The sequence below is a fragment of the Chanodichthys erythropterus genome, chromosome 15 (assembly GCF_024489055.1).
Source record: "Chanodichthys erythropterus isolate Z2021 chromosome 15, ASM2448905v1, whole genome shotgun sequence".
Lineage (NCBI taxonomy): Eukaryota > Metazoa > Chordata > Actinopteri > Cypriniformes > Xenocyprididae > Chanodichthys > Chanodichthys erythropterus.
The window spans coordinates 24,235,260-24,296,207 of NC_090235.1; the positions used below are offsets into that span (position 1 = coordinate 24,235,260).

General features: G+C 36.5%; 1 protein-coding gene across 1 annotated transcript; it reads right to left on the reverse strand.

Annotated features, from left to right (window-relative positions):
- Window positions 1–7,004: 7,004 nt before the first annotated feature.
- angpt2b (angiopoietin 2b) lies at window positions 7,005–42,273 on the reverse strand. The gene is made up of 9 exons (XM_067411460.1): window positions 41,653–42,273; window positions 30,864–31,010; window positions 28,629–28,750; window positions 21,151–21,383; window positions 20,822–20,946; window positions 16,874–16,975; window positions 14,054–14,220; window positions 8,755–8,885; window positions 7,005–7,567 (listed from the first exon to the last, which is right to left on the reverse strand). Exons 1-9 carry the CDS (start codon window positions 41,932–41,934, stop codon window positions 7,407–7,409), a joined length of 1,470 nt encoding a protein of 489 aa, XP_067267561.1. The 5' UTR covers window positions 41,935–42,273; the 3' UTR covers window positions 7,005–7,406.
- Between the last annotated feature and the right edge of the window lie 18,675 nt (window positions 42,274–60,948).

The window sequence follows — 60,948 nt, forward strand, 5'->3', positions numbered from 1 at the left end:
TCGAGCGAGTAAGTGGAGGAGGGGCTAATTAGCATATTCATAGTTCCACGTATAATAAATGAAGCAAGGGTGTAGAGTTACATTCAAGCTATTTTAAAGCGTGAAGACATTTTTTTTGTTCACAGTAATTTAAATAAATGTCATTTTGGTGATCAAAGTTGAGTTTTTAGGGATAAAATTATTGACTACAAGGGGAATTTAAGTGTTTTATGAGCAACATACATTATTCAAATTTTGGAGTCAGTGTTTTTTCATTATGATTATTCTTTTATTCAGCAAGGACATTAAATTGACCAAAAGTGACAGCAAAGACATTAATAATGTTACAAAAGCTTTATATTCCAAATAAATGCTGTTCTTTTGAACATTCTATTCATCAAATAATCCTGAGGGAAAAAAATATATCACAATTTCCACAAATATATTAAGCAGCACAACTGTTTTCAACATTGACAATCATAAGAAATGTTTAGAATATTATGATTTCTGAAGGATCATGTGACACTAAAGACTGGAGTAATGGATGCAGCTTTGCATCACAGGAATGATATTTCAAAACATATTCAAATAGAAAACAGTTATTTTAACAATATTTCACAATTTAACTATTTTACTGTATTTTTGATCAAATAAATGCAGCCTTGACTATCAACCCCAAGCTATTGAACAGTAGTGTAATTCACTGTATTTTATCTGTGAACAGATCCCTAATGATGTCTGCTGTGGACTAAAATGTTTATATTGCGATTTTGCATGCATCACTAAATGATTTTTTCTATATGGCAGAATGCACTGTGAACACTGTGATTTATATTGTTGGTTTCCTTTCTGAAATGACACTTCAAACAGGCGAGGAGCCCCTCACAAGCTGGTCTCGGCCCCCTCTAGCCCTCCTTGTAATTCGAAAACTAGGTGAAGGCATTATTGCTCTGCTTGCATCCTCTTGAGAAAGACCCCTCCTTTTGGAATGACAACTGCAGCATGCATATGCCTGAGTCGGTACTCTTTTATATGTAAATTTACTGTTAGAAATAATAAGCTCAAGTAAAATGAAATTAAATCAAGGTTGAACAAATGGAGTGGAAGATTTACCAAAACATAACATTCAGTTCATTATGTGTTGTTCTGCATATCTCAACAAATTACAATCTGGATGAAAAACTACTGAAATAAATAAATACAATATATTCTTCTTTTTTCATATGCAGTATAACACACCCCCGACGCAGAGAAGGAAAGACCTTAGACTTTGAAGTGCTAATAGGTTAGATCATTACCCAGCCGTTGCTGACAGATGACTTGGGTTTGCGAACTTATTTGCAACATGTTCTCTGTGTTTCAGAGACATCAACAAGCCCATTCTGATGGTCTTCCAGCCTTTTTGACTTCTACTTGTTAGTGCACATATTATTAACAGATTTGAGATGCCTTATGAGCAAGTATCACACGATTCCTCCATCAATCGCCCTTTTCCCCCAGTCCTTCATTCTGCCATCTGTTTGAGACAACGGCATAAAAGAGTCGCCTTGCAATAGTTATGACTAACATGCATAAGAAGTTGCAACAAAAACAGCATGAAAAGAAAGAAAAGGGGGAGCTGAGTGAAGACAAACTCCCTATCAGTTCTGTAATCCAAATGCGCAGCTTCTATTTGGTTCTAGAAACAAGATGTGCAGTTGCTGTGTCTCAAGTGCCCCCTGCTGGCAACAAGGAACATTTCTTCTGCAACATGATTAGAGTGAGAACAAACATGCTACATGTAAACAAACAAAATGAGAGAAAAACAGTCTCATCTGCTCTGCAGAGCCATCAGGATCAAACCATCCCCTGGATTCATTACGGGACGTCCCTGACTTCACCTATCTTCACATCCGGTCCGCCATGTGGAACTGAGGCCGGACAGAGATTTATGTGTGGAAACTACACACACCCTCCCTACTGAGCTTTCTTTCTTCTCCATTCTCCTGCTCAAGGAGATGATAAATTCTTGGAGGTGTTTAAAGGCTCTACTGGTGCAGAACCCCCTGTCAATGTAGGGCATCTCATTTGCACACTGAACCAAGTTGGTATTATGATGGCGTCAACAAATAATACACTCTCCAAGCCGAGGTTCATAAAATGGGAGGAGCCAGCTGTCTAGCTCTCTCCTTAAACACAAATATGATGGAACCCCCCAAGCTTAACCCTCATCTCACCAGCAGTAATCTATCACAGATGCTGCAGGACGCATGATAAAGTTGTGCTAGTTGTTATGGCGGATGGGGAATGTCTTCATCTACACATGCCTTGCAGTATATTTCTGGCAAATGGCTGGCAAATCAATGCAGAATCTTATATGGAAGAGTACGGCAGGTATCCTCACTCACTGACCACGGATGAATGGGGTTGTAGACCAGAGCATTAAATCATGACAATAGTAGCATGGCTAAGTGCTGAGTGTGAACACAGGTCAGCAGGCCAAGAGAGCCAGCCTCTGCGAAGTGTTTTATAGTAACAGCAGGAAAGGCCTTTATTGAATGATTCATCAAGCGACTGGCATAGAAGCAGGGCTAATATAGACTCTTAACACGCTGCATGGATGGTCAGTCTTCCACAGCAGCTTTAAACCAAACCTGCTGCTTTTGCAATTATGAAAATGGCAGAGTGCAAGCATAAACAACACGTTGTATACCTCATAGTGGATTTGATGCTGTGTTTCATGCACCGATTTCCAGCAGAGCCGCTTTCCCCGCTGCTGAATATTCAGCGCCATAGCAAAAATAAAACATATTGTACCTGAGTTGAAAAATGTGAGTTACCAAGCAGTCTGTTGTCTGTTTTGAATGTAATAAAAAAGGATATGTAGTGTAAAATAAAGCCAAGAAACATCTTTGAATTCATTGAGTTGTTGTCGAGGGGTGCATGTGAAAACAATCATAAAGCGAATCCTCACTAACATATGAATCATGTAAGCCGGTTCTTTTTAATGAATCAAGAACATTCTGTGCGACCAGTGTAGTTAGATTCCCGAACGGATGACTCTTATAAAACAGTTCTTTTTTGTAAACCAAAAAAAACACATCACGACCTATCTGATTCCCGAATTAATGAATCTTATGAACTACCCACATAGAAGGCGATGTTCTCAGGACCTTGCGCAACGTTCCCTAAAAGTTCTCTAAAGGTGACGAAAATTCAGAACCTTTGCAGAACATTCGGGACATTCCTAAAACGTCCTCTTTTGGTAGTGAAAGTGCTGTAGTTCAAGTTTCCTTATATGACTTTAGGGGGACATTCTATTTTGGTTATTTTATGGTCAAAAAAGAAAATTACAAAGAGGACATTTGGGACATAAACAGAACGTTCCCACACGGTCCTCTGTTGGTCATTTAATAACGTTCCCAATATGAGTTTAGAGGGACGTTCTATTCTGGTTATTTTATGGTCATGCAAGAACATTACAAAGAGGACATTTGGGAAGTTAACATAACGTCCTATAGTAATAGTCCCCTAAACATTCCCAGAACATCCTGAACGTTCTCCAACTCTTAAAAGAACTTCACATCGTGACTGTCTCTGAATGTTCTGAGAACGTTATTAGGTGTCAGGTTACCCCGCTAGAAATTTTACATTCCCAAAACATCCACTGATATAAGGACATTGTCTAGTAATGTTCTCATAACACCTGAAACCAAATCCATTTGATAATTTTTTTTCTTGATTTTTTTTTTTTTTTTTTGTAACAAATGCTTTAGAAACACAACAATTGGAGAAATAATGAAGTCTAAATGTCAAGGGTCAGGAGCCCAACTAAAGCAAGTGCTTACCTCCGTAACAATGACATTTATAAATTGTGATAAAACATCAACACCTCATTAAGAAGTTTTGAATGAAAGAAATAAAGTTAGAGTGGTTTGTAATAAGTAAAGATGCTAAGATCTAGAGAGATCTGTTAGTGTTTAATGTTCTGTTTCTGTTATCTGAGATTTGTGAGGTTACCATTGAAACACTGATGTTATACTGCATGTTGCTTTGTTTAAAGGCTGCAGTAATTGTGTAGTTGCTGATGCAGTGATACAGCAGTTACATTAGCTCACGCATGTGCTGTTGTCAGCTAATGACTTACTGCAAGCAATATGATACAGAACATCCTATAGTAATAATCATCTGAATATTCCCTGAAGGTCCACCAAATAACATCCCCGAACTCTTAAAAGAACTCCACATCGTGACCGTCTCTCAATGTTCTGGGAACGTTACCAGGTGACAAGTTACCACGCTAGAAATTTTACGTTCCCAGAACATTCTCAGAACGTCCACTGGTATTAAGGACATTGTCTAGTAACATTCCCAGTACGTTCACAGACTGTCACGATGTGGAGTTCTTTTAAGGGTTGGGGGACGTTATTTGGTGGACCTTCAGGGAACATTCAGGACGTTCTGGGAATGTTTAGGGGACTATTACTTGTCACAGTCACATGGACTTTCAGTTTATTTGTTTGCATTGTCACGTGTTCCTTTGTTCTGTTTCCCGCCACATTCAGTCACCATGGACACTCATTGGACCACGCCCCCTTGTTAACCTGTTTAGCTTGTTTGTGTTAGTGTATTTAAGTTCCTGTCTGTGGTCAGTTGTTTGTCGGGTCTCGTTTGTGTTTGGATATGTTTGGTGTATGCTCTACTCTGGATTCTGTGTTTCTCCCTAGTAAAGACTTATTATACGTTACTCTTCCTCGTCGTGTGTTTGATATACCAGCCTCCGTAACATTACTATTGGACGTTCTGTTAACTTCCCAAATGTCCTCTTCGTAACGTTCTCGCATGACCATAAAATAACCAAAATAGAACGTCCCCCTAAACCCATATCGGGTACGTTATTAAATGACCAACAGAGGACCATGCGGGAATGTTCTGTTAATGTCCCAAATATCCTCTTTGTAACATTCTTATGTGACCATAAAATTAACCAAATTCGAATGTCCCCCTAAAGTCATATATAAGGAACCTTGAACTGCAGCACTTTCATTACCAAAAGAGGACGTTTTAGGAACATCCCTAATGTTCTGTAAAGGTTCAGAATTTTCATCACCTTTAGAGAACTTTTAGGCAAAGTTGCACAAGGTCATGAGAACGTCATTCATTATGCTGACAGAGTTTTGAGCAGTGTCTTTTAGACTCACACGGACATCAAGAATCAGCGTATGAACCTCATGATAAAAACTTCCAAACTTAAAAGCAGGACAGGACTTCAACTACATGAAAAAAACACCAACAATGAGCAACCAAATCCACTTGATCAGATTTTTTTCTCACAATTTTCTTTTGTTTTAACAAATGCTTTAACAAGTGCTTTTAGTTACAACAATTGGAAAAAAAGTGAAGTTAAAATGTCAAGGGTCAGGAGCCCAACTAAAGCAAGCGCTTACCTCCGTAACGGTGACATTTATAAATTTTGATAAAACATCAACACCTCATTAAGAAGTTTTGAATGAAAGAAATAAAGTCATAGTGGTTTGTAATAAGTAAAGATGCAGAGATCTAGAGCTCCGTTAGTGTTTAATGTTCTGTTTCTGTTATCTGAGTTTTGTGAGGTTACCATTGAGCTGGAGAGTAGCGCCTGTGCTTCAGTCAGTGATGATCCAGAAACATTGATGTTCTGCTGCATGTTGCTTTATTTAAAGGCTGCAGTAACTGTGTTGCTGATGCAGTGATACAGCAGTTACATTAGCTCATGCATGTGCTGTTGTCAGCTAATAATTTACTGCAAGAGATTTGCATTTTAAAGAAAAGGGTTCAAAATTTTCCAGGTTAATTTCTATAAAGAGCTTTGTAAGACATTTAAGAAAAATTAGTTTTTGTTTGAACAGCTACTTTTGTTAGTCAATTTAGCTCTAATTTTCAATTCAATTTTTGGACAAGGGCAGCAGGGACGTTCTGAGAACATTTCCAAATAAAACATGGCTCCCTAAACATTCAGAGAACATATTGAATGTTCTGTGAAAGTCCGCCAAATAACGTTCCCCCAAACCTTAAAAGAACTCCACATCGTGACCGTCTGTGAACGTACTGGAAACATTACTAGGCAACGTCCTTAACACCAGTGGGGACGTTCTGAGAATGTTCTGGGAACGTAAGATTTCTAGCGGGGCAGTAGGTACTACGTTTGAATTTTCTTCACAACCGTTAAAAAGTATGCTCTATATGGTATGAATATGGATACTATAAATGAAATTTGAATGTATTAAATCCTCTTTGTTGTTACTGTCACATGACCTACCAGCGTTGGTTGCGTCACTTTACTACCATTCAGAAGTCCATCCTGTGGCCTCACGGGATAGTAAAGTGTCCATCTAATGCACACTTCAGAATCTCAGCAGAAGCAGTAGGTTATGTGGGGACTTTTCACCTACTGTTTTTCGGATACCATGTATTTGGACATAGTACTCTTTTGGCGTACTGTTTTTCGCGAACTAGGGAAGTATTCAATTTCGTATGCAGCATATGATCCCCAAATGAATGAGCCGGTTCTTTAAATGAAGAGTTTGAAAATATGACTTACCGATTTCAATCAGTCGATGAATCCGTCACTGAAGTAGATCGATTAGGGCTGCATTTCTCAACAGCATCGTAATGTTAAGTAGTTTGTAGATCCATTGGCACCAATGGTCTCTACGATCAACTTAGCTCACAATGGCTTTGAGAAACGCAGCCCAGAATGGTTTCTGAATCATTATCTTGCTCATATACTGAACTTATTCACAAGTTATTTTCAGTCATGTCAGTATCGAAATGAAGCATTTGAACAATGCACATTCTAATTGTGAAACATTACATACATACATTTGCAACATCATTTGCAATATTCTCACTCTCTCTCTATGTGTAAGTGTGTTACACACAAGAGAATTCTGTAGGAAAGCCTGATTTGATGTCTGTTGTTTTATTACAAATATATATTTTATAATGAAAGTTATACTTATAAAACATACACCTGTTTCAGTGTCTTGAGCACTTTTATAGAGGTATTCTCTCTTAAAGCTTTACTAGCACTAGAATGGGAGAAGAAATCTCAGGAGATCCAAGGTTGCACTGAAGAGAGGAGGAGGATAGGTTAGTGTTTTACCACACAGACATCGGGCCCAAATATCAAGTACAAATGTGAACACTGATCAGCCATTCCAGTTCATTGCATTTTACATTGGAAGAGCTTTGCTATACAGGCAGATAAAACATTTATGGTGCAATTTGTGTCTGTTTCGCCAGACTAAACAAACAAAATGGAGACAGATTGAATGGCTACAATGACATGGGCACAAGCTGTCCAAATCTCAAGTCGCCCATAATTTTCATTGATGTCACCAGCTTGTTTGGATTATTTGGCTGTCAGTAAAGTCAAATGACCCATTTGAGACAATCTCTTCCTGCTTTTAGAAGTCCACAGGCCGTATCATCATAGTGGTCATGGTCGCCATCCAGCTCGGCCCTTTCCAGTAGTACCACTTTATACTGTTATAGCGTATCACATTGGAGTTTCCAGAATAGTATATCCCATTGAGATTGGAAGGCCCGCAAGCTTCAAACCACCACCCTGCAGTGACAAAGAGCAAACAACTTCAGCTATTTCTTGTTTTGATCAATTTTTTTCATTAATATTAAAGTGGCCATATCAATCAAATTTTCCTTTAAAAAAAGATTTTTGAACATTTAAGATTTCATCTAATATTTATATTATTAAAATACTTTATTTCAGCTTTTCTTTCACTTAACAAAAAGGATTTTCATTCATTTTAGTTTCAGTTAACAATAACTGCATGTAGGATTTGTAAATTAGATTCTGTCAGAGAGTATCACTCCGACTTGACATTGAAATCAAATAGAAGATATGCTTAATGTTTGATGAAATATTTTTACACGACCTTCCACGGTCTTTATTTATTGTGAGCAGCGCACAAGGGATGGATGCAGGGATGATTTGGAATGTTACCTTTACCTGTTGGAGGTAAGGAGGGAGCTTGGTTCCAGCAACTTTGTTTAACTTTAGTAAAGAGTTTGTTTTTAACAAGGTCCCTGATCACATCAGCCCAACCTTCAGCCCAACAATCCGCATTTCAGTGCGGATTGTTTTGTGGTTCTGTCACAGTGTGATGTAGGCTTTGGAAAAAGGTTGCTGTCAAAAGACTAGTCACCGCCAACTGTATTGAATCTGACAGCAAACTTGCGTAACTATAGTGGACCATTAGGGAGGAAAAAAAAAACAAAAAAAAACGTTGTCAACGACATTCAAACGATTTTCATTCACACAGATCAGCGAAAACAACTAAAAATGCTGTATTATGCATGTCAGGCCAGTAGTTGGCGATGTCACTTTGTAAAGAAAAACTACACGCCTCTAGACTGAACACATAATACGCATGACGTCACCGTTTTCACAAATTCGTGTTTTTGTAGTGTTGTGTTGTTTTCGTTTTCAAAAACGTGCACTTTGAAACCTGTTTTCAAAAGTTTGCATTTTTAGGCCCCCAAAAAAAACATCGTCGTCATGTGTAAATGAATGACCAAAATGCATACAAAGGTCTGTGTTTTTAGTTAAAAACTGTGTTGTGTAAATGCCCCCTCAGTTGCAAGGAAAATATTTGATACTGTAACATTATTATAGTTCTTGTCTTGGGTGTTGTTGGAAAATTGTTTTCCGTTATATGCAATCAGATAATTACAGTTATAGCTATACAGATAATCAGTTAAAAATAATATATAATGGCAGACAAGTTGTGATACCTCCAGTGGCCATCTGAGCACACTTGCAGCTGCACTGGTCATTGTCCTGATCTTTAGTGCTGAACAGGGTTCCTGATTGGGTAAGACTACTCGTGCGTCCAGCTGTACCACTGAAACCCCTTGCATGGAGACTGGAGAGAAACAGACAAATATATCTTAACTTTTTGATGCCACAGACCCCCAAATATAGTGATCATCTTGTGAGGGACCCCAATATAAAGGCAGTTATATACATACAGTACCATTCAAAAGTTTGTGGTCAGTTTGATTTTTTATTCAACAAGGATGCATTAATCAAACCGGTAATTAATCATTAATGCATTTCTCATTAATCAAAAAGTGACAGTAAAGACAAATATAATGTTACAAAAGTCTTTTATTTCAAATAAATTCTGCTCTTTTGAATGTTTTAGAATTGTGAAAAAAAATGTATCATGGTTTCCACAAACTTAAAGGTGCCCTAAAATTAAATATTGAATTTACCTCGGCATAGTTAAATAACAAGAGTTCAGTACATGGAAATGACATACAGTGAGTCTCAAACTCCATTGTTTCCTCCTTCTAATGTAAATCTCATTTGTTTAAAAGACCTCCGAAGAACAGGCAAATCTCAACATAACACTGACTGTTACGTAACAGTCGGGATCATTAATATGTACGACCCCAATATTTGCATATGCCAGCTCATGTTCAAAGCATTAGACAAGGGCAGAACGTCTGGATGTGCACAGCTGAATCATCAGACTAGGTAAGCAAGCAAGGACAATAGTGAAAAATGGCAGATGGAGCAATAATAACTGACATGATCCATGACAACATGATATTTTTAGTGATATTTGTAAATTGTCTTTCTAAATGTTTCGTTAGCATGTTGCTAATGTACTGTTAAATGTGGTTAAAGTTGCCATTGTTTCTTACTGTATTCACGGAGACAAAAGCCGTTGTTATTTTCATTATTAAACACTTGCAGTCTGTATAATGCATAAACACAACTTCATTCTTTATAAATCTCTCCAACAGTGTGTAATGTTAGCTTTAGCCATGGAGCACTATCAAACTCATTCAGAATCAAATGTAAACATCCAAATAAATACCATACTTACGCGGTTAGACATGCTGCATGACGAACACTTTGTAAAGATCAATTTTCAGGGTTATATTAGCTGTGTGAACTGTGTTTATGCTGTTCAAGGCAAGCGCGAGCTCCATGGGCGGAGAGCACGAGAATTAAAGGGGTCGCAACCTATATATCAGTGCATAGTTAATGATGCCCCAAAATAAGCAGTTAAAAAAATGAATAAAAAAAATCTATGGGGTATTTTGAGCTGAAACTTCACAGACAGATTCAGGGGACACCTTAGACTTATATTACATCTTTTAAAAAGACATTCTAGGGCACCTTTAAGCAGTACTAGTTTTCTTGAGCACCTAGAATTTTTTCAAGTTGGCTCAACTTGTTTTTTTAGTTGCCTTGTCAAGAATTTTTAAGTTCAAAAGACTACCTGTTCAATTGATGACTAACTGGAGCAAGTTGAATTGGTCCCACTTTATATTAAGTGGCCTACTACTATGTACTTACATATAAATTAATCATTTGATACAATGCACTTATTGTGTACATACATGTTTTTACATTGTACTTATATTAAAAAAAAACACCTGCATGTAATTACATCTGTAATTAATTTGTGTAATTACATTTATAATTACACTGTTGACCCATCCCTTACACCTTACCCCACCCTTAAACCTACCCATACCACCAAACCTGTCCCTGGCCTTACCCGTATCCCACCTCTATAGCTGCAAATGTGTTTTGCAATTCAATATGAACCCAATAAGTACATTGTACTTATTTTTTGATCTAAGTACATAGTAGTTAAGGCCACTTAATATAAAGTGGGACCGTTGAATTAACTTAAGTTGAGTGTGATAGGTTGTCTTATTTTTTTTATGTTAACTTTGTTTTTTTACAGTGTGAATGATCATGTTACATGAAGACTGCCTGTTTTGCCATGACATGAATAAATTACATTTTAGAATATATTAAAATAGATTGTAAATTGTAATAATATTTTTACAATATTAATGTTTACTGCATTTTTACACATCCTCGTGGCCCCCTAAATTTGAAACCCCCCTACATATGCTGAATAATAATATAAGCACATCAATATTTACAGAAGGTATATAAACATTCCTATCAATCAGAAAAGTCTATGGTGATCTATGTATGTTGAGTTCCAGCATTAGCCTTCTTAATCAGCTCAGACACATATCCTGTTTTAGATAAATTAGCTTAAATATTATACATAAAGGATCACTTTAAGGTACATTGTTTTTTATTTTCTTTTTACATAATCAGCTGAAAGCGTCTACATCCATTACATCCACTGTTAACCCCAGTAATTGGACCATCTGCGAGCCTCTATAAGATATTTCTAAGTGATTTATCTTTTTCTCTTTCTTATTTCAGAAGGCTCTAAGACTCATTAATGTGCATTCCAAAGATATTCAGCCTCCATTATCCACAATCCATTGTTGATGATGTCTCACCAAGAAGGATTGTGAGCACACATGGTGCCAAAGAGAGGACCACACAGCTAGGGACTGCAGGAGATTGTTTTGGCAGGAAAACATCCTTGCTCCATAGGTTGCTTGGCTGGTTAATCCCAAATGGGCTCAACACATTGTCGAGACAATGCCAGTATTCTCAGCACGCTAATAAAATGCACACTTACCATATGAGGTAAACTAGAAAACAAACATGGTGGGATTTGGCAAATGTTTATTCAGCATTTTCCCTACCTGTTTACACGCACACAAACACATTGGTGTTTCCATCTGATAACAATGCTGTAACACTAACCCATTCTAGAGTAGTATTCCAAATCATTTATTTTGAGTTAAATGTAATATTTCTGGTTCTGGTTCATTCACTGTATAAGCATCCCCTCAAGCAATGCTGCATGTTTAATTGCATCCCTTAAGAGAGGTGTGATATTTGTTTAACTCGGCAGTTTTCTGGCAAAGCCTCTTGCTTGAAATTGTTTGCCCTGTTTCTCTCTGGTAGGCAGATCTGCTTCTGGGATCGAATCAGACCAGAAGCAATTGGGATGCTGTGAGAAATGGTAGTTTACCCTTAATGTAACTCATCATTTTGATATAATTAAATTTGATATAAAGTGTTTCTTATCTCAGAAAATGACAAAGACACGTCAAAAAAAGAAGAAATTTATCAATAAGGGTTTTAAATGTTCTAAATATTTAATTCACATTGTAAATCTAAATGCAAATGCAAGTCTTAAACTAATTCTGAACACCACAACATGACAATGTTTAAAATAACTTCTAATTAAATTCTAATTAAATGACACACAATAAGTAAGGAATAATTCACAACAGGCCATTGAATTATTAAAAAATTGAATTATTTCTTTAACGGCAGCAGCTTCTCTACTAATAGTGAAGCTGTAACTTTAACTGCTTCAAAAACAGCGACGTTACTACCTCACTACTGAGAAATGTCATGAAGCTTTTCAGTTGTGAAAATATTTTACTGATAAAGTCACGAAAAAATGATGACAACAACTTTCTATGTTGTATGTTTTTGTGTGTGTGTGTGTGTGTGTGTGTGCGTGTGTGTGTCTGTACTGTATGTGTGTGCGTTTGTATGGATGAGAGAGCAGGGGAAAGAGAGCATGCTTTCCAAAAAATGTTCTATTTTTTTTTCTTCTATATTGTTTTTTATATCTTTTTGCTTGATCAATGTCTTTGGGTGTTTTGGTTCTTTTGCTGCTGTAGGCTGTAAGGTCCTGAAATAACTGAAATACTTTGGCAAAGTAATATGGAACCTCTTTGTGGTCAAGACCTGCCTGGAACTACTTTAGCTGTGTTCGCTGGAAAATAATAGCACACCTTAGAATGTTTGTCAGCCAATCAGAATCAAGCATTCAACAGCCACTGAATTTGTTTTTCCAAATTACAAAGGCGTCATTTACGGTGGAGACACAATGTTTTGGCCATAGCCGATTTTGCCCCCACGTCTGGGATGTATATAGGAAAAATAATAGGATGTTAATAGGAAGCATCTTCAAATGTTAAGCAGGAGTTTTCATTTTGTGAGTGAGTATTATAATGAGTCTGCTGCTGGAATTCATCATTTTTTATGTTTTGTTGAGTGATTTTTGCAGTTGAGGAAAGAGATGGCAGGGTTTCTCTTTACCGCACACAGCTCTCCCACCTCCCTTTCACTATTCTACGGATTGTTATCCGTTCCAGTTAAATCACAAAACAAAATGCAACCAAATGTGTTCCTGCTGCTGATAAACATCTACTGATATACAGCTGCAATAGCTGATTATTCAAATAAAAGGTTATATTAGGGAACCCCTTGTGCATAAATCAAAAACACTGCCACTAGACCAAACATATCTGACCATATCTGACCCCAAGTTTATCAGAAATAAACAGAAATGGTTTGGAAAAAAACCATTAGTCCCTTAAATCATTGTGTAATGAGAAGTCAAAAACAGCAACTCAGTGTTCTATTGAAACTGTACTTTTTAAACATTTTCAATCATAATGTTATTGTTGACGTTGCAGTGGAAATGGGAAAATCCTCTCCAGATCAATACATCACTGAAACTATTTATCAAAAAAGTAAAATAAAAAAAACAAATTATTTGTATATATTAATTAATATTCATAAGCTACGCATTTTCTAGTCTTAGCCTCAGATGTCACGACCACATTGGCTGAACGTCTGATGCATATGGCACACAAAATTGGAAACACTGTGTGTCGTATTTTTTAACGCCAGTAAACAAAGCCGACATGATGCCAAACCCCCTTATGGAAGAAGAAAGCCGTCATGTTTACAACTGTGACAATGAGCACTTATGAGTATCAACTAAACGCTGGATTTTCAAGTATGTGAAGTACGTGCCATTGTTGCATGACATTCCTGAATGAATTACAGGCCTGTCTGTTATTGTGGGGACATCGACTTTACATTTTAACGCCCCTAAACATGAACAAGACCAACTGTGATTGGTTGCTTTACATGTCGATCAGACATCCTCTTGGGCAGTCCTTGGCAAATGAAAGCTGCATTGGAGTCCAGACCTTCTGCTATCAGTCTGAAAGACTGGCTACACCAGACTAAGCATTTTCCATTGCAAACCTGTACTGTGCACCCCCTCGCCAAACTTTCTCCACCACTTTTGAAAACAAAGTGACACCCAACACAACAGTTCATGAACATCTAGAGTCAAGAGAACGTGAAACATTTTGGTACCTGTACTTCTTATCCTCTCCGTCAATGTGGAAATGGTCATATTGAGAATAAGCCTGGTGTCCCTCTGCGTCTGTGAGGTGGACCTGGAGAATGTAGTCTTTTGATGTGGTAAGCAGGTGGATGGCATCATTTCCTAACCAGTGTTCTCCTGACAGATCACCAAATCCCTGTCACATAAGAAGAAAAGAAAAAACATTGCTTTATTTGCTTGACATACACTCTACTTTAGAAAATCATTAGTTGCAGTTTGATTCTGATTGGTCAATAGCTGTGTTTTATTCAAGATAAACACACCTATGAACGCTTCACCCAACGGTTTTATGCACAACACTCTTAGCAAAGTAAACATATGTTTGTTCTCATTGATAATGTTCACTAAAGCTATGTTCATATTTAAAAGCTGTGATATCTTGACATTTTAACAGTTAAGGGGTTTTCCTGTGCCCTGACACTGACAGCACTAATGTTCACAACAGTATCAGTCCTTTCAAAATAAAAGTCTTTGCTACTGGCTGTCTAACTCAAAAGGTGATGATACATGGGGCAATGTTTTGAGCAATGTTGCTAAGCGATGTTGCTTGGGCACTTTCCCATTGAGAATGGGCAAAATCTGGATACTTTAGATCAAAATTTGTAGTCTTTGCCACCATCTGACTTTTTCTAGTCTGTTTCTAGTTGATCTCCATGAGATGACACATTCTGTTGCTGTCCACTGTCAGGGACTATTTTTTCAGCAGAAAGAAGGCTTTTAGTGATATTACTTCATGAAAGTTGCATCGATATATACATTTATTTGCATTAATATTTGTATATATGGAATAACCATTATATAAAAGCAATAAACCATGTGAAGCTGTGGTTTACAGTTAATTATTAACAGGTAATGGGATTTAGGGGTTTTCTAACAATGCCCCTTAGCTGTTATAAATTCACTGTAAATCACAGCTTCTTGGGGCTTATTGCTTTATTTCACAATCTATGACTAACGACAGACAGGAAGTCATTCATTTCCAATAGAGAACTTCGTGGAGTTCTGATTATTTGCATATGCGGAATTTTCACATTCTATTTGAGCTTCAGGTGTGGTGAAATATTTTTGAACTTTAGCGGCTGGAAACTAATAATGCAAGGTGCGAATTAACAATATTTCTGTATTAAAAAGTTAATCTTTAAATACTATTTCTGGAAAATAGGCGGTTATGAATAATTCTGTCAGACATAACTATTTTATAATTATTACATATAATTATTTACATTTTCAGAAGTATCGACAATCATTTTATTTGTGTGGATTTATTCATCCATTGATTATTAATTCATTTTACCATAGTGAATAAACAGAAGGTATTTAAGAGGTGCCATTAACAGGTGAAATGTGACAACCATACAGTATGCAAATTTTGGATATAGAAGATCTAATTGGTTGAATTCTACAGGATTTCCAGGAGATGTGCATGTCACATTCTTTAACGCCTTGAAACAAAGCTGTCGTGACAGAAGAAAAAATCCTGCAGTTCCTTATCATATACTAGAAAACATTTCACCTCCTGTAACCATATGAAAATGTTGCATTTCCATCTGCTTGGACCAGAAAATGAGACGGCACTTTTGATCCCGGTGAGACGTAGGTTGGGCATTCAAATGCTTCAATGCAAATCAATGTTATCAACAATCTACAGGGGCTCCTGACTCCCATGCTCCATCTGGGGCCAAATATTTATCATTCACTTGTAAAAACATTTTTCTTAGAAAACAAGGAAAAGAGAAAACAAAACTTGCGCTGTTCTAAAGCACTCCCACAGCAGCCATAGCAAGTTATCTGTTGAAGTAGCCCAGGTGAGATGAATTACCACTGTTTTTGCATTTAAAACTCAATAACAGCAGTTTCCGGACAACTCAGCTCTTCAGGGAGATATTACATTTATAGGTAGACACTGATTTTAAAGCAAGCATTCCTAACAATGTCCTAGCGAAAAGCACTCGGTTTACATTCTGTAACTTTTTTTAAATGATGGACGCAAAGTGTGAATAATGATGTCCTATTCAAATTCAAAATGTCTCTTCTTTCTTTTTCTTTTTTTCTTCAAATGACCCTGTGACCGAATTAATATATACTCATCCTCCCAGATAGGGAGGGAATGCAGGTGTAACAACAGAGGGAGACATGGGAATTCAGAGACGACCAATCAGAATTCTCTTCCTCAAGGAAAGGTCAGCAGGGTCAGCAATGCATCAGTATTCTATGGCTATACACATCAGATACCACATATGACTTTTCTCTTCAGTGCAGGTTAAATATGTGTTTTAAATGTTAGGTGCCTCAGATTAATGGTAGCAGAAGTTTTCATAAATCAAGAAATCTCAATAAGGGATAGACAGGCTCACATTTAAATTATACTGTATGTCTTCATTAAAGGAGTTGATCATACTTCATTGTCTAAAACAAAATCAAGAAAAATTATTTTTAAGCAATCTTTAAGGATGGTACAAAATCAAATTCCTGCAACTAGGTACTTTACAATGTTCACCTTGTCAGATATGAATAAAAGTATGGCAACATGTGCCATCCAAAACATGACTTATATTGTGGAATTTACCAGAGGGTTTTTTTTTTTATCTGATTTTAGATATTAGATGCATGAAGACCTGCTTCATTCATTGTCTACCCTAAAATAAATAATCTGAGACAGAGAATTGTGCTTTAAAGTGAATTTGAAGGCAAACTGTGGAAAGATAACCACATTTCCTCCAAAAGCTATAGTCTAGTTATACAATTAAAGGGATCAAATGTGGAAAAGGCACTTGATAAGTTGTTCCTACCAGTTTGTAATCATTCCAGCCACGGTTGAAATCTACTGATCCATCAAAACGGTGCTGAAAGACAGTCCAGCCTCCCCCTCTAGTTTTCATGTCACAGAATACCTGGTCAGAAACAACCATACAGAAACACATACATGCCATAAATGTACAAATATACTTTTTTATAATTTATCATTTTAGAGAGAGAGAGAAATAACACTTCCACTGCAGGAACTTTCCCTAGGAACTCGGTGTGTTTCAACCGCAGGAACCAGGGTCTAAATGAAGTGAAAATTCTGATTGAAAATGAAAATTCTCCCCTCAAAAAGTACCTGCTCACGAGGTAGTACTTTTTCAAAGTTCAGGAACTTTTGGGGGTGGGACTTGGACGCTGAACATGTTGATTGGTTGACTCCATGCACCATTTTATTTCAACCACCATTTTTAAAAGTCTGTTGCGTAGCGTGCAATAAGAGTTGTTTGCTATTCGAATCAACAATGTAGTTTAAAAAATTTGATCGATGGACCAACAGCGAGGTTCAGGCTTTATTTGCTTATATGCGGAGCACGAAATCCAACGGGAACTGGAAAGTTGCGTGCAGTCCTACGTCACCGGCCTTGCCGTCACGGTACTTTAGACCGCTATGGAAACGCAATCAGCAACAGGTCTGGGGGAAAAAAAGTTCCTGGGAAAAATTGTTCCAGGTAATTTCGGTGGAAACGAAGCTTTAGTTACTTAAGGAACTAAATTAAAATTACCAGTAACACTTTATTTCGATGATCCACTTTACATTCTACTAACTATAAGTAACTTTGCAACTACATGTCATCTACCAGTTATTAAAGTATTAGAAGACTGTCTGCGTAATATGTTCATTTTGATGGTCCCTCAACAAACATTCTCCTGACTATAAGTAACTTTTAGAATACGTCAACTTATTCCACTAACCATAACCCTAATCCAACAGTCTAATAATACTGTAATGAGAGCTAGTTGACAAGTAGTTGCAAATTAATGAGAAATTAAGTTACTTATAGTTAGTAGAATGTCTAAAGTGGATTATCGAAATAAAGTATAACCAAAGTTCCTTTTCTTTTGAGCTAATATTTGTGACAAAATTATGGTTTTCAATGGGTAATCTGATAAAAATGGTGAGCGACCATTTGAACAGCTATGGCAATTTTCCATTCTTTCTTATTACAGTAATATTTTAGTCAAAACTTGGTGAATACTCTCACATAATTCATAAGCTGCAGTTTAGAGATCTGACTGGTCAAACTACTGTAATTTCCAAGGATGTGCCACAAAGCACATAACAACCCATGATGGTTTGAATAAGGATGTCTCAGAGTCAATTATGTAGACTTTCTTACCTCTGTAGTTTCTCTGCACTGACAAAATAAACTAAACTGTGACCCACAATCCTTTTTAAACGCACATGGGGAGAGACACTGAATCAAAAACCATCAAATTTGGACTTCTGATGCAGGACATTCTGTTCTTATCCACAGTGAGATGGCAGGTCCTCAGGCTATCAGCACTCTGTTGAGTTTGTATTTAGCTTTTGAATTTGGTTAACCACTGTGCAATAATAATGCCATACTAATGATGAATTGTCCCAATGTGAACCATACAGTAAACGAAGTCTCATGGAGACATTTTTGGGACATGAGCACACTGGTCTGCAGTTTAAACACTTGATTGTACACTCAGTGCTAAAACCACCAAAAGTCCACTAAAACTTTTCTTAACCATTAATTTAGTATTGAACTCAATGCAACTGAACAATTTACTGTTTTCTGGGGAAAATAGCAAATTAGTTTGAGTTATGAGCAGCAAAATGAAATAATAAAAGAGCAGCACACTGAATTCCATCATCCGAATCCATCAAAACTAATTAAAGCCAATCCCAAAAAGGATTTTCTTCCTAAATATTAAATATTTCTAGCCTGTGGGTGTCAAGTGAAAAAATTCCAAGTAAATATCCTCCATGTTATTTTTCTCCAATTTTCCCAGCTCTTTCTGGGAAGAAATAGGCTTAAAGAGAAGGCGAAAAGCAGTAAGTTCTTCTTGGCAAAAACAAAAAGTGGGATAACGTACAGTACATTTCTATCCCTTGGCGGGACCAGCTCATTTAGCAACACATGATGCCGGTCTTAAGACCTTTCATTAAGAAACTTTAGATGGCTTATCAAGGTTACAAGACAAAGCACTTGCATTAATGACATCTGTAGAGAGGTTGCTTTTGGGGAGTCTAAATTGATTTCATCCTTATTCAGCACAACACATCTTTCTATTTGCATAACAGATGTGAGATGTTCTTTGTTTCCTGCTTCTGAGCTATACACATCAAGGTGACAGTCCTTAACCTGACCTAAATTTTCCAGTGGTATTTTATCTATTGAGACTAAGTGTTTATCAGAGTAATCACAGACACAATTATACAAATGTAATTTATACAAAAATACTTTGCACAATTGTATTATATGAACACGATGCCTGGATTTAAAAAAGCATTTCAAACTCATTCAGGGCTAGTCAGTCACTGTTTCCCATACTTGAAAAGGCAACATTTTCTGGCCAAAATATATTTTGGATGGATGGATGGATGGATGGATGGGAAAAGTTGAGATAGATAGATAGATAGATAGATAGATAGATAGATAGATAGATAGATAGATAGATAGATAGATAGATAGATAGATAGATAGATAGATAGATAGATAGATAGATAGATAGATAGATAGATAGATAGATAGATAGATAGATAGATAGATAGATAGATAGATAGATAGATAGATAGATAGATAGATAGATAGATTGATTTTTGGTGAATACAAAATGTATTTTTTAATATATTTTGGACTAATGTAAATATCTTTCATTTGAAAAAATATTTAAAAATGGCCAAAATGAAATGTGAGTGACTAAATATTTATTAAAGATACATTAAAAAAAAAAAAAATCTATATTAGCAGTATACTTTGGGCTAATTTTGATATATCTGAAAATATATTTTTGCCACATGGGACATGGAATTCAAGAAAAAAAAAAGCATAATAAAAAAATATATAAGCTTGTCTCTGGCAGCAAAAACCTTCATGGTAATATTAAAATATGTCAGCATCACCGGTCAAGATTTTCCAAAAGAAACCGTATGTTATCAATAAACTTGTATCAGCCCTGATCAATATTCCTTATAAATATCTTCATTTGTATCATTAAGGAAACAAAATGAAGTAGAAAAAAGAGCTATTTAAAACTCTCCAGATGAAAGGAGCCACCCAGCGTGCTGCTCTGAGGGGTGGCACAGTATGAAAGGGTGGTGATACATATACCAGCTCACTCTCACTCACTGCATTAAACCCTGTGTTGGCAGGAAGCTCACGAATCTTTGCCAAACACCTGGCGCCTATGCCCAGAGGAAATGGAGGGGAAGACGAATGAGTGCACAGGAAAATAATGAATAACAAAAAACAATTTTAGCCACATTTTTAAAATGTTCATCACCCCAAGAGCCTGCCAGAAATTAAATTTGACTCTGGAAGTCAAAGGCAAAACAGAACCCTTGACTGGTTTGCTTGTGGTTCAGTAGGGCAAGAGTTTGAAATAGATACGGTGCATATTCACAGTTAGATGCACAAAGAAATGGCCTGAAGGAAATGTTACTCTGACTTCTTAATTTGGTTTTCTGATCAACATGGCATTTTCATTTTAGCTTTTTTTCAAAGACATACTGAAATTGCATTATACTAAAACATTCCGTCCTTCCAGATTATAATGTAGTCCTCAAAAACAACACAAAAAACTAAATGTCAGCAGAGCTCAGTTTCTTCAGCAATCAAGATACATGCCAAGATTCATGCTTTACAAAATGATTTTGTATTGCATGCTATTTTTTTTCTTCTCTACCATATTGATTCGAAACCTGTTTATTGTCCACATGAAAATTGTTTAAATCTACTAACCTTAGTTTTCTGGGTGGAGTTAGGAAGATGAATGCTGTATATCCCACTTTCTGTAACTCCAGATTTGAATATCTCAGCACAGTCTCTGAACTTTACAATCTCCTTTTCAATTGGAGTTGAAATATCTGGAAATACATAGGACATTTTTAAGTTTGTGAATTGATTGGCTTGAGCAATACTGATTTAAATCTCAATCTTCCTGGAAAATTGCCTGAAGTGCCACCACTGGGAATTTAAGCAATTGCCCTGTTCAGAGAGACCCTTTTGTTCCCACTGAGCCGGTTATAGGCAGCTTAGCCTGAGCCTGATAATGTAAAGCTGGCACTAACCGTTACAGTGAGTGACCATAGCCAGTAGCTTCTGCACTGTGTCAGTGAGTGTGGCCTGCTGCCGTTGGAGCAGTGTGCTGTTTCGAGTAGAACTGGCCAGTTCTCCCTCCAGAAGGCTGACCAGGTGATTCTGTCTGTCCAGCAGCTCCTGCAGCTGCTGTTTTTCCTGCTGGATGACCTGAAGCTCTCTGCTGTGCTTGGCCTCCATGGCAGCAAAGCGCTCTTCCAGGTAGCTGAGAAGAAACAAACTGGCTGGTTCATATATGGTCTTGCTATTTGCATATTAAGAGCTTTTTAGAAAACTATTTATACATTGTTGCTGATATAACACTGGGATTTTTTGCTGTTTGTATCACTCCACTTTGTGCGTTCCAGACTGTCAGTCTGTGCATTAGTTTGTGGTCTGAAGTTTACATCAATACACTTTTAGTCTTAAAGGTGCCATCGAATTGAAAATTGAATTTACCTCGGCATAGTTGAATAACATACAGTGAGTCTCAAACTCCATTGTTTCCTCCTTATTATGTAAATCTCATTTGTTTAAAAGACCTACGAAGAACAGGCGAATCTCAACATAACACCGACTGTTACGTAACAGTCGGGATCATTAATATGTATGACCCCAATATTTGCATATGCCAGCTCATGTTCAAGGCATTAGAAAAGGGCAGCCAGTATTAACGTCTGGATCTGTGCACACTGCACAGCTGAATCATCAGACTAGGTAAGCAAGCAAGAACAACAGACAAAAATGGCAGATGGAGCAATAATAACTGACATGATCCATGATTACATGATATTTTTAGTGATATTTGTAAATTGCCATTCTAATGTTTCGTTAGCATGTTGCTAATATACTGTTAAATGTGGTTAAATTTACCATTGTTTATTACTGTATTCACGGAGACAAGAGCCATCGCTATTTCCATTATTAAACACTTGCAGTCTGTATAATGCATACACACAACTTCATTCTTTATAAATCTCTCTAACAGTGTAGCCACAGAGCATAGCCTAAAATTCATTCAGAATCATATGTAAACATCCAAATAAATACTCTACTTACGTGATTAGACATGCTGCATGACAAACACTTTGTAAAGATCCATTTTGAGGGTTATATTAGTTGTGTGAACTTTGTTTATGCAATGCTAGTGTCGAAAGCTCGGGAGGGGGCGGAGAGTGCAAGCAATTAAAGGGGCCGCAGCCTGAATCGGCGCATTTTTAATTAGGCCTCAAAATAGGCAGTTAAAAAAATGAATTGAAAAAAAATCTATGGGGTATTTTGAGCTGCAACTTCACAGACACATTCAGGGGACACCTTAGACTTATATTACATCTTGTAAAAAAGTGTTCGATGGCACCTTTAATAAATGTGAGTCATTTAATCATCTATTCTATTCTAATCTAATCTAATCTAATCTAATCTAATCTAATCTAATCTAATCTAAGTTTAGATCCTGTTGATAATTTAGAAGCCTTAGATATTTGCATATCAAATATGATACAGTAGGCTTTATAGAATCATTAATTCAGTAGATCCATTTAAAAACCCTCCCTGCGCCTGAGTACTTCCCCTATTATATTCTAGGTGAAAAACAGTAGGTGAAATGAGTAGCATGTCAAATTCATTAAAAAGTAGGTGAAAAAGTTTCTGCCAACATTCCAAAGTGTGCACCTGATAGACACTTTTATATCCCGTGTGGCCACAAGATTGGAGTTGTGAATGTCATTTAAGCAGCACAACTGATGCCATGAGTCACATGACAAAATAATGTAGTACATCTGAATTTCATTTATACTATATAGAATGTTAACAGTCGTAAAGTTTGTTTTGTGGTTGTTGTCAAATATTACTTAGACAGTATGCTATTTCCGACGCACCAACTGATTCATTCATTCAGAATGAAACTGAATCCTTTGAACAGTCTTTATAAGTGAATCACTGAGTCATTCACTTAATTGATTAATTCAACAATGATTCATTCAGGAAGCAAACGCCACTATGTGCTAAAGGAGAGGGAATAGAGCTATTTTTGTTAGTGGAGTAAAAATAGACAAAGTTACAAACATATATTTTGTCTAAAATGTAGGTTTCTCAAACATGTTGTTTGTTGAGCTATTGTATAATATATCAACAAATGAATACTGAACTGCATACCACGCAAATAGTTCCACCTCAAGTTATATTCTCATATCAAAGTTATCTAGTTTTAATTTTTCCTTGCACACACTCAACTGGATAGAATCATACCTGTCAGATCGTGTTTGAGTACAAAATCCTCAATCAACTTATATACTGGTGTTCCTCAGGGATCTATTCGGGGTCCATTTGTTTTTTGTTTTTTTTTTCGCTTTAAATATAAATGATTTTCATTCAGTGCCGATGATACTGTAATTTATTTACATGGCAATAGTTTGACACAAGTTTCAAATGAACTTACAAATTTTATGGTTTAGCAGCATGGTTAAAGGAAAATTGTTTTTGATAAGAAACCTCTGCTGAGTTGGGAAAATATGATTAAATATGCAAATGTATGCCTGATGTATAAGATTATTTATGGTTTATCTTCTCCCCCTCTTAGTCAGTTAGTTACTATCAGAAAAACTGCTTATCGCTCCAGGTGACCAACACCTTTGTAGAGACGGCACTAACTCCTGCGAGGACTTCAGATGACGCAATATCTGGATCAACATGCACATTCCCAAATTTCTATATATCCTAATTATTCTTAATATGTAATTCATTATTTCCAGGAGCTCATTGCTTCTACTTTCAATTAAACTGTTAACAGTGATTGTAAATTAAATTGCCTAAATTATTACATTATTAGCTAACTGCATTCTCTAAATTATAATGTTGACATGCATTCTCTGTAAAGCTGCTTTGAAACGATATGTATCGTGAAAAGCACTATACAAACAAATGTGAATTGAATTGAATTGAACAAGAGGTGCCTTAAGAGGAGATTGTATTATACCACTCAGATGGAGTAATCTTAGCCAGTCTGCTTTCTCTGTTAAAGCTGCACGAGAATGGAACGCTATTCCAGCAACTATAAGAGAACTAGATACATATCAATTATTTAGAGTTCAGGTAAAGAAATGGTTCATTAGTACTCAGCTCTGTCAGCATTAGAATCTACAGTATACCTGCTGGCTGTCCTGCTATTGTTTTGTATTTGTTTCTATTTCATTTAGTTGTTTCTAATTGATAGATGTTTTTTTTATGTATTAGGTTACGTATTTGTTTTAATTATACTAGCATGTATTTTTAACCACATATTTCTTTCTAGGCTGACTTGTAACATTCTGTCCAGGGACTACAGATAAAAAATAGCCTTCGGCCAATTCTGGTGCATTTAATATTTTGTTAATGTGCAATGGCCCTGTTAACTAAAATATACATTTTCTATAAACAATGAAACATACAATATATAGTATCTAAAATGTGAATCCTGTACAGTATGCAAAACTTTAGAGAAGTATAAACCCTCTTTATAAACCCTTTGAAGACTAGCCAGAACTGAAATGGTCAGAACCTTTGCAAGGGTCACAAGTGATTAAGTTAAATCAACCTGTGGTTCAATATAGTGATGGGAAGATTGGATCATTTTACTGACTTGATCTTGTTAAGCAAAAAATGAACACTTTTTTTATTCAATTCATTTATTCATTCTTTTGAATGAAAATTGTTAATTTTCAATAGCCATTACGTAGTGAGATTCTCATTTATCAGTGATGAAAGACCTTTCAAATTGCAAATTTGGTTTCACTTTATATCAATTGTCCACTTAAGACCTTCTACTAATTATGAGTAACTACATCAAACTACATGCCAGCTAACTCTCATTAATTTGCAACTGCATGTGAACTAACTCTCATTAAAGTATTAGTAGACTGTTAGGTTAGGGTTATGGTTGGTAGAATAAGTAGAATATTGTCTTAAAGGAACACTCCACTTTTTTTGAAAATAGGCTCATTTTTCAACTCCCCTAGAGTTAAACAATTGAGTTTTACCGTTTTCGAATCCATTCAGCCGATCTCCGGTTCTGGCGGTACCACTTTTAGCATAGCTTAGCATAGTTCATTGAATCTGATTAGACCGTTAGCATCGCGCTTAAAAATGACCAAAGAGTTTTGATATTTTTCCTATTTAAAACTTGACTCTTCTGTAGTTAAATCGTGTACTAAGACAGACAGAAAATGAAAAGTTGCGATTTTCTAGGCTGATATGGCTAGGAACTATACTCTCATTCAGGCGTAATAATCAAGGAACTTTGCTGCCGTATCATGGCTGCAGCAGGCGCAATGATATTACGCAGCGTCTCTCACATACGTCTCCTTGGTTGCTAGGCACGTTCCCTGTGCAAGCAGGGGCTCACGGGCGCTGCGTAATATCATTGCACTGCTGCAGCCATGGAACGGCAGCAAAGTTCCTTGATTATTACGCCTGAATGAGAGTATAGTTCCTAGCCATATCAGCCTAGAAAATCGCAACTTTTTATTTTCTGTCGGTCTTAGTACATGATTTAACTACAGAAGAGTCGAGTTTTAAATAGGAAAAATATCAAAACTCTTTGGTCATTTTAAGCGCGATTCTAACGGTCTAATCAGATTTAATGAACTATGCTAAGCTATGCTAAAAGTGGTACAGCCAGAACCGGAGATCGGCTGAATGGATTCGAAAACGGTAAAACTCAACTGTTTAACTCTAGGGGAGCTGGAAAATGAGCCTATTTTCAAAAAAAGTGGAGAGTTCCTTTAATGTACATAAATTGTGTCTATAAACAAACAGTTTGTCTTGTATTGATTGTCAAATCAAATCCTAATTTTTAATACTTCACTCTGTCGCTAAATAGCTGTTTGTTCATTCATGCTACTCTCAGCACAGATGACACCCTTGAACAAGCCTCTCAGATTCCACATCACAAACCTCTGTGAGCCAGAGAGGCTGGTAGACCTGTAAACACCTGGATAACGCTGCCATTCACAGATGGTGTTGTTGCCTGGGCTTCTCTATCAAAATCAAAATCAAAACACTCTGACAGGCTGTGTGAGCTGGCACCGTACCAAGCTCCAAATAAAGACAATAAATCCCACAGGCCTGATCTTTATGAGTCCGACTAATGACTTTGCAGCAGTTTTTTATTGAAACAATCCACCTACACAGATTGAACAAGCTACTTTGAGCTAGTCGAAAGAAACATTCCCTAAATCTTTCTTTGCTTTCTGTTCTGTTCTTCCAGCATGCATCCTTTCAAGGAGCTCTGCACTTGAGTATACCTTGTTAAATTGTTTTTAAGATGATTTGTTTTTAAGTCATCTTAATTTGTTGAGATGAAACACTGAGTTGTTAAGATGCAGCTTTATTCTAAAGTACCTTGTAAAAAATCCTGTTCACCATATTTCATTCCTGAATAGATTATCTTACTCTCCCATTTTTAGACAGAAAGTTTAAGTTTCCACAAAATGCTTGCATATTTTAATTTGAGTTAGCAGAAAGATGTATAATCACTGAGCCAAATTTCCCGAAAGACCAACAGAGAAAGATGAAAACGCATTTTCTTTATTACTGGTGCTCAACAGACAATTTACTGTAACAGAGCGCTGTTTTTTTTTTTGTGTGTGTGTGAAAGGTTCTTGCGGCTCTGCAGCGTCATTGTTTAATTGAATACAATTATAAAGTCATAAAAGAGCTGCGAAACAGGTGATCCTTGTTTTATAACTTATTTTCAGAATATGAGATAGTAAACACCTGGAAAAAACAGGGAAAATTAGAAATATCTCTCTTAGATTATTGATGAGATGTCTTTGATCCTGATATCAAAGGGATAGTTCACCCAAAAAATGAAAACTCTTTCATCATTTACTCACCCTCATGTCATTCCAAACCTGTATGATTTTCCTTCTTATTTGGAACATAAAAGCAGATATTTTGAAGAATGTTGGTAACCAAAGGGTTTCGCTTCCCATCGACTTCCATATGGACAAGAAAATACAGTGGAAGTCAATGGGAACCAAACCTGTTTGGTTACCAACATGCTTCTCACTCTGTTCTGCAGAAGACAGAAATGCGCACAGGTTTGGAATGACTTGAGGGTGATTAAAGTGTTAGTTCAACCAAAAATGACAATTCTTTCATTATTTACTCAACCTCGGTCATCTTCTAAAGATATTTTTAATGAAACCTGAGAGATTTCTCTCCCTCCATTGAAAGTCCATTCCACCAAATTATCATAAAAAATAATCCATATGAATTAGGCAGTTTAATCCAAGTCTTCCGAAGAGACACAATCAGTTTATATGATAAACACATTTAATTTAGGCTTTTATATGCATATAATCATTGATGAAAGCATATACATTGAGCACATAAAATATGGTAAACAGATGCAAAACCGCACTTGCTTTACGCATGATAACAAATTTCATTGGTTCTTGCGCATCAAGCGAGGACATTTTAGCTTCTGTTTACCATTTTGATGTGCTCAATGTAGGTCCATAGATCAGTGTTTAATACCACAGTTAAAGGGTTAGTTCACCCAAAAATAAATTAATTACTCACTCTCATGTTCCAAACCTGTAAGATCTTCATTTATCTTCGCAACACAAATTAAGACAAATTAAGTTCTTATTATCCTCCATAGAAAGCAATATAATTACCATCATTCAAGGTCCAGAAAGGTATTAAAGACATTGTTAAAATAGTCCATGTGACTAGGTTCAACCTTAATGTTCTGAAGCAATGAGAATACTTTTTTGTTCACAAAAACAAAACAAAAATAACAACTTTATTCGGATTGAACGCCGGCTCAGTATTGACCGAGGCTGTTCACCTGAGCACCACGACACGTGCATGTGATCAATAACGGAAGCACTAAACACAGCTGTGTTCACTGCATACAAGTCTGACAGAAGAAATTGTTGAATAAAGTTGTTATTTTTGTTTTGTTTTTCGCACAAAATGTATTCTTGTTGCTTCATCACTTTAAGGTTGAACCACTGTAGTCACGTTGACTATTTTAACAATGTCTTTACTACCTTTCTGGACCTTGAATGATGGAAATTACGTTGTTTTCTATGGGATAAAAAAAAAAAACTCTTGGATTTCATCAAAAATATCTTACTTTGTGTTCCGAAGATGAAAGAAAGTCTTACGGGTTTTGAACGAACGACATGAGGGTGAGTACTTAATGACAGAAATTTCATTTTTGGATGAACTAACCTTTTTAAAATACATGTGGACATGGGGTCCAAAACACTTTTTTGAAAAAACTTTTTTGTAAGGAGGCAACATGATCTACATAGTGTGTATGAGCAACTTTATTATCAGGTCATTAGCACATGCAATTAATGCGCTAAATATGCATTAAAATAAGCATGAATGCACTTTTGCACTAGAGATATAACTTCAGAGACAGAGCTCACGTGCATGAGGGTGTGACTGAGACGCTGCACATTTGCAGACGACTCACCTGTTTTTGTCATTGAGGCGGGAGACCTCCTGGGTCTGCTCTAGGAGCTGCTTCTCTAGCCGGTTGGTGCTCAGAGAGTACTCCAGCAGCTGGATCTCCAGACGACTGGTTTGGTTCAGCACCTGCAAACAGGCCCACATGACAGACAAGCGGAAAGAGAGATTATCTTTAAAATATTTAAAGACATGAGAGAGTGATGCCGCATTTCTTGTCCAAGTATTATGGTTTTCATCGCTGCTTGAATGCAAATTTACAGGATTTAGGTTTTTCCGAGAAAATGCTGTAGTTGAATGTTGAAGGTAGTACCAGATGTTTCCCTGCAACATTAAAGCTGCCAACTTTATCCAAGAACAATGATTGAAGTAGCATTGTTGGAATCAAATACAATATGTTAATGAGTTTTAATCAGTGTTAAAGAAATAGTTCACCCAAAAATGTAAATTCTGTCATTACCTTTATGTCGTTCCAAATCCAAATTACTTTCCTACTTCCACAGAACACAAAAAGGAACTAGATAAAAAAGTTTGAAGACAAACTTTAAGTTGGCTTGAAAAAGCCGGTCCAGAAAGTTTGAAGTAGTCTTAAAAGTTTCAAGTTTGAAAGTTTAAGTTTTATTAGATAGATTTAGATAGATAGATAGATAGATAGATAGATAGATAGATAGATAGATAGATAGATAGATAGATAGATAGATAGATAGATAGATAGATAGATAGATAGATAGATAGATAGATAGATGAGTTTATGCGTTTTAATGAGTTTAGATAGATAGATAGGGTCAGGGTACTTAAGGCGGTTGCTAGAGTGTTATGTGGTTGCTAGGGTACTCGGGGTGGTTGCTAGGGTGTTATGTGTTTGCTAGGGTACTCGGGGTGGTTGCTAGGGTGTTGCAATGTGGTTGCTAGGGTACTTGGGGTCATTGCTAGGGTGTTGCTATGCGGTTGCTAGGGTACTCAGGGTGGTTGCCAAGGTGTTGCTATGCGGTTGCTAGGGTACTTGGGGTGGTTGCTAAGGTGTTGCTATGCAGTTGCTAGTGTACCCTGGCTGGTTTCTAGGATGATGCCAGGGTGATTTATGTGGTTGCTATGCATTTGCCATGGTGTTCTGGGTGGTTGCTATGTGGTTGCCATGAGAGTTGATAGATTTCCATATGGATTTCAAGCTTCAAAAGGATGCAAACGTACCTTAAAACATCATAAAAGAGTAAATTACAAGTCCTATGTGAGGAACATCTAAATATTTATGTATTTACTGATAATCTTCCAATATATCAATAAACTGTAAACCGCTGTGATCAAATAATTTGATTAGTTGAAAAGATTCAACTTGCAAGACTGTTCACAGATCAGACAGTTCTTATTCATTTTAGGTACATGAAAAAGTCTTCAAAATCTCTCCTTTTGTGCTCCATGGAAGAAAGAAAGATAGATATGGATTTGGAACGACATGAGGTTAGATCAGAAAATAATGAAAGATGGTTAAATTCTGGCTGAACTGTTTCCTTAATCGTTTGAAGCCATAATAAAGTGATCCAAACACTATAAAAAAGTCACACATAATTCAGTAGTGATTATCCCATCATGCCTGTTCATTCAAACAGCAACATGTTTTTCCAAGCAGCTCTAACACAGCAAACATACTGTAAGCCCTGACAAGCGCAGCCCAGTATTTTTTCAGGCTGTACTATGATGTTCAATGAACTGCTGACTGCGACAAAATGAAAGCAAAAACATAGCAATGTGAAACAATCACTCTTTGAGAGGATAAACACTATGGCTGTTTTAGTTGGGCTATTTTCACTGTTTCTCTGATTCTTTTCCAACACTACTCTGCATGGCCACTTAACCCTGCTTCTGTTGGCCATGAATTTAGATAAGTGAAAAACCATACACACTCTATCCAAAATAGGCAACAGTGCTTTAAGTGTCAAATGTGATGCACTGAGGCCTAATTTTGTGAACTCACTTAACTGCACAAGGTTAAATATTTTTGAGCTCCAAGAATTTAATTGGATTTTGAGTCACCAATGCAACTCATTGAGCAGTTTGCTTACTATAATAGAGGATTTTTAACAAATGCTGGCAGGAGAGGTGTCCACATGACTGCTTGTCTTCAAAATGTGGTTTAAGCAATTAGAGGAAAAGCATTTCACTGCAGTCAGACAGAAGCTTGCCTCGGTTAGAACGGGGTGCCATTTATTTCTGGATGCTGTCAGTCTCATTTGATCAGCCTCACCTGTGTCTCCACATCTGTCAGTTTGCGTGTGTTCTCCGCTGATTGGCTTAGAAGATTGGTTCCGATCTCCAGCATGGTGGCTGTCTGGGTGTGAATGACATTTCGTTCCATCTCTGATCTCACATTCTCCTGAATATAGCTCTCCAGCTGTAAACATGACACAAAACACTTCAACAAAGATACACCAACATCTCCATCTAATATACCTGTAGATAACACAAAGAACTAGCAGTATGGAGAGGCATAAACACAGGATAACCCTTCTATATCATATTCTTTCAAAAACAATAAAAACATTTGAATTATTCCACACTTTTGACTGATAATGTGTGTGTACTGGTCAAATTTTTTTTGTCAACGTAAGTCTTTCATGCTCACCAAGTTTGCATTTATTTGATCAAAAATATAGGAAAACCAGTAATGTTGTGAAATACTATTACAATTTAAAATAGTTTTTCTATGTGAATATATTTTAAAATATAATTTATTCCTGTGATGGCAAAGCTGAATTTCCAGCATTGTTACTTAGGGCCCTATGGAATCCGTTTTATTTTTTCCCAAATTCCGTTTTTTCCGTTTGAATTTTTCTGGATTCCATTTTTTTCCGTTTTATTTATTTTTTGACTCCATTTTGATGGTTAAATTAAATTTTTGTAATCAAAAAGCATGTCTAATTAATTGAAATAATGAATCTTGTCCAATTTACCAACAATTCAATTGAAGTTTAACAAAAAAATTACATTCTTTTTTAGGGCCCTATGATAAACGTTTTATTCTTTCCCCTCAAATTTTATTTTTTACCAAATTCTGTTTTCTGGATTCCATTTTAATGGTTTAAATCCATTTTAATAACCAAAAAGCATGTCTAATTAATTGAAATAATGAATCTTGTCCAATTTACCAACAATTTAATAGAAGTTTAACAAAAAAATTACATTCTTTTAGGGCCCTATGTTCTTTCCCCTCAAATTTTATTTTTTTAACAAATTCTGTTTTCTGGATTCCATTTTAATGGTTTAAATCCATTTTAATAACCAAAAAGCATGTCTAATTAATTGAATTCTTAAAAACAACAATATTTATTAATTAAAAAATATATTTTTATGATTTTGTTTTTCAGAAGTTCTGTTGCGTATTTAAATTTTTCTGGCAATCAAATGAACGCATACCATTTAATTCATGAAATTAAACTTTTTTGTCAAACAATATGCTGCACAACAGAGCTTTACTGTTAAAATTAAAACATGGAAGAAACACTGAGATTATTGTTTAAAAATATATTTTAATAATTTATTGTTAAATTAATTTATCTAAATTCTACTGTACACCAGTAAAATGTTTCTGTCAAGTTAAATTGAACTTTTATTTTGACGGTTTGCCTAGAGCTTTGAGTTTCTCTGTGTTTGTGACGGTAGTTTTCTCAAACGAAGCGGTTAAATGCTGATGAAGTGACTTTCAGAGCGGCTCTGGAGATGAATTTGTGCGTTCGTATAGTGAGGTGACAGAGGACGAAAACACCGTGTGCGTGCGGCCCCGCGCGAGTGTGTGTGACTGCGCTTCTGCATCATTCATTTCAGAGTCACACAGGTATGCAGGATTCATGTTTAAATAGTCTTTTTGCGGTTTAATATTCACAGACACTAGTCTATATTGCGATTTAATTTAAGTGTACTGAACTGCTTCATTCATTCACCTTCATTCATCAAAAAATTGACAAATTCCGTGACATTCCGCATTATATAGTAAATTCCATTTTTATGAATGGATTCCGCGATCCCGTCCACGATTCCGGAAATTATAGGGCCCTAGTTACTGCAGTCTTCAGTGTCACATGATCATTCTAATATCCCGATTGGAGCTACATTTTTATCAGTTATTGGTGCTCAATTATTAATAATGGTTCTTATTATCAATGTTGAAAACAGTTTTTGCTGCTTGATATTTTTTGTGGAAACCATGACACATTTCTTTCAGGATTCTTTAATGAATAGAACATTCAAAGCTCAATCTTCCAAGCAGCTCTAACACAGATTCAAAAAAATCTACATCAACAGGGACCAACAGCTAGGGGTAACATACTGATCCAACTAAAATTCGGCAAAACCTGCAAAAAGAACAAGTCTGTCTGTGTTTGTTGCGTCTGTCGGTGCTAGCCTTTAGTGAAAATGATATATAATCTTGAAAAGTGTCTGAGAAGTTTGCCAATAGGGCAAAACAGCACAAAAATAATCAATATGAAATGCATGGTCGGAAATCAACGCTAAAACAAGTGCTGTACAATCAATCTTACTGACAGTGCTTGACTCCCTTCGGACAAATGGACTTCGGTGCACACTGTACAATTCTAATGAGGCAATACAAATATGCCCTCATCCATCTTCAGTGCCACTGTCTACAACTAAATGACATCTGATGACAGTGTACTTCATACCATATGCACAACACATGGCATCTACTGTACCACCCTGCTGAGACACTGGTGTGAGCGCCTCTGGGTAAACTATGTTTTGTTCACTCAGTTTAATTCATCATTTGCTGTGATATGAAGGGAGGCAAAAATAAATAAATAAAGACCGTGACCATTTATGCAAGCTATAAAATCGAGGCACCGAACATCTAAGAGTAATAAACAGATCTCAGATTGATGTGGCTTTTTCAAAAAATGACAATAGGGAAGAGAAATCCTGTCAAATCTTCACTGTACCATGTAATTTGAACGTTTTCCAAGGATGATTTTTTTTGCCAGTCCCTAAGTAGGTAAGCTTCACGGCAAACTAAAGTGGCATTGATTAAACTGACTTTAATCTTGCTGTTCCGGCACTTTCAGTAATGAACATTCAAAGGGTTTTAATTGAGTTAAATAATGAGGTATAAAAAAATGGAAGTGAATTAAAAAGCAGCCAAGTCCATTTGTATTTTCCCATTTCCTGGAAAATGAGATTTATTATTAAAAGGGGCCAAACATGAACACTCAAACTCTCTGTGAAGCTTTACTGAAAACAATAGATCAGCCTACTCAAGGACAGTTGAGCAAGAATAGTTCTATTGAGCAATCTTTCACTTCTTTAGAAGAATCACTCATTCGAAAACTATTTTTTTACTATCTACTGACTCTCATGACGTTCAAAATCTGTATGATGTTATTCACATACATCTTTTCTATACAATGACATTTCATATTGATCACATGCTGTCAAGATCTAGAATTTAACTACTGTATAAAAGTAGGTTTTTGACATTATGACGTTTGGGTATGAGACACTTTTGAACCAATGGGATTTGATGTTACTGACATCCAACATGACATTCAACATTTAGTTAGTGTGTAATGTTGCTGTTTGAGCATAAACAACATCTGCAAAGTTACGACGTTCAAAGTTCACTGCAAATGGAGATATTTTATTTTAAAAGGAATCACTGCTAGTCTATGAGTTGAATCAACTCCACAGCAACTGCAGACATTTATCCACTAACCATTCAGAAACATCCAGTTGCATTCTAATAGTTGCAACTTCTTCCTGAGTCCCTACATCAGTGTCCGACTCTGGTTTGAACAATGTAAGGCTGAACACTGGCCGTTTCTCAAAACCAAGTTCGCAAATTCGGACTTGCGTCCTTGGTAGTTAGGACTTGGCAAGTTCAACTCAGGAGAACGAACTCCCGTGGACGGGAGAACACAAGTCCGGTGATTCTACAAATGGAACAGCAGCGTACTTGATAACGTCACTCATCTCGCTCTAGAATGTCTTTATGTATGTTTTAGCCAACAATAAAACGAAATTTGTTATAAAACACCACTCTGCCTCTTTTCGTTTTATTTAAAAAACAAACAAAAACATATATAGTCTCAGGCAATGATTGATTATCTGCAATGTGCATATATTTATAACAAAACGAAATATTAAACAACCCTGCCTCTTTTCATATATATTTCAAAAATATTAAATGTAATACTATTTGTGCATACATTGATTAACTTCACTGTAATAAAATGAAATAGGCTATAACATAAAACAAAACCATGTTTCTATTTGTTTTATGTCAGTTTTAATGATCAATAATGGTCATTATAAAAGGTAAGAATATACAATAAGAAATAAAGCAAACAATTCAGTCAAGCGTACAAAATCAGCGCTTTAGTAGGATACAAAAGTTAAATAGCCATATATAAAGTTATGAAACGTCACGTTGCCCTCAGCCAAAACTGAGCCAACGGCAAACGTCAGAAGGACTAGCCGAGGTAAGGCTGCTCTCGGCTGGGCACATGAGCGCTGAGCGTCCGGTGATCGTCTGGATCTCACAACTCCGACAACGTCAGATCAAATTGTCAGAACGGCGCAATTTTTATCAATAAACCACAAATTTTAGCTTTAAACCAGCACATTCTCGCCTGAAAAACTCTTAAAACTACATATCGTGACATAAAAACAGTAATATGTTTAAATTATGCGGGGTTTCTCCTTTACTTGACGCTTGCTGGTTAGTGCGAGATGCATTCTGGGATACCTGGCTGTCTCAAGTCTACACAAGTCACCTCTCGATGCATCCTCGATAAAAGCGGTGGATCAAGAACACATCCGGGAATTAGAACTGAACTTGGCTGGATGCGAACTTTGAATTGGAACAGTACTTGGAAAGCGACTGATGACGTTTCACAAGTCCACAAGAACACAAGTACAGACAAGTCTTCTTCTTCTTTTAGTTTTATAGCGGGTTACAGACCATCGTTTAAGGTGCATACTGCCACCTACTACACTGGAGTGTGTAAAATCATGGCTTCGTTGATCTTTTAAATTCTTTTACCAGTTTCCTGCATAAACTTCATTAATGCCTCAACAACTTCACTTTAAGAATTTCCTATAGCTAAAATACTTCTTATATTCCATTCTCTCCCTTTTTTAATAATACATTCTTTAAATTTTCTTCTCTCTTCCTGAAATTTTCTACATTTTCTTAAAACATGTTCTACATTTTCTTTACAATTACATACCTCAGTTTATTTTACTCATAAGAAATAACGTATTATTAAGTCTTGTGTGTCCTAACCATAGTCTTGTATAGATTATTTCCTCTCTTCTATTTATACTGTTAAATGTTCCAACCTTAATATTCTCTTCCTTTATGATCCATATCCTATATTTTTTTTTGCCAATTTTTGTCAATATTACTTTTTATTATAGCTTTACCTTCATTTTTTCCAAGAGAAATCTCAATTTTATAAGTAAGATTTAGAGCTTTTTTTGTGCTAATTTATCAGCTTCATCATTACCTAAGATTCCTATATGTGCAGGTATTCAACAAAACCAAACATCTATTCGCAATCTTTCTAAATGTAACAATGCTGTATAAATTTCTCTTAAAATATCTTCTCTAGTTGTTTTACTAGTAGTAAGAGTCTGTAATATTGCTGCTGAGTTGGAATATATTATCACTCTGTCCGGTTTGACTTCCTCCACCCATTGTAAACCCAGAGAAACTGCCACTAGTTCAGCTGTATATACAAAAACATGATTGGATATTGATCTTTACTTTGATTTCTGAAATATCAATGCCTACTCCTACATGCCCATTACCTGGATCTTTAGAGCCATCAGTATAAATTCCTAAATATCCATAATATTTTTTGTTCATATAGTCTTGTATTAAATTGCAAATATTTTCCTTTCCATTCTCCAACCATTCCTTTTTCTTTTTAATTAATTCTAAGTTATTCTGAACACCGTTACTGACAATCCTCATTTTGGCTGCGTGAGATTCTCCAGCTTTGTTGTCGTTAAGCAACCAAAGCGTGAGCTGTTAAAGCTCCGCCCTCTTTTGGAAAGCAGGCCAGGAGCATCAGCTCATTTGCATTTAAAGGGACACAAACAAAAACATTATATGTTTTTGCTCACAAGCTATAATAGATGATCTGTGGGGTATTTTGAGCTGAAACTGGACACAAGAGACTTATATTACATCTTGTGAAAAGCTCCCCTTTAATGCTACTGTTTGTCCACTTTGGAGATTGGCATCCCTATAAATTATCATTTTATGGAAAAAAAATAAACATTCAGGTTTGGAATTATTTGAGAGCTAGTAAATAATGACAGAACTTTCATTTTGGTTTGAAGTATTCCGGTAATTCACTACATCATCGTCTGTCTCTCACTCTTTTTCTTTTTCCTATCTTTTTATAGCAGGACGTGTCAATGCTTCTTGGCTGCTTTAAACTGAGAGACAGAGGCTGCATAGGCAAGCAGAAGATCTGTCGTAGGAGATTATTTTGGATTAGAATGCAGTGTTAAGAAAGGATGCTGGGAAGCCAAGAAACTGTTACAACTACTGCCTGTGTATACTGTATTCCACAGAATAAAGAGACGTGTTCTTGCCTGAAAGAGAGATGATTTATTCACCTGTAAAACAACACATACAAAGGCTTTTTGTTTGTTGTGTCACTACTATGACACAAAAAGCTTGTTGTGATTTTTCATGTTTGATTTTCTCTCTTTTCTGAACAGAGCCTGGATAAACGTTTTGGGGCAAGAGGATTTGTGTTAATTGCTATGTTCATAGCAGGTTTGTTTAGTTTTACACCCATTTATGAATCACATTCTATATTTATATCATTGACTATGAATAGTGAATAGTGTGTGCTATCTGATTGAGAGAGAAAATCAGTGATGACTAACTAAGCATATTGACACAACTAACTACATATTTCACCTGGCACCTTTGGCAGCCTCTGTTAGCATAAGAGAGTTTCAAAAACCAAATCTTGGTAACACTTTACAATACAGTTCCACTTGTTAAGGAACAATTAAAAACTACTAACTAACTAACAATGACCACCCACAGGATTCATGTGATTCAACAGAAGTCAGGATGCTGAAGAAAAATAAAGAAAAAACGAGTTGTCCCTGACATGTAATTTGGCATGCTTGTTCCCTCATTGGAATTTCATTGAAGAACATATAGGATTAGCTCATGTTTTCTTTAGGGGGGTTCTTGAAGACCCTGGGGGTCAGATAGTCATGTGGGACTATGGTGTGTGATACAAATACACCATCTCATGTGTGGCCTATGGTCGGAAAGTCTAGTAATGCATATGCAAAGCAGATCGTCTGTGGTGTTGAAAACCCAATACAATCCACTCAGCAGCGGGCCAGAAGGTCAATGTTCTCCAATGCTCAGGAAGCTGCTGATTCTACCGCACACTGCACTCAATGACCGGAGAGGGAGTGAAATAATAATTTATACAACATTTGGCCTGCTGGTGAAAGCATGCATATAGGCATGTCAAGAGGGTCCGCTATTTCTGAGATATAGTAGCCGCTTTACCTTTTTTTTCAATAAATCCTACTGTCAGTTAAATGCATCTTGTGCCAGAAGTAAGGTCTGTAAAACTGAAAGTCAGATGACTCATGAGTGTTTTTGACCCTTTTTGTAGTTCTTTGGCATGCAGAAGGATTTCTGGTGTGCAGTGCACGTATGATACTAAGCTCCCTATGTCTCCATATTTATGGAGTAATCCAATGGGAGGCCTGAATAAGGAGACAGACCTTGTAGACAGCCCATAGTCTGGGTGACAAACAGAGCAGGCCAAAGCTTGGCTGGGATGTGATTTTTTAGCAAAGGACAAAGCATATTTTAGAAGTTCTTGCTGTTCATATGGCCTACATAACAGAATCTACGGCAATGTGACAAGTAATGACCTTCTCATTGAAATGGCACAGAGATAAACTGTCTCAAAACACACAGTTTATTTGAATTACTGTGGGAAATGACTGTGCCATAATGTTATCAGACTTTAAATGACCTTCACTGCAAAAACATCATTATCTCTACCATCCATACAATAATCTGCAGGTTTTAACTGTTGGTATCTGTAAAAAGAGCAATATCCCTTTCAAACAGAATGTTTTAGAGATAAGCCTGAATTATGTTAGTCAGAAACACACTGTAATAATGTTTGTCAGGGAACCTAAAAATGGTGACATCCAAGTTAAATGTACTTATCAAAGTCAGAATATTATTCAATATGACAAGAATATATATTTTTTTTATCTAAGCTTTGGATAAAAGGGCTTGCTAAATGTATAAATGTAAATGTAGTACTGTTGCAGAATAAACCTAACTACATTCGATTACATCAGCGAAAATGATTTTTAAAGGGGTTAGACAAGGTGGAAACAGACGCACTTCTACTTTTTACAGTGCAGAAACAATGTTTATGTTAGAACTTTTACTGAGAAAATATGACAGAGAGAAACGGATCTGGCCCTTAATGGAGGCCGAATCCTCATCTTTCCGGATTTAAAACAGTTTCAGATATAGACAAACTCCACCAGGCTTAAATGATCTACACATCCAGGAAATCTTGCTTAAGCATGTTCAGGATTTACCTCTCTCTTAGTCTTTTTTCCAAATGCAATAACCTTATGAGGACAATGTGTAATGCAGATTGAGACACATCTATAGTGCACAAACATAAATAATGTGCATAAACTTGTCTAATGTAAATTCTGGATCCTGAAGCAAAACCACTTGAGAAAATCAAGTAGCCTAACAAAGTATCAAAATTATTTATTGTACAAAAGTAAACAAAATCCCTTACAATCAAACACTGAAATATATTAATATTTCCATGAACTCCAACATTATCCATGACATAGTCTGAACAGGACAAATATTTACAGTTTGGGTTCTAAATGTCTAAATTCCGATGCTCGGAATTGCTATAATTCACCATACAAACACGTTGTGGTCGACAGAAACCATGTTAGTCTGGGTTGTATTTCCTTTCACAGCTTTGTTCATGATTTTCGAGGATGCCACACAACCTGTTAGCATCTGATTAATTTAGCTATAGTTTCTACAAAGATGAATTAATTTTTAATTTGTTTTTGTTTTTTAATTGAAATATTTAAAATTCTGCACTTTCTGCAGTTTCTAGATCCCTAAAACAAGAAAATTTGGGAAACCGGCCATGTGAAATGCTTTGCAAAAGTACGAAATTTCGCAGCACAGTACCAGTTTGATTGGATGCACATCCTTGACATCAATAATTAATCACATCCAAAATAAAAGTGTGTTTACATAATACATGTGTGTGTACTGTGCATAATTATCATGTATATTTAAATACACACACATACATGTATATACATTTAAGAAATATTTGCATGTATATATATTTATATACTTTACACTTTATATATTTTATGTAAGAAATAAGGTACAAGAGCCTGTGCTGTATCGTGAATCGTTTTACTGTATTTGATGTGTGTGTGTGTTTTGTTTATGTTTTTTAAAGAATGCTTTGCTGCTCATCTTGGCCAGATCACTTTAATCTTTAATCTCAGAAAGTTTTAAGGGAAAGAATAAGTCACGGCTGCATTTCAGCCATGACTTATTCACAATACAGCATTAGCCTCAAGTACCTTATTGTTTTTATAAAACTGTTACCAAACAATACAAATATTAAAGCCAAAAATATGCATCAATGCAAATTTCATGAAGTAAACTTTCATTAAAGCCTTCCTTTTGCCAGAAAAAAATAGTCCCTGACTGTGACCAGCAACAGAAGCTACATTATTACGCCATAAGATGGCGGCAAAGACAGTCTTTATGAGTGTGTCAGTCAGTAGCGAAGACTTTTACATTGAAAAGACTGTGAACACGGAACAAGACGCAACTGACAAATGCTTTGACTAGTGCTGTCAGTCATGGGAAAACCCCTTAACTCTTAAAAGGACAAGATAATACATCGGACATTTAAACAGATTTTTTATCATGAACATAGGACTGACCTGAAGGAAAATGCTAAATCTGAATGCAGGTAATAAACTCGCTCACTCGATCTCTTTTTCACAACACTCTTCTACATAATACAGTAAGCTTCGATAAACAATATCAACTGAGAACAAACGTTGCTAAGAGTGGTTGCTAAGGGTGGTTGCTAAGGGTGTTGTGTAGTGATACACAGAACCGTTGGGTGAAGCGGTCATAGCCGTGTTTTATCGTGTATAAAACACAGCTGTTGACCAAACAAAATCAAGGACAGGAACTAACCATTTTATAAATATAAAGATAACATTTTTTTATTAAATATATACATGCATGTGCGTGTATTTATACATAATAATTATACACCGTACACACACATATTATGTAAACACTTATTTTGTATGCAATTAATCACGTTAATCGTTTGACAACACTACTTGGAGCAGATTTAAACAGCATTTTTTTGATAAGAATCAAATGTACAAAGGCTTAGTTTTGGTAGACTAGATCTGCTACGCTGCTGCTGCTGCTGCTGCTGCTGCTGCTGCATGAGTAAAGGCTACCTCGGAAACATGCACATAAATACAGTGAATAGAACACGAGCTGCAGCAAGAAAGTAGGGAGAACCCCCGAGCAGATGTAGGCAGGTGGTGCTGGGGAAGGTGAAGGGCTAGGAAAATTCACGTGGCATGCTGCACTGAGTTGAGAGGATGGAAATAAATAGGTTACGTAGATAGAAAAACAAACAAACAAACAAACAAACAAAAAAACAGTCAATTGGCCAAAGTAGTCAGCTTTAAAAGAACCAAACTAGCTGAACTATGGCTGAACAATCGACTGAACAATGTATTTATTTTGCCAACTTATCTTGTTAGTTATCATTTACGTTTTAGCATTTAGCAAATTTCCCCTGCTTTCCCTGATTAGGATGAACCTACAACCCAATTTGAGAACCACTGGTGCTTTAAAAGATGAACAAGAAACAGACAGAATGAGGTTTAGGTGGATTAATCTAATTCACTACCTTCTGAAGCCACTGTGTATTGTTCTCTGTGGCACTCTCTAGGGTTTCCAGCTTCCTTTCCTGCCAGGTGGGTTCAGCGTGGGGTGACTCCGGGGCCGAGGGTGAGTCCCGCTGGAGGGAGTTAGTCACCTGGAAGTCCCCCGCAGGCCGGCACTGCTCCACCTCTGGAAGGATAAAAGTGTAGCGGCAGGGGCCATTCTGCACCTGGTGCTGCCGTCTTTCCGAGCCAATCGCCACAACCACTGCCGCTGTCAGGTAACACAGACACGGCAGCCAGCCCATCCCAGGAAAACGCTGACGGTAGGAAAGATATAATCCAAGGACGGATGAAATAGTGTGGGCTCTCCTCTGAAAGCAGGTCGGATGAGAGAGCTTCGCTGGGATTAGCACTAGTCCAAACTTTTCTGAAGTTCGGAGTTCTGGTTCTCAGCTTCTTTCTTTTTCCTTTTTCTTTGCTTGATGGGTCGCTTCAGAGAGATGTCTTTCTACAACAGCACACTTGTAGTGGTGTTTGCCAAAACAGTGCAGCAGATATAAAAGCAACACTATCCAGATGACAGCCTACAGGGGGAGATTGTTTCCTATTCCTCGCTCACTTTACGCTCAGGACAGCTCAGAACCAGAAACATCCTCTCTGTTTATTTACCCTCTAAATAGTTTTTCAGTTTCCTGCTCTCTCTCTCTCTACCATCTCGTTGCGCCTGTCCGGGTTTGGAAGCTTTGAGTTTGGGAACTACTGAACTCAGTGCCAGAGCTTTTTAAGGACTGAGTCTAACATCCCTTTTTTTTCTTCTTCTTTTTTTTTTTTTTTGACACATAATCACTCACCCCCTCCTTCATTCTCCCTCTCTCGCCATCTCTTGCATAATCCCCCCTTCCCTGTCTCAACATTTTGAGATGGAAGCTGCAAAAATGCCCACAGCAACCACCCCCAAAAAGAAAACCAAAACAGATAACATTCACTTTTCATTAGCCCCCTCCTTCTCTCATGTTCTACCCCCTGCCATCTCTCTCTCATAGCACTGGTTTATGCCACACCTGCACTGCTATGCCGGAAAAAAACAATGAAAATGGTGATATGAGACATTATCAAAGTTAAACTGGGATTTTTGGGAGGTTTGGAGGATATAATCTGATGAGAATCCTGGAGCTGCTTAATGGGACACCACTGTGATTTTGAAAATATAGATATACAGTGAGGTCCAATAATCTGTGATCAAAGTCTGAGAAAATCTGGGATTTTTTATCTTATTTTATATAATAAAATTATCAATATATATTATTTCCAATTATTATGGAAATAGTTTTAATATACATTTAAAAAAGCAATAAAACTAAATAAAAATTTTGATTTACTGTTATTAATTATTTAAGTTATTTATTTTTATTGAGGTTTTTATTTTAAAAATAGTTAAAAATCTGCACTTTATTTCGCTAAATCTTATGTAAAAATAGGCTGATAATGTTTTAGCTATTACAAATTGGCATATAAGTGCTTGTATTTGCAACTTATAACTGTATATTTAATTAAATCATATAAAGTTAATATGCTAATCAAAATCTGATTTTTTACAGAAAATGTAAGACACAAACACCGTACATTTCTGACAACAAACCAAAAAGATGGAAGAAACAACAGTATTTATATTAAATAAAAATCATATTTAATATGCTGCTCAGGGATTTCAGGGAATGTCCTTTTACTGTTTTTCACTGTCAAAATGTTTAACAGTAAGTTACCTTGCCATATACAGTATGGCGGAAATCATTTACAATTTCCGCCATACTGTATATGGCAAGGTAACTTACTGTTAAACATTTAATTTTTACATTTTTTTTTTTCTATAAAAATGACATTTCTTGCAGTGTAGTGATCTCAAACTGGGTCTGCCTCTAATTTAATATAATGAAGTAAAGCTGGAATTGTGTAGTGAATCAAACCACATCTGCACTGCATATGAAAATGAACTGATTGACAAAGAATCTGCAAGTTATTTTTTTCTTCTTCGAATCAAACCTGGAACCTCCAGACCGCTCTGACCCAATTTAACCCCAATAATTCTCATAGTTACAATGTAGACTTTGTGTGTTCTATTAAAGTCATCTTTCAATTACTAGTTCCCACTGACTCTTACAGCTTGGCGTTTAAGACTAAATACCATCAACTGGCATGAATAGCACAAGCTCTCAGGAACATCTGAGAGCTTAAATCTTCCTCCCTCCTTTCATTTGCTTTTGCCAGTCAATCCCATTCACTTAAACTGTTTCCTTTTACACTTTTCCATGCCATAATTCATAAATGGTTTATACTAAATGGAAAGTTAGTAGCTATAAAAATCATGTGGGTATATAATGGGATTAAGTTGCCAACACAAACAGAAATTAATTGTCTATACATGTCTCTTCTTCGACAAGAGCTTGTCTCCTCCTCTCCCTCCCTCTCCTTATCTTCTTTCTCGTCTGTAGCAACAGAACCAGGTTCATTTGTCTTGCTAAATTCTTTAGTGCAGCAGCTAAATAAGAACAGTCTGCTGGTAATGATGTGATGCCTCACGGATCAGGGTGTTCTAAAGAGTGTGTGGGCGATGTTTTGTAACTGATTGTCGCAACGTCCATCATTGAAATTGATCAAAATATGCATAGTGGTGTGAAGGGGTAGGCAAGGTCACAGCAAAAGCTAAAAGCTATGATCAATTGTGCAGATGTGTGCAGAGAAACTTCAGAATATGATATGGTTTGTTTAGGTTCAATAGTTCAACGTAACAGAACATACCACTCATTTTCCAACTCCGACTGGTGAAAATAGTCTTGTTTCATCATTTCCAAACTCACGTTCACACTGTGAACCATGTGCTGATGTTTTGCTTGAGTAAAAATGAAATGATTATCACAACATGTAGCAACTGATATTTAAAAATGACTGAACAAAGACTGTACTTTCACTTGATATTCCAAAAAATAATCAAAGTAATCATGAACATTGTTTTTTAATATTACAAATAATACATTACATTATTGTGACAGACAACAGCATTGTATTCATATATTAAAGCTTGAAAATGACATTATGTCAAGCTTGAACGGCTTAAATTCCTTAATATGGAACATACATATAGATCAGAGAGCATGATTTTTTTTTCATTATTATTGAAAAGGTTTTTTTTTTTTTTTTGTTTTTTTTACAATGAATCACACTAAATGACTAAAATGTTTAAATGTTCAATTTAAATGTCTAATAATAATTTAATATTTAAAAATAAAATATTAAAAACTTCAGAAATGAAAATCATAATACAATAAACTATAACTGTGTGAAAAAGTTATAGCTTAAGGTAGCTACAAGTTTTAAATGTGGTTAAATGTCAAAATAACTCCAATGTCATACACTAGAGTTGTGTGGAGTGGGGCTATATTAAGCGCAATCTGCTGTCATGTCACAATGGACCCTTCGCTAAGCCTCCTTAGTTACTGTTGCTATGCCTGTCAAGCTTTCGCGTCTGGCAAGTCATAGTAAGCACCGGTGTCAGACATTTTCAAGGAGATAATTAGTCATTTTTGGCGAACAGGTGAAATATCTGAGAGAGCAAGACAAAAGGGACTGCAGTATGCATTCGAGGGATATATCCACGACATAATATGCAACCGATTAGAAAATAATTTGATCAAAACTGAAGCTAAAGCTTGCAGCGCAAGCAGCAGCCGCCTCATACGCTGACCATTCAAATGGGAAACGCACAATTTATTGAGCAAAAAGCTTTGTTCATCCACAGCAGGTTAAGTGAAATTTGTGAAAATAACCTAATAATTATAAATCAAACAGCTTATCCATAAGTCCTGTGGAATAAACACAAGACATTAGCCTGACCACTTTGCAATAACATTCTCCTGCTTATATTTTTAGCACGCAAGGCTAATGTAACTCCGTCTTGCCTTTAATCATTTTATTTCATGTTCAAATATATGCATTATGAACAAAGAACCGTATTTCCAAGCAATGATGTGCTGAGTTAGCTAGCTTGCTAACCTACTCGTCATATTGTCCAACCCGGGCTTACTGCAAATGCATACATCAATATTACATAATTATTGTCATGATAAATAACACAAAATTACTGTAAATGCATTATTATAAGGGTAGGTTTAGTGTTGGGGTAGGCGTAGATGTTAATAAAGCCATAGACCATGTTAATATCACGCTGGAAGCACAATCTGGTGGGTAACGTTAGCATTTTTTAGATTTTGCTAACGTTACCTACTGTTTCAATCTGACAGGGTAGCACAAATTGTCATAACACTGGCATTTCTCCACTTGCGTTTTAGGTGTTGGGAAGGGGAAAAAAATTCCACCACCCCATCCAAACTTTTAGGATACATATAGAGTAATCTGTTATCAGATGTGACTGTGTCAAAGTAATGTCAGAAATCATGTATTCATTTAGGAAGAAACAATGAGATCATTAAAGCAATTATTTTAAGTTGCGATTGTAATGATTATAAGGCCCTAAATGGCTTAGCTCCTGTGTATTTAACTGATCTTCTATCGCCCTAAAATCCATCACGCTCTTTAAGATCACAAAAACTCTGCATTTTCACACTTGGTACCTAAACTCTGGAATAGCCTTCCTGATAATGTTCGGGGCTCAGACTCACTCACCCAGTTTAAATCTAGATTAAAGATGCATCTCTTCAGCCAAGCGTTCACATAATGCATCTCATATCCTTGTACTCCATTTATATCAGATCAATTGCACATGACTATCTTTTCTTAATCTTATGAACACCAGCTATGCTAATTATTCTCCATTTGCTTGGGGATGCCCATCCCGAGGTCACTGGAGAGTATAGTTTTGGCTTGGATCCAGCCTCTTATGAAGACTTTAGATGACCAACAGCTGTGAAGAGACGCCGCCAACTCCTGCGAGGACTTCAGACGACGCAAACTCTGGATCAACATTCACCATTCCAAATATTGCTATATATCCTAATCATTGTTAACATGTTTTCATTACTTCCATGAGCTCATTGTTTCTACCTTAAATTAATGCATTGCTTAAATTAATTCATTGTCAGCCAACTACGTGATTTGTATATGTACAGTGCTGAAATTACAAAAATTGGACACAGCCATCTCTGATAACAGATTACTCTAAATTGCAATGTTGACATGCATTCTCTGAAGAGCTGCTTTGAAACGATATATATTGTGAAATGCGCTATACAAATAAATGTGAATTGAATTGAATTACATATAATATATATAGAAAATCTGGCAGTTGTGTAATCTCGGGTTAGCTACCCCAGTATGTTCCCAGGTCCGCATTACAACTTTCACATTACCAATATTTCATACAAGCCATGCTGTGTTTCTAACTAAACTGCCAGTGTGAAAGCCCCATTACAGTCTTTGTCCATCCTAAGCAACAGAACAGAATGTCTTGATGAGCTGAGACGAAAGAGAATTGCAAGTACTTAGAGAACCAGCCCACTTAGAACAGTGGCGTTGGTCTATGTCAAAGGGCTGATATTTTCCTAACCTCCCCAACGATTCTAAATCAGTCAAACTAGTCCTTTTGCAAAGTGACACAAGCCGGCCTCTCCATCAGGGCAGAAAGGGCTTGCCTTCTTTCTTGGGCCTGTCAAAATGCAGGTGAGTGAGGACAGCTTTGTTATTTCAGCATGGAGAAAAGAAACAAGCCTTCAGGGCAATATCAATCGTCATATAATGTCTCTTTCAGTGGATTGTCACTCTACGAACACCAAACCAAACCAGCTCTCACAGCATGGAAAGTTGACAGAAAACAGTCCCTTTAACAAGAACAAATCATTATTGGGCGCTGTCCCTATTGTGGTATAAAATCTGTTCAGCATTCCAAAACCTGCATGACTTACTTTCTTCAGTGGAACACAAAAGAATTTTGAAAAAAGAAAGTGGATTGTGACAAGATACAAAAAGCACGAAAGCAACAAATGCTCAGATTCTTGCTTGACAGCAATGGCCACCATTCATTTTCAATGGAAAGAGCAGCTGGCGACATTCTGCTAACTTGATTTGTGTAACACATAGTGTTTTAATGGTACACATTTTTGTATCTAACAATTTGTATCGAACAAATACAGTGTTGTTTTAACTAGGGATGTGTGCAATGAATCATTTCATTAACATTTAAACTGAAATTTTTGCAACCGACTAGTCGACTAGTCTAACCTCCTAACAAGCCTACAACCAAACTTAATTGTTAGTTTGACATAAACATAAAAATTGTGTGTAGGCTTTCAAAATGCTCAATCACCTTGCTTATATTCTGAATGGACATTTCTTTGAACCGCCGTGAGTGCCACAGAGAAAATAATGCAAAATCTGAGGTAAAATAATATGATTTTGTTTTCCTCTCCAGATATACACTTTTCAAAATAATACATTCATTTTCAAATGTAACATTGTAATGTTGGGAGTCGTGACGACAAGTGGTAGGTCCAGATGCAGGCTTTATTAGAATGAGCGTAGTCGTACAGGCAGGGGTCAAACACCAGCAAACAGAAACATAAGGGCAATAATCCAGTAAGCCAAGTCACAGTCAATGGCCAAGACAGGCAGCAAACGATCATCAAACAAGGGAGAAACAGTCCAGGGTCAAAATCAAGGCAAGGCTAGGAACTAGGAACTAGGATTAACACAGCGACAAGGTCGGATAAAGGCTAAACAATACTCAGCCCTGTGTGTGTGTGTGTCTGGGTGCAGCTTATAAAGGGTCCACTGATGGGAAACAGGTGCGAGTGTGATTGATTCCTACATGAGGAATTATCGGAAATGTAGTCCAAAGTGATGTATGATGTATGAGTGATGTGTGCAATGAAATGGTGAACCGGTGGGGAGCAGCAGGAACCAGCAGGCGCCGGATACGTAACAAACGTTAAAGGTGCTAAAGAGGATGTTTTGTTTTATACATTTTTGAAATATTACTACAAAATGGCTTTACTAACTGATAAAAGACTATTTATTAGGTGCACTGAAAGGAATAATATTAATATACATCATCTGTGCACGAGGTAGGGCCTTAAAAACATCAGCTGATCATCGCGTAAACGATTGGCTCTCTGGCTTGTCAATCGCTGCCGTGACGTTCCTTGTGAGAGACGAGCGCAGCTGCGCGCTCCAGTAACTTTCCACACTCCACAGGCGCCGCATGCAATGTTTTTGTCAGGAGACAGGAGTAACAACTGCAGATTATGAGTTACCTGCGGTGAGTCCGACATAATGAATCCACTAACACGACACAGCGAATGCCGGTGGTAAACACTCAAGTTTTGGGAGGCGTTCCCTCGAAAGGAGGGGGGTTGTTCTTACGCATACGCTCATTTCAAAAACTCAGTAACAGTCTTTGGTTTCTCAGTCGACGAAAAGATCCTCTTCATCACCTTTAACATGATGGTATTGTAAAAATATAAAGCAAAACATAAACGGTGCATTCACACAGGGCGTCAGCGTTAACGCTTCTCATTTACTTTGAATGAGTGATGTCATGCGTTGCCAAATTGAATTGTGGGTTCCGTTGCGTCGCATCACTGGCATTGCTCGCGGAAAAAGCTGAAAAAATCAGACTGCGTTTCATGCAACACCGGAGAGTAATGTGATTGGCTGTTGTCATTATGATGGTCACGTCAGCACCAAGTTTTAGACATGCCCTCCAAGGAGCGTTGACGCCCCATGTGAATGCAGCGTAAAGGCCAGATTTACTAACAGTTGGCACCAGAACAAACCCTCTTTTGGCATTAAAAACATATTGTTAGGATTTACTAAAAACACACAGTGAAAAATTAGCGCTGAAAAGGCATAGACAATTATTTTTGCGGCTGACCTTATTGCATATGCATTTGTAGGAGTTTCCCTTTCAGATGCTAAATTAATGGAAGAAGAGTATTTAAATGAATCACTAAGGTTTGCGCTTGTCAATTTACTGGTATCTTTACCATTATTTACCGCCAAAAAAAAGCATGTTTGAAACCAGAAGCTAATTTCTTTTGTGGTAAAATACCGTATACATATATAAATGTCTAGTATTTCCAAGTCGACTAGCAGCGACTAGTCAAATAGTCTCACACATCCCTAGTTTTAACCACTGCACAAGCCATTCTCAGTGTACAGAACGTAATTTCAAACTCAGAGTTCCCCCTAGGATGGGAAAATATTTGAATATATATATTTGATATTTATATCTATATTAGGCCTGTCCCAAATGGCACAATTCATGTGCACTTACGGTCTTGTGGATTTACAATGGCCACCGCCTGTGTGTCTGTTAAGTCCACAAGACAGTAGGGTGTCCCATTTGTAATTTTAGGTTTCAGAGGGGTGCTTGCGAGTGCCCCCTTTGTGGCAGATACGCACCCTCGATGCACACAATTGCCGAGCCCGCAAGCCTACGAGCTCCGCAGCAGACTTCTACCCGACAGTCAAAGCGGCATTATGTCACGAAAGTGTGGACTCGGAGGAAGACTGTGAATGTTTAGGGTGCCATTTGGAACATGGCAATACTTTGATGTTGTGATCACATCAGAAAAATATCAAAATCATATTGTTTTTGAAAAACATGATTAAATGATAAGTAAATTTTGACAGAATGAATTTTTCGGGGGCAAACTATTCCTATAGAGGCCAGTCGTGTGATTGTGAATGATGGTTTTGTAAACATTTATTGCACTGCTATCAGTGCTGCTCTATGGAAATTAACTCAAATGGTTGTGACCTGATGAATCAAGCTTTAAAATCATTACAAAATTCCATGATGTCATGAGAGAAGTGCATGTTCAGCATCAGTTCTTAATTTACAGAAAAAAATATGTAAAAAATATTATTAAGCTATAGCAATGGTGATGTCATGCAACGCCTTTAACCTTTAACCCCGCTAATGTTTCTACACAAACAGGCCCTTATTTCCATGGGGACAAGACAACACATACATGAAGGCTATGATTTCCAGAGCCAGGGTAATTTCACATCTGACAGGTCTTAGTGGGAAAAACCTCTGAGATCCTTTGTCTTGTCTATGGGGAAAAAATTGTGAAAATTACAGTTTTATTACAAGATCTAAAAATCTTGCCACACAAAGAGTCCTGTAGAGAAATTTGATTATTCTCTAAAAAATGCATTTTCTTAAATTATAGCAAGATAACATGAATGTCCCCTGAACTTATGTGAACCCCCAGAATGACATTTAAAAAAAAGTGATAAATGCACCTTTATCTGGAAGTTTAGATCATCTAATAGCAAATAGACAGGTTTAATAGTGTCAATAAAAAAGGACCTTGCTGAAAAGGAATCCAGATTTTCCAGACATTTACGGTGATCTTCTCTCTCTCTCTCTCTCTCTCTCTCTCTCTCTCTCGACACTGAATGTTTCTGTTTTTTGTTGAAGCTATATTCAAGGGGTTTAACTGAGGTCAGTGCCAGATATTAGACATATATCACGCACTCCTTTATTCAATACTCCTGTCAAGATGGTGTAAGCGTATCTGTTTTTCATTTTTTATATTACGACCAACAACTGCTCTGATCGCTACGTTGTAAAAATATCGCTGTTTGCTCCATTTTAAACTCCTAAAAGTCCTCATTAGTCACAGCAAGCCACTTGTAAAAAAAAAAACTGCCCCACAAACCATTTTAAAGTGGTTTCTAAGCAATTAAAGCAATAAGTGAAATGTAGTCATAATGTTTTAGTGTTTGCATGTTAATCTGTCTAGGCTAGATGATCTCATTGCTAACAGTTTAACTTAAATTATCTGCTATTCTTAATGCAGGTGGTTAGAGGATTCAAAAGGAGTCGTCAATGCTAATGTTGCTAATCTCTTTTTAAATAGCTGTTATTGGATTAGATTATGCAGTCGTAACTGGAGGAGGTAAGCATTTAAACATAATCACACTGCATGTCGTACTAAGCCATGTAGCATGTTAATCTAGCATGGATATTTCTCCTGCTGAGGACCTGCAGTGGCCCTGAACATATGTGTCATGTTTAAGGCATAATGAACTTTAATGTGGTTCACATGTTGTACGAATGGTTGGTTCAGTGGTGGTTGGGTAATATGCAGCATTTTATGGATAGAGAGCTTATTAGAGCCAGCTGTCTTTCTCTTTATGCTGTGTGTGAATCAGGAAGTTGTAGCCCCCCCACCTTTGTAGCATTTACCCTCCCTACAAAATGTCCTGGAGTGTGTTCAAAAGATCTATCTCATTTTGATGTGTGTGCCTGTAAAGGATGGCATACATGTGCAAGCAGGGGTTGATGCTTGAAGAGGTTTATAACTATACATTCACACATTTACTGGTTGTAAAACAGGTAAAACACATTTAAGTGACTGACTTTTTTTTTTTTTTTTTTTTTTTTTTTTTTACAGGTGTGTGTTTAAGGTTATTAAACAAATCATCCAAACATCTATGATGTTAAATGTATGTATTTTATATAACACTTATGTACTTTATATAACACTTCTATTACATTTATTGAATGCGTTATATTATATGAAAAAAACTATGTGTATTGTATTACATACATAAATATATACATACATGCATACAAATATACATACACTGATGAGCCAAAACATTATGACCAGTCATGGGTGAAGAGAATATCCTTGATCATCTCCTAACAAGGCCACATATTGAGGTCTGGGTATATTAGATGGTAAGCAAACAATCATTTCTCATAATCACCATGTTGGATGCAGGAGAAATGCGCAGGAATAAAGAATTTTTCTTCCTTCTTATATAAATCTCATTTGTTTAAAAGACGAATCTCAACATAACACCATGTTATGGGGTGTACGCCCCCAATATTTGCATATGCCAGCTCAAGTTCAAGCATTAGACAAGGGCAGGACGTCTGGATGTGCACAGCTGAATCATCAGACTAGGTAAGCAAGCAAGAACAATAGTGAAAAATGGCAGGAGCAGCAATAATAACTGACATGATCCATGATAACATGATATTTTTAGTGATATTTGTAAATTTTCTTTCTAAATGTTTCTTTAGCATGTTGCTAATGCACTGTTAAATGTGGTTAAAGTTATGGTCAATGCAGAACGTTTTCTGTGATGAGCAGGTTCAGGGGTAGGGATAGTTAGTGAATAGAACTTAGAGTTTGTACAGTATAAAAATCATTATGTCTATGGAATGTCCCCATAAAACATGAAGGCCCAAAGTGTGTGTGTGTGTGTGTGTGTGTGTGTGTGTGTTTTAGCTATATTATTTATCAAACTGCAATTTTGCAAAATGCCATTGTGAGATGGGGTACAGCATGTCAAACCAAAACATCTTCTAAGAGTATTTAATGTCAACTAGCCATGTGTCATGTGCACAATTTTGCATGTCAATTATAGTGCATTCTATAGATAGAATTGTATGTACATTTTATACAAGCCTTCAGCATTTTGTGCCTTGTGTTTTTGCCCTTTGACCCCTCATCGGTATTTTCCTTCCTGGCTACGAGCAAAGCGGCTGGTTGTAGTTTGTAACACCTGCCCTAGCAGGAGCACAAAGAGGGTCCATCACAGCAGGGGAGCTTTCCTGCAGACCCAAATGTCCAGCTCAAGAGGTGCTGAAATGTTTGCAACTGGTTTTATTATGAGACTCCTGTCAGGTCTCTTTAGAGGTTTGGATTGTGAGTCTTTGTCCTCTGTGCTCCCATCAATCACAAGAGGACACTGCATAATGTATGCATAGTGGCCTAAAGACATGCATTGTAAACTATGAATAAGAATGATTATCAGTACTGTGGGAATGAATGCCTACTATTATATCCTTTCTCCAAAATTTGCTGATCAAATTTGTTTACTCTCAAAAGTTTTATGGATTGGTCAGGTCTTTAAGGATGATTTTCTTGGCCTCTTTTGACCATATCATCTCGCCAACATTGTCTGGAGTACTCTGGGGGAATTGTGGCTTCATATTGTAATACATTCCCATCTTTCACCTTGTGTAACAGACTTTGTCCTTTCCCTCCCACTTTAATATAATGAGTTGAGCTAGCTAAGCGATTGTAAGGGGAAAAAAAACAATATATCAAGTAAAAACACCTTCAATTGCCCTATGTATAACTAGATCTTGCTGTAGTAACTCCTCTATAAATTGTAATCAGTTGCATCACTTAGATTTACTTCTTTTACGACACTCAATTAGCAGAATAGCTCTTGGGCACTGAAGTGTTTTTGTAGGGGTGTTTAGTGACAAAATTGATTTTTTTTACATTAAAGGGATAGTTCACCCAAAAATGAAAATTTGATGTTTATCTGCTTACCCCCAGTGCATCCAAGATGTAGGTGACTTTTTTTCTTCAGTCGAACGCAAATGATGATTTTTAACTGCAACCGCTGCCGTCTGTCAGTCAAATAATAGCAGTGGATGGGAACTTCAACTATAACAGTAAATAAAACTTGCTTAGACAAATCAAAATTCAAACCTGCGGCTCGTGACGACACATTAATGTCCTAAGACACGAAACGATCGGTTTGTGCGAGAAACCGAACAGTATTTTCGTGTCTTAGGACATCAATGTGCCGTCACGAGCCGCAGGGTTTAATTTGGATTTGTCTATAGAAGTTTTTTCAACTCTTATTGTTCAAGTTCCCAATCACTGCTATTATTTGACTGATAGACGGCAGTGGTTGCAGTTAAAAATCATCATTTGCGTTCGACTGAAGAAAAAAAGTCCTCTACATCTTGGATGCCCTGGGGGTAAGCAGATAAACATCAAATTTTCATTTTTGGGTGAACTATCCCTTTAAACTAAACAAAATGTCTCTAAATGCAGATTCCAGGAATAGTCCAGTACAAATGTTCACAGCACAGTCTCAAATAACTATCTAAACAACTAGTGGTATTCAAGGTTCTCCAATGACTACACATAACACCCTTGTGCAATACACATGTGAAATCAACTCTAAAAATAAACAGTAACACACTCTTTTCCTTTACCACACAACATGCAACATCAAGCGCCATGGAGTTCACAGCCAATGAACTCGACAGGTCCAAAGGAAAAGACTGTTAAGCTCCCAGTCAGCTTCTTTACTCTGATGTTAGCAAGTGTTTTTAGTTTCCTCTAATGGTGTCAACTGTATCTTCCTGAGCAAGTTTAGTCTTGCATCCTGCTGGGGTTTGTTTCATGGTGCCTCTGTTCCCACAAAGCTGTTTTCACTTTTTCAGCCTGCCGGGAATGTGTTACATACAGACAACGGCAAAACTGTCTTCACACTGTAAAAACGGCACAGAAGCTGCATCTGAAGCAACATACAGAATATGCCATAAAAGAGACTTTAAGGCAGCAGGTGTATATACTGCATATCTCAATCATAAAAAATAACTGATAATTAGCTCAATGGCATTTGTTGTTTCCTGTGCACAGCTGACAGAAAGCAAGATGCATACTAAATGTGATGAACAACTAAGTTTGAGGTTTATGCAACACTTCATTTACATAAAAACAAAAAGTATCCATGTGTGTTCAAAAATAGTGCTCCATCTGCTTTGAATAAAAGTATTTTTTCTTTACTGTACAGATTCTAGTATAAACTGCACAAAGAAGCATCAGGAGATATTTTGGATTTATTTCCTACTTTTACAAGGTACTGTGGCTGCCAACCTGAAAATTTACAATGAATCATAGTCGATTCTAGACACTATTTAAAATAACTTCAGGCTGTCTTTTAACTCAGCAACCTCTTAAAATGTGCAATACAATGCAAATATTCTCTATAGCTTTTATTGAAACTGTATAATAAAACTTTTTAATAAAACATTAGTTCAGTCTTAAATGGTTAATAAAAGATCACACTCTATAATCATACCTGCAATTAGCTTATAATACCAAAACATTCATTTTTCACTTTTTTTTTTTTTTTTTTTTTTTTAAAGTTCACAGCCATATAGGGACAGATTTACTAAACAGGTCAAATTAGCGTGAGACCACAATCCCATAAAAGCGCTGACGGGAGTGGAAATTTCTGAGGGTGATCTATTGACAATGTGCACATTAAAGATCACAAGCTGTGTCTCATTTTGAAGACTGCGTTCTGCAGAGGTTGCATTCATCAGCCACATACACCACTGATGCTGACTCATTTCAGAAAAGTAACTATTACATTCCAAAGTAAGAAAGAAATTAAAATTAACACCACACTATGAATAACTTCCAAGACTATAGATATAGAAAGAAGGTTCACTCCTATTAGTTATGAATGTTAGAACTGCAACGCGCAATATGGCGGAATACGTCCCGCCTTCAGCGTAAAAGAGCCAATCGCTGATTGATAAAGTCATTGCATAACTGCAGCTGCCATTAGATGCTCCGGTTCCTTAGAAACCTGAGATTCATGCTCAGGACTGCACATGCACATTGGCTCATCTAGCCTGAAAAATAAGCTGCCCAGAAGGCATTGCGAATATGGCTGCCGAGTGAACAGTCTTTCCTTGAAAGGGTCTTTGATAACGGTCAATTTCATAATGGTTACTTTTTTGAAATGAGACATCCTTGATGACGTATGTGGCCAACAAATGTGACCTCTGGAGGGCGCAGCCTTCGGAATGAGATAGCTATAGACGCAGCCAGCCAGAGCAGAACAAATTCAAAATAAATGAGTGAAGAAAATTCTGTTCCTTCTATCACATTCTCGATATTCTCTGTTGTGCCTCCTTCTAGAAGCAACCATCTCTCCATGTAAAGCGGAAAATGTGTTTTTTTTTCGGCATTAAATAATGATGCAAATACCAGTAAATTGGCTACTTGCAAACCTTAGTAAATCATATGATTTATTTAAATACTTTCCTTTCCTCCCATAAATTTTGTGTCTGAAAGGGAACCTCCTACAAATGCATATGCAATAAGGTCAGCTGCAAAAAAAATTCTCTGTACGTCTTTAGTAAATCCTGACTGTAGTTTTTAATGTAAAAAAATAAGGGTAACAAGCTGTTAGTAAATCTTGCCCATAGTCTCTTAAAACAGTGTATGATCGAACCTGCTGGGAAAGAAAACTGGACCATTTTGGCAAATTTAAGTGAATATCTGTGCAACACCTTTTTTTGCACTTTGGTGAAACTTTTCAATGCAAGTCATTGTAATTAATTAGGCAATGATGTGAACTAATTGCATAAGCGATGAACAAAATATCTCATCTAAGAGTTTCAAGGGAGTTTGAGGGACCGAAGTGTTCCAAGGTGTTGCTTTCATGGATTACGATTTTAGAAGTATATATTTCTATAATAATCACAAAGCTCTGACAGAGAAAAATTTCTGCAAGACTGGCGTGAATTCTGGGGAACATCATGTTCCCAGTGAATTATCGTTTTAATGTACCATTCGGAGCAAACAGCCCATTCCTCAAATAGGTAGTGGAACCTCACAAGATGATTTCATCAGGCAGAGAGAGAGAGAGAGGCGGAGAGAAAACGAGCAAGAAATCATTTAGACAGATTGATGATGATGAAAGAGGAGCAGATCTCTCTAATTGTAATAGGTGGGTGTTATCACATCCCAAGAAACATGTCCTGCTGTTTTAATGGTTTGGACCAGAGTTCAGGAAACAAAAGAAATCTTTGGGTTAGACTTCTGTACAATGGTTACCAATAATAGAGAAGCTCATTCAAGGGTTGTTCATTATCATTAGCTAGTACGACACCATAAATCATACTCCTTAAAGGCCATTAATTTGGGTATTCTGCCAGATATGAGGGCATGTTTTATGGTTAGGCATCAGGCTGGTCTGCAGATACTTGCAAAAAGCCGTAATTTTAATGTGCACAAAATGATTCTGTTTATTTCAACAGCATGCTTTAATCGATGTGCTGTTGATATCTGTGAAATTATTTGTTGGTTTTCGTCAAGCGAATCATGTAGCCTCCAAAATTGAAAATGTTATTGATTTACTATGGTTTGAAAATGAACCGTCTAATAAATATCACTCTTCTGGTTTAGAATAACGCTGTAAGAAATGAAAATACACAGACAGAATTATTAACCCCTTTACATGAAACGGTGGTTTATTCATGATAATTATTCATTTAAAATTGCTTAGCTTCTAGGTATATGCATAATCTAACATTTTCAGGTGGGTTTTTTTAATTGAATTTTTAAAAAAGACATAACACGCTCATTTTTAGAAAAGGAGAATGCAGTGGTTAGGGTTAGGAAAAATAGGGGAGCAGTTTAATTCAATTTATTTTCTTGCCCTGCATGGTTTGTTCCAAAGATGCTTGTGATACTTTACAGAATGAGGCTAATGACAGAGCTCAGAAGTGACTTAACCAATTGTTTCCTCTGCCTTCATCTTTCAGACTGGTCCCTGTAGCATTCATTAGAGTCTTTGTGGTTGCATAAACATATTTAGAGGTCAGGGGTCACCACACACTCAACATTTTTCTTCTCAATACATGCTACTCACTCCTGAACGTGACAGGACTTAATAAAGGGAACATTTGCCTTATTGCATCAACTGGTTGCAAAGGGAAAACTGAACTTACATGTCGCCTTCAACAAATTCAACCAATAAAACATTGGGAATAAGATCTGTGTAGAAGTCTCAGAACAAACACATAAGCAGTTTCGACACTAAATTCCACCCATTACAAATGGGGACAAATACAACAGAAAAAATATCCAATAATATATATATAGACTATTTATATTAAAATATATAAATTATTAAATATTATAAATTAGATTTTTTTTCTATGATAATGCTGTTTCTTGAATACAAAAAAATATGCAAAATATACATTTAATCATATACCATATACTTTTCCAAAATTATAGAATTTTTCTATATTGTTCTCTGTTGTTTTTGCCAACATCAAGGCAGAGAAAGTGAAAGAGTAAGACATTTCAGTGAATGCCTACTTGAATGAATGCAGATGTTGTTTCATGAATGCACTGTGGTTCTGAGTGAGTTTTGCCCAGAAAATATCCCACTCAGCAGATGTGAAAACACGTGAAAAGCCCCTCATTTACATTCAAGCTGTATGTGAAAGTCAATTTGTGTGCATGAGTGCGTTCACATTCACGTCCGAGCAGTGCATGAAAAGTAAATGTAAATTCTGCACTTTACAATGATAAACTGTCGGCCAGAACCATTCATTTTGAAGCCCAGCTTTCATTACATTGTATAGGCAAAGCAAAGTCTTAAATTAGTTTAATGTGCACATTCAGCTTCCTCTAAATTCTTGGAAAAATGCTGAAAAAAAGTATTTACAAGATCGATTTCTATTTGCAAACATTGTTTAAATCCATCCATTTCCTAAGGTTCTCAACAAACACATGACAAGCACTTGTAGAGAAGTGGTAGGTGTGAATTATCTAAAAGCTCTATCAAGTCAAAGGGGATAATCATGTTTTGGAGACATGGGAGGAATTGAGGCAGGCTGATAATATATTTAGTGGTGGGGTGCTGTCAAAGATAGCGATACACACTGAGCAGTATCATAAAGTGTTCAACCCTCTCCTTGAAAACATCTCAGTGAACAAATTCTGCATTCAATATCAGGATTCAAGTTAGGAAAGCAAATAAACTTAGGATTGCATATCTAAATAAATGTGTTAAGGAATATGGGTATAAAAATAAGCAAATAAATAAAATAGAAATACACAAGAATTAGTTTATTGAAATTTATAACTAAATGGCCTCATCCTCTGCATAAAAATAGGCAATAATGTTAATCTAGTCTATATAAAAGGCAAGAGCACATCTTTAGAGGACAAATGAATACATTTGCAGAGAATGACGAATGGCTGTAGGAGTGGTTGTGCACAAAGCCCTTTTATGGAGGTTTGGGCAGAACAAATTTATGTATGTTGTTGTGAATGCAGCAGAAATTACTTTTCTGTATATGAGTAAAAAAAAAAAAAAAAACACCAAACAATTATTAGAGAATGAGACTGAGAACTGCAACTAAAGTTACTAAAGTTAGTTAGTAAGCCTTAAAGCTTATCAAAAATATTTATCTGTTTTTAAGGACATTTGGTTGTAGAACTCCCACGGTTCAGAGACCATGTGGGCTGCGGTCACAGTGCTGTATCGCTTATCCAGTTGTCCAAACAAGGCCAAACCCTCTCTTCAAGCATCCCACTGGAATATATTGTGTTTATTCTGTGATTTCTCACCCTAAATTTTCAGCCAGTCAACTCTGGGCACTGGTCCGAAACGAACTATGTTAGCGAGTTGAAGCATCTTTACCGCTCTGCCATTTAGAATTGCCTATGATTAGATCAAAGCCCTGAAGCAATATGGGAGATGGTTTGGATTGGAATCTTGTATATACTTGGATTTACCTCTGTGCAAGTTTGTTATAAATATACCATCCCTTATATATCCATGTTATATATGAGATTATTAATTTTACAGAAGGCACTGGACTGAGTTTACACAGATAAAGATATTTTTTTGTCTTTATTTTTGTTTTCATATCCCTAAATTAAATATGACATGGAACATTATCCTGACTCCTTAAATATATTCCTGCATTCACTACCCTTCAAACACCTTTTAAATTTTTATATAAATAATACGTTTATTCAAAAGTGACAGCATAAAGACTTAAGCATAAAGAATTAAGTAATGGCTACTGAAAATTTAGCTTTGTCATCACAGGAATAAATTACATCCCAAATATATTAAAATAATGAAAAGTTATTTTTAAATTGAAATAAAATAAAATTTCACAATATTACTATTAATTGTACAGTTTTGAACAGTAGTGAATGCTGTATAGTTTAGCAACTTTCTTTGGGAAAGCATCCTCTAATATATTTTGTAAATAGCTTATAAAATAATTACCTACTTCAAGATTGACTTTAGTCATTATGAGAAGCTGAATAGTACTCTAACAATCTTCATATCATCATTTCCTTGTCTCTTCTATCACTTCATGTGATCTTCACTTTGTGCTCACTCTCTCTCTCTCTGTCTCTGGTATGGGGAAATGATGGGGAAAGATTCGGGATGGGACTCGGGCAGAAATCATGTTCATATATGAGATTATTAACATTACTCTAGTATGAAGCAGAGCAGGGCCGAGTGCTGTGTGAGCGGAATGAGGCCGCTGGAGCGATTGCTAATTAGAGACAAGCGTGACACATGCCTCAAGAGCAACAGAATTTTTATTATGTCACAGTCGCTGCTTTCAGTCAAGTGTATGAGGGGTAAAGCATCAATGTTTTATCATATAAACAGACATCTGTGTGTTGAAAGTTGTTATAGTGCTATTCTGCGTTCGCTCGGTGGCTACTATGAGACACTTGTTGCACTGCAGT

What these genes read in the sequence shown, in the direction of transcription:
- angpt2b (XM_067411460.1), bottom strand. Translation starts at nt 41,934, where the DNA reads ATGGGCTGGCTGCCGTGTCTGTGTTACCTGACAGCGGCAGTGGTTGTG. An exon ending in TGACAGATGTGGAGACACAG is followed by an intron (nt 28,751 to 30,863) that starts GTGAGGCTGATC and finishes GCCTGTTTGCAG; the next exon opens with GTGCTGAACCAAACCAGTCG. An exon ending in GCTGGAATGATTACAAACTG is followed by an intron (nt 14,221 to 16,873) that starts GTAGGAACAACT and finishes CTTATGTGACAG; the next exon opens with GGATTTGGTGATCTGTCAGG.